Source organism: Triticum urartu, chromosome 3, assembly GCF_003073215.2.
Source record: "Triticum urartu cultivar G1812 chromosome 3, Tu2.1, whole genome shotgun sequence".
NCBI lineage: Eukaryota > Viridiplantae > Streptophyta > Magnoliopsida > Poales > Poaceae > Triticum > Triticum urartu.
In genome coordinates this window covers 545,175,089-545,247,177 of record NC_053024.1, presented here as the reverse complement: position 1 = coordinate 545,247,177, position 72,089 = coordinate 545,175,089, and the positions used below count along the sequence as shown (strand labels likewise).

General features: G+C 43.3%; 1 long non-coding RNA gene across 4 annotated transcripts; it reads left to right on the top strand.

Annotated features, from left to right (window-relative positions):
- The first annotated feature begins 26,585 nt into the window (after positions 1–26,585).
- LOC125544907 lies at positions 26,586–30,592 on the top strand. Of its 4 annotated transcripts, XR_007299817.1 has the most exons (5): positions 26,588–27,063; positions 27,859–27,929; positions 28,018–28,120; positions 28,474–29,274; positions 30,332–30,592. It is a non-coding gene; the product is annotated as an uncharacterized LOC125544907 (long non-coding RNA). The 4 variants fall into 4 exon arrangements; XR_007299818.1 differs by lacking the exon at positions 30,332–30,592 and adding an exon at positions 29,374–29,800 and having other exon boundaries at positions 26,586–27,063; positions 28,018–29,274; XR_007299815.1 differs by having other exon boundaries at positions 26,587–27,063; positions 28,018–29,274.
- The last annotated feature ends 41,497 nt before the right edge of the window (positions 30,593–72,089 follow it).

The window sequence follows — 72,089 nt, the reverse complement described above, 5'->3', positions numbered from 1 at the left end:
AATACATAGACAAACAGAGTGTCACTAGTATGCCTCTACTTGACTAGCTCGTTGATAAAAGATTTTTATGTTTCCTAACCATAGACAAGAGTTGTCATTTGATTAAAAGGATCACATAATTAGGAGAATGATGTGATTGACTTGACCCATTCTGTTAGCTTAGCACTTGATCGTTTAGTTTGTTGCTATTTCTTTCTTCATAACTTATACATGTTCCTATGACTATGAGATTATGCAACTCCCGTTTACCGGAGGAACACTTTGTGTGCTACCAAACGTCACAACGTAACTGGGTGATTATAAAGGTGCTCTAGAGGTGTCTCCGAAGGTACTTGTTGGGTTGGCGTATTTCGAGATTAGGATTTGTCACTCCGATTGTCAGAGAGGTATCTCTGGGCCCTCTCGGTAATACACATCACTCAAGCCTTGCAAGCATTGCAACTAATAAGTTAGTTGCGGGATGATGTATTGCGGAACGAGTAAAGAGACTTGCCGGTAACGAGATTGAACTAGGTATTGAGATACCGACGATCGAATCTCGGGCAAGTAACATGCCGATGACAAAGGGAACAACGTATGTTGTTATGCGGTCTGACCGATAAAGATCTTCGTAGAATATGTAGGAGCCAATATAAGCATCCAGGTTCCGCTATTGGTTATTGATCGGAGACGTGTCTCGGTCATGTCTACATAGTTCTCGAACCCGTAGGGTCCGCACGCTTAAAGTTTAGTGACGATCGTAATTAGGGTTTTTGTGTTTTGATGTACCAAAGGTTGTTCGGAGTCCCGGATGTGATCACGGACATGACGAGGAGTCTCGAAATGGTCGAGACATAAAGATTGATATATTGGAAGCCTATATTTGGATATCGGAATCGTTCCGGGTGAAATCGGGATTTTACCAGAGTACCGGGGGGGTTACCGGAACACCCCCCCCCCCCCGGGGGGGTTAATGGGCCTACATGGGCCCTAAGGGAGAAGAGGAGGGTCGGCCAGGGTAGGCCGCGCGCCCCCTCCCCCCTAGTCCGAATAGGACAAGGAAGGGGGGCGGTGCCCCCCTTTCCTCTTTCCCCCTTCCCCTTTCCTTCTCCAACAAGGCAAGAGGGGGGAGTCCTACTCCCGGTGGGAGTAGGACTCCTCCAGGCGCACCCCTAGGGGCCGGCCGCACCTCCCCCCTCCCTCCTTTATATACGGGGGCAGGGGGTGATACGTCTCCAACGTATCTATAATTTTTGATTGCTCCATGCTATATTATCTACTGTTTTGGACTATATTGGGCTTTATTTTCCACTTTTAGATTATTTTTGGGACTAACCTATTAACCGGAGGCCCAGCCCAGAATTGCTGTTTTTTGCCTATTTCAGTATTTCGGAGAAACAAAATATCAAACGGGGTCCAAACGGAATAAAACCTTCGGGAACGTCATTTTCTCACCGAACGTGATCCAGGAGACTTGGACCCTACTCCAAGGAGTCAAAGAGGCGGTCACGAGGGTGGGGGGCGCGCCCCCTGCCTCGTGGGCCCCTCGGTGCTCCACCGACGTACTCCTTCCTCCTATATATACCTACGTACCCTCAAACGATCAGAACAGGAGCCAAAAACCCAATTCCACCGCCGCAACTTTCTGTATCCACGAGATCCCATCTTGGGGCCTGTTCCAGAGCTCCGCCGGAGAGGGCCGTCATCACGGAGGGCTTCTACATCATCATAGCCCCTCCGATGAAGTGTGAGTAGTTTACCTCAGACCTTCGGGTCCATAGTTAGTAGCTAGATGGCTTCTTCTCTCTTTTTGGATCTCAATACAAAGTTCTCCCCCTCTCTCGTGGAGATCTATTCGATGTAATCTTCTTCTTTTTGCGGTGTGTTTGTTGAGACCGATGAATTGTGGGTTTATGATCAAGTCTATCTATGAATAATATTTGAATCATCTCTGAATTCTTTTATGTATGATTGGTTATCTTTGCAAGTCTCTTCGAATTATCCGTTTGGTTTGGCCAACTAGATTGGTAGTTCTTGCCATGGGAGAAGTGCTTAGCTTTGGGTTCGATCTTGTGGTGTCCTTTCCCAGTGACAGAAGGGGCAGCAAGGCACGTATTGTATCATTGCCATCGAGGATAACAAGATGGGGTTTATTTCATATTGCATGAATTTATCTCTCTACATCATGTCATCTTGCTTAAAGTGTTACTCTGTTTTTAACTTAATACTCTAGATGCATGCTGGATAGCGGTCGACGAGTGGAGTAATAGTAGTAGATGCAGAATCGCTTCGGTCTACTTGTCACGGACGTGATGCCTATATACATGATCATGCCTAGATATTCTCATAACGATGCTCAATTCTGTCAATTGCTCAATAGTAATTTGTTCACCCACTGTAGAATACTTATGCTCTTTAGAGAAGCCACTAGTGAAACCTATGGCCCCCGGGTCTATTCTCATCATTTCAATCTCCATCACTTTAATCTTTCTTTGTTTTTTTACTTTGCCTTTACTTTTTACTTTGCATCTCTATACCAAAAATACCAAAAATATTATATCTATCAGATCTCACTCTCGTAAGTGACCGTGAAGGGATTGACAACCCCTAATCGCGTTGGTTGCGAGTAGCTATCGTTTTGTGCAGGTATGAGGGACTTGAGCGTGGCCTCCTACTGGATTGATACCTTGGTTCTCAAAAACTGAGGGAAATACTTACGCTACTCTGCTGCATCATCCCTTCCTCTTCGGGGAAATCCAACGCAAGCTCAAGAGGTAGCAAGAAGGATTTCTGGCGCCGTTGCCGGGGAGTCTACGCAAAAGTCAACATACCAAGTACCCATCACAATCCCTATCTTCACCCTTGCCGCTTTACATTTGCCTCTCGTTTTCCTCTCCCCCACTTCACCCTTGCCGCTTTATTCGCCCTCTCTTTCCCAATCTCCTTCTCCTTCCCTTTCTCCGTTTGCCCTTTTTCTCGCTAGCCTTTTTGTTTGCCCGTGTGTTGGATTGCTTGTTTGTCGCGATGGCTCAAGATACTACCAAATTGTGTGACTTCACCAATACCAATAATAATGATTTCCTTAGCACTCCGATTGCTCCTCTTGCCAATACTGAATCTTGTGAAATCAATACTGCTTTGTTGAATCTTGTTATGAAAGATCAATTCGCCGGCCTTCCTAGTGAAGATGCCGCTACTCATCTGAATAGCTTCGTTGATTTATGTGATATGCAAAAGAAAAAATATGTCGATAATGATGTCGTTAAATTGAAGCTATTTCCTTTTTTGCTTAGAGATCGTGCTAAAGTTTGGTTTTCGTCTTTGCCTAAAAATAGTACTGATTCTTGGAACAAGTGCAAAGATGCTTTTATCTCTAAGTATTTCCCTCCCGCTAAGATCATCTCTCTTAGAAACGATATTATGAACTTTAAGCAACTTGATCATGAACATGTTGCACAAGCTTGGGAGAGAATGAAATTAATGATATGTAATTGCCCTACTCATGGTTTGAATTTGTGGATGATTATACAAAAAATTTATGCCGGATTGAATTTTGCTTCTAGATAATATTATGGAAATCACTTTAGGAGATGCTAGTAAACTCCTAGATAATATTATGGTTAATTATTCTCAATGGCATACTGAAAGATCTTCTAATAAAAAAGTGCATGGGATAGAAGAAATCAATGTTTTGAGTGGAAAGATGGATGAACTTATGAAATTATTTGCTACTAAGAGTGTTTCTTCTGATCCTAATGATATACCTTTGTCTACTTTGATTGAGAATAACGATGAATCTATGGATGTGAATTTTATTGGTAGGAATAATTTTGGTAACAATGCTTATAGAGGGAACTTTAATCCTAGGCCATATCCTAGTAATCCTTCTAATAATTATGGGAATTCCTACAACAACTCTTATGGAAATTATAATAAGATGCCCTCTGAATTTGAGAATAGTGTTAAAGAGTTTATGAATTCACAAAAGAATTTTAATGCTTTGCTTGAAGAGAAATTGCTTAAAGTTGATGATTTGGCTAGGAACGTTGATAGAATTTCTGTTGAGATTGATTCTTTAAAGATTAGATCTATTCCTCCTAAGCATGATATCAATGAGTCTCTCAAAGCCATGAGAATTTCCATTGATGAGTGCAAGGAAAGAACCGCTAGGATGCGTGCTTCCAAAGATGCCTTTATTAAAGCGTGTTCTTCCAATTCCTATGAAAATCAAGATGAAGATCTAAAAGTTATTGATGTATCACCTATTAAATCTTTGTTTTTCAATATGAATCTTGATGAAACTAAATATGATCTTCCTTTACCTAGAAGGCGTTCTAAAAATTCTGAGTATTTAGATCTTTATGATGAAATTGATGAAAGTGGGATTGAAAGAAATAAAAATCTGGATGTTGGTAAACCCACTATATTGGATTTCAAGGAATTTAATTGTGAAAGTTGCTCTTTAATTGATTGTATTTCCTTGTTGCAATCAGTGCTAAATTCTCCACATGCTTATAGTCAAAAGAAAGCCTTCACCGAACATATTGTTGATGCCTTGATGCAATCTTATGAAGAAAAACTTGAGTTGAAAGTTTCTATCCCTAGAAAACTCTATGATGAGTGGGAACCAACTATTAAAATTAAAATTAAAGATCATGAGTTTTATGCTTTGTGTGATTTAGATGCTAGTGTCTCCACTATTCCCAAGACTTTATGTGATTTGCTAGATTTCCATAATTTTGATGATTGCTCTCTAAACTTGCATCTAGCGGATTCTACTATTAAGATACCTATGGGAAGTATTAATGATGTTCTTATTGTTGCAAATAGGAATTATGTGCCCGTAGATTTCATTGTTCTTGATATAGATTGCAATCCTTCTAGCCCTATTATTCTTGGTAGACCTTTCCTTAGAACGGTTGGTGCGATTATTGATATGAAGGAAGGGAATATTAGATTTCAATTTCCATTAAAAAAGGGCATGGAACACTTTACTAGAAAGAAAATAAAATTGCCATATGAAACTATCATGAGATCCACTTATGGATTGCCTACCAAAGATGGCAATACCTAGATCTATCCTCGCTTTTATGCCTAGCTAGGGGCGTTAAACGATAGCGCTTGTTGGGAGGCAACCCAAATTTTATTTTTATTCCTTGATTTATGCTCCTGTTTAGTAATAAATAATTTATTTAGCCTCTGTTTTGGTTGTGTTTTTTTGTGTTTAATTAGTGTTTGTGCCAAGTAGAACCGTTGGGAAGACTTGGGGAAAGTCTTGTTGAACTTGCTGTAAAAAACAGAAACTTTAGTGCTCACGAGAACTGCTGTCATTTTTATTTGGAGAGTGATATTTAGTTAATTATTTTTGTAGATGATTAATATATAAATTCCTCACGTCCAGAAATTTATTTTAGAATTTTTGGGGTTCCAGATATTGCGCTAGCTACAGATTACTACAGACTGTTCTGTTTTTGACAGATTCTGTTTTTCGTGTGTTGTTTGCTTATTTTGATGAATCTATGGCTAGTAAAATAGTTTATAATACATATAGAAGTTGGAATACAGTAGGTTTAACACCAATATAAATAAAGAATGAGTTCATTACAGTACCTTGAAGTGGTCTTTTGTTTTCTTTCGCTAACGGAGCTCACGAGTTTTCTACTTTAAGTTTTGTGTTGTGAAGTTTTCAAGTTTTGGGTGAATTCTTTTGATGGATTATGGAACAAGGAGTGGCAAGAGCCTAAGCTTGGGGATGCCCATGTCACCCCCAAGATAATCCAAGGACACCAAAAATTCAAAGCTTGGGGATTCCCCAGAAGGCATCCCCTCTTTCGTCCAGTTCCATCGGTAATTTACTTGGAGCTATATTTTTATTCACCAACATGATATGTGTTTTGCTTGGAGCGTCTTGTATTATTTTTGTATTCATGTTTTAGTATGCCACAATCATCCTTTCTATACACACCTTTTGATAGAGCCATACATGAATTAAAATTTGATAGAATACTCTATGTGCTTCACTTATATCTTTTGAGCTATGTAGTTTTGCTCTATGTGCTTCACTTATATCTTCTTGAGCTAAGTAATTTTGCTCTATGTGCTTCACTTAGATTTTTTTGAGCATGGTGTTGGATTTGTTTTAAAGAAACTATTGATCTCTCATGCTTCACTTAAATTATTTTGGGAGTCTTAATAGCATGGTAATTTGCTTAATAATAACATGCTTGGTATTCAAGATTTGTGAAACTTTCTTTTGAGTGTGTTGAATACTAAGAAAAGTTGGATGCTTGATAATTTTTTTGAGATATGGAGGTAGTAATATCAAAGTCATGCTAGTAGAGTAATTGTGAATTTGAGAAGTGCTTGAGTTAAAGTTTGCAAGTCCCATAGCATGCACGTACGGTAAACGTTATGCAACAAATTTGAAACATGAGGTGTTATTTGATTGTCCTCCTTATGAGTGGTGGTCGGGGATGAGCGATGGTCTTTTCCTACCAATCTATCCCCCTAGGAGCATGCGCGTAATACTTTGGTTTTTGATGGCTTGTAGATTTTTGCAATAAGTATATGAGTTCTTTATGACTAATGTTGAGTCCATGGATTATACGCACTCTCACCCTTCCATCATTGCTAGCCTCTACGGTACCGTGCATTGCCCTTTCTCACATCGAGAGTTGGTGCAAACTTCGCCGGTGCATCCAAACCCCGTGATATGATATGCTCTTTCACACATAAACCTCCTTATATCTTCCTCAAAACAGCCACCATACCTACCTATTATGGCATTTCCATAGCCATTCCGAGATATATTGCCATGCAACTTTCCACCATCCAGTTTATCATGACACATCCATCATTGTCATATTGCTTAGCATGATCATTTAGTTGACATAGTATTTGTGGCAAAGCCACCGTTCATAATTTTTTCATACTTGTCACTCTTGATTCATTGCATATCCCGGTACACCGCTGGAGGCATCCATATAGAGTCATACCTTGTTCTAGTATCGAGTTGTAATCATTGAGTTGTAAATAAATAAAAGTGTGATGATCATCATTTAATAGAGCATTGTCCCAAAAAATGCCAAAGAAAAAAAAGAAGGCCCAAAAAAAGAGAAAATAAATAAAAAGGGGCAATGCTACTATTCCTTTTTCCACACTTGTGCTTCAAAGTAGCACCATGTTCTTCATATAGAGAGTCTCTTGAGTTATCACTTCCATATACTAGTGGGAATTTTCATTATAGAACTTGGCTTGTATATTCCAACAATGGGCCTCCTCAAGTGCCCTAGGTCTTCGTGAGAAAGCAAGTAGGATGCACACCCACTTAGTTTCTTTTGTTGAGCTTTCATACATTTATAGCTCTAGCGCATCCGTTGCATGGCAATCCCTACTCCTTGCATTAACATCAATTGATGTGCATCTCCATAGCCCATTGATTAGCCTCGTTGATGTGAGACTTTCTCCTTTTTTGTCTTCTCCACATAACCCCCACCATTATATTCTATTCCACCCATAGTGCTATATCCATGGCTCACGCTCATGTATTGCGTGAAAGTTTATGAGTTTGAAATTATTAAGGTATGAAACAATTGCTTGGCTTGTCATGGGGGTTGTGTATGATGAGAGCATTCTTGTGTGATGAAAATGGAGTATGACTAAACTATATGATTTTGTAGGGATGAACTTTCTTTGGCCATGTTACTTTAAGAAAACATAATTGCTTTGTTGGTTAGCTTGAAGTATTATTATTATTTATGTAAATATGAACTTTTGTCTTGAATCTTCCTAATCTGAATATTCATACCACAATTAAGAAGATTTGCATTGAAATTATGCCAAGTAGCACTCCGCATCAAAAATTCTCTTTTTATCATTTACCTACTCGAGGACGAGCAAGAATTAAGCTTGGGGATGCCTGATACGTCTCCAACATATCTATAATTTTTGATTGCTCCATGCTATATTATCTACTATTTTGGACTATATTGGGATTTATTTTCCACTTTTATATTATTTTTGGGACTAACCTATTAACCGGAGGCCCAGCCCAGAATTGTTGTTTTTTGCCTATTTCAGTATTTTGGAGAAACAGAATATCAAACGAAGTCCAAACGGAATAAAACCTTCGGGAACGTGATTTTATCACCGAACGTGATCCAGGAGACTTGGACCCTACTCCAAGGAGTCAAAGAGGCGGTCACGAGGGTGGGGGGCGGCCCCCCAGGGCGCGCCCCTACCTCGTGGGCCCCTCGGTGCTCCACCGACGTACTCCTTCCTCCTATATATACCTACGTACCCTCAAACGATCAGAATAGGAGCCAAAAACCTAATTCCACCACCGCAACTTTCTGTATCCACGAGATCCCATCTTGGAGCCTGTTCCGGAGCTCCGCCAGAGAGGGTCGTCATCACGGAGGGCTTCTACATCATAATAGCCCCTCCGATGAAGTGTGAGTAGTTTACCTTAGACCTTCGGGTCCATAGTTAGTAGCTAGATGGCTTCTTCTCTCTTTTTGGATCTCAATACAAAGTTCTCCCCCTCTCTCGTGGAGATCTATTCGATGTAATCTTCTTCTTTTTGCGGTGTGTTTGTTGAGACCGGTGAATTATGGGTTTATGATCAAGTCTATCTATGAATAATATTTGAATCTTCTCTGAATTCTTTTATGTATGATTGGTTATCTTTGCAAGTCTCTTCAAATTATCCGTTTGGTTTGGCCAACTAGATTGGTAGTTCTTGCCATGGGAGAAGTGCTTAGCTTTGGGTTCGATCTTGCGGTGTCCTTTCCCAGTGACAGAAGGGGCAGCAAGGCACGTATTGTATCATTGCCATCGAGGATAAAAAGATGGGGTTCATTTTCATATTGCATGAATTTATCTCTCTACATCATGTCATCTTGCTTAAAGCGTTACTCTGTTTTTAACTTAATACTCTAGATGCATGCTGGATAGCAGTCGATGAGTGGAGTAATAGTAGTAGATGCAGAATCGTTTCGGTCTACTTGTCACGGACGTGATGCCTATATACATGATCATGCCTAGATATTCTCATAACTATGCTCAATTATGTCAATTGCTCAACAGTAATTTGTTCACCCACCGTAGAATACTTATGCTCTTGAGAGAAGCCACTAGTGAAACCTATGGCCCCCGGGTCTATTCTCATCCTATCAATCTCCATCACTTTAATCTTGCTTTGTTTTTTACTTTGCCTTTACTTTTTACTTTGCATCTCTATACCAAAAATACAAAAAATATTATATCTATCAGATCTCACTCTCGTAAGTGACCGTGAAGGGATTGACAACCCCTAATCGCGTTGGTTGCGAGTAGCTATCGTTTTGTGCATGTACGAGGGACTTGAGCATGGCCTCCTACTGGATTGATACCTTGGTTCTTGGTACGTCTCCAACGTATCTATAATTTTTGATTGCTCCATGCTATATTATCTACTGTTTTGGGCAATATTAGGCTTTATTTTCCACTTTTATATTATTTTTGGGACTAACCTATTAACCGGAGGCCCAGCCCAGATTTGCTGTTTTATGCCTATTTCAGTGTTTCGAAGAAAAGGAATATCAAACGGAGTCGAAACGGAACGAAATCAACTGGAGAAGTTATTTTTGGAACGAAAGCCACCAGATAGACTTGGACTCCACATCAGGAGATACGGGAGGTGCTCACGAGGGTGGGGGTGCCCCCCCTAGGACGCGCTCCCTGCCTCGTGGGGCCCCCGTGGCTCCTCCGACGTACCTCCTGCACCCATATATACCTATGTAACCTAAAACTTCCAGAAGGAAGAATAGATCGGGAGTTCCGCCGCCAGAAGCCTCTGTAGCCACCAAAAACCAATCTAGACTCGTTCCGGCACCCTGCCGGAGGGGGCAATCCCTCTCCGGTGGCCATCTTCATCATCCCGGTGCTCTCCATGACGAGGAGGGAGTAGTTCTCCCTCGGGTCTGAGGGTATGTACCAGTAGCTATGTGTTTGATCTCTCTCTCTCGTGTTCTTGATTTGGCACGGTCTTGATGTATCACGAGCTTTGCCATTATAGTTGGATCTTATGTTTCTCCTCCCCCTCTACTCTCTTGTAATGAATTGAGTTTCCCCTTTGAAGTTATCTTATCGGATTGAGTCTTTAAAGATTTGAGAACACTTGATGTATGTCTTGCCATGGATATCTGTGGTGACAATGGGATATCACGTGATTCACTTGATGTATGTTCACTTGATGTATGTCTTGCATAGGGGTTGGCACACGTTTTCGTCATGATTCTCCGGTAGAACTTTGGGGCACTCTTTGAGGTTCTATGTGTTGGTTGAATAGATGAATCTGAGATTGTGTGATGCATATCATATAATCATACCCACGGATACTTGAGGTGACATTGGAGTATCTAGGTGACATTAGGGTTTTGGTTGATTTGTGTCTTAAGGTGTTATTCTAGTACGAACTCTAGGGCTGTTTGTGAAACTTATAGGAATAGCCCAATGGATTGATTGGAAAGAATAACTTTGAGGTGGTTTCGTACCCTACCATAATCTCTTCGTTCGTTCTCCGCTATTAGTGACTTTGGAGTGACTCTTTGTTGCATGTTGAGGGATAGTTATGCGATCCAATTATGTTAGTATTGTTGAGGGAACTTACACTAGCGAAAGTATGAACCCTAGGCCTTATTTCGTATCATTGCAATACCATTTACTCTTACTTTTAACATTCATTACCTTGCTGTTTTTATAATTTCAGATTACAAATACCCATATCTACTATCCATATACCACTTGTATCACCATCTCTTCGCCGAACTAGTCCACCTATACAATTTACCATTGTATTGGGTGTGTTGGGGACACAAGAGACTCTTTGTTATTTGGTTGCAGGGTTGCTTGAGAGAGACCATCTTCATCCTACGCCTCCTATGGATTGATAAACCTTAGGTCATCCACTTGAGGGAAATTTGCTACTGTCCTACAAACCTCTGCACTTGGAGGCCCAACAATGTCTACAAGAAGAAGGTTGTGTAGTAGACATCAAGCTCTTTTCTGGCGCCGTTGCCAGGGAGGTAAGTGCTTGAAGGTATATCTTTAGATCTTGCAATCGAGTCTTTTAGTTTCTTGTTTTATCACTAGTTTAGTTTATAAAAGAAAACTATAAAAAATGGAATTGAGTTTGTCTCATACGCTTCATCTTTTTAATATCTTTCGTGAGTATGATGGAAAGGATAGTTGTGCTCAAGTGCTAGAAGAAGAAATCTATAAAATGTTTGGCACTAAATATTTGAATGACGAGCATGATTGCAATGTTGTTAGTACGAATTATTTGAATATCCATGATGCTAATGATGATTGCACTAGTTATGATGAAAACGCCTCCTATAAACATGTCAATTTTTGTGGAGTAGACTGGGTTTGCAAGTACACACCAAATAGGGAAGATAGATATTGCAAGAGGCATAAGTACTTAGAAACCAAATTGTTGCAAGAAGAGCTAGATGAATGTGATGAAAATTTCAATATTTTTCATGCCCCTTGTGAACTTTGCAATGAACATGGTCATTTAAAGCTCCAATGCTATTTGTTTCATGATCAAGTCGTGTCCAAACATTGTGATATTTTGATTACCCTTGAGCATCATAAAGAGCTTAGCGTTCTTTTGGGTTATGAAGAAATGAAACATATAACCGAGGGTATTCCAAAGTTTAATCTTGATAAAGTTCTTCATTTTGATCTAGAGAAGATTTATATGTATTGTGCGGTGAATTGCATTGAAAATCCTTATATTGCCAATTACATAAAGAAAAGAAAACAAATAGAAGATGAAGAGAATACTAACGAAATGGAAGAGACTTCCCAATATTCTCCTATTATTTCTTATGATGAATCAGGTAACGAAGAGGAGCCCTCTATTCAACCAATCTCGTTAATAAGGAGCTCCAAAAGGAGGATTGAACCCACGCATGATGTGGTGAAGAAGAAGAAAAGAAAAAGGAAGAGAGGTAAAAAGGTATCGCTCCCAAATAAAGTTGCTCCTATTATTGCTGTGCCTCATGAAAATGAAGATGATACACTTGATGATGATCTCGTTATGCCTATTGCTTGTTGTGATGATTATGATTGGGAAGATAATGATACTTCTTATGATCTTGAAAATCTTTTTGGCACTTGCTTGGAAGGATATAATAATTGCTATACTATTGGTGCTATCCATACTATTAATGATGAGAGTGATTATGCTTATGACATGAAAAGGCCCAAGCTTGGGGATGCTATGTTTATTGAAGATGATATTTTTAGTCTCTCAAGTTTTGATATGCAAAGTTGTTATGATGATAGCATGCCTCCTACTTATGATAATTATTGTGATAATACATATGCTATAAAAAGTAGTAATGATTATATTTATAAAACTTGTCATGATTATGGTTACCCATTTTCTGAACATTACTCTTTTAATGTGGAAACAATTTATTGTATTCAAGTCTCTTATGATACTCCCACTATTCCGAATGGGAAGAATTTTGCTTATGTGGAGAGTAGTAAATTTTCTATGCTTGTAGATCATGAAAAGAATGCTTTAGGTGCTGGTTATATTGTTGAATTCATTCATGATGCTACTGAAAATTATTATGAGGGAGGAGCATATGCTTGTAGGAATTGCAATAATATCAAGTTTCCTCTCTATGTGCTTAAAGTTTTGAAGTTATGCTTGTTTTACCTTCCTATGCAAGTTGATTCTTATTCTCATAAGTTGTTTGCTCACAAAACCCCTATGCATAGGAAGTATGTTAGACTTAAATTTGCTAGTCATATTCTTCATGATGCTCTCTTTATGTTTCAATTCTTATCTTTTAGTTGAGCATCATTGAAATCATCATGCCTAGCTAGGGGCGTTAAACGATAGCGCTTGTTGGGAGGCAACCCAATTTTATTTTAGCTCCTTGCTTTTTGTTCCTGTTTAATAATAAATAATCCATCTAGCCTCTGTTTAGATATGGTTTTATGTGTTTAATTAGTGTTTGTGCCAAGTAGAACCGTTGGGAAGACTTGGGGAAAGTCTTTGCGATCAAGCTGTAAAAAACAGCAACTTTAGCGCTCACGAGAATTGCTGCCATTTTTATTCGGAGAGTGCTATTTAGTTAATTATTTTTGAAGATGATTAATATATAAATTACTCAGGTCCAGAAATTTATTTGAGAATTTTATGAGTTCCATAAGTATACGTTTGATCCAGATTACTACAGACTGTTCTGTTTTTGACAGATTCTGTTTTTCATGTGTTGTTTACTTATTTTGATGAATCTATGGCTAGTAAAATAGTTTATAAACCATAGAGAAGTTGGAATACAGTAGGTTTAACACCAATATAAATAAAGAATGATTTCATTACAGTACCTTCAAGTGGTGATTTATTTTCTTATACTAACGGAGCTTACGAGTTTTCTGTTAAGTTTTGTGTTGTGAAGTTTTCAAGTTTTGGGTAAAGATTCGATGGACTATGGAATAAGGAGTGGCAAGAGCCTAAGCTTGGGGCTTCCCAAGGAACCCCAAGGTAATATTCAAGGACAACCAAGAGCCTAAGCTTGGGGATGCCCCGGAAGGCATCCCCTCTTTCGTCTTCGTTCATCGGTAACTTTACTTGGAGCTATATTTTTATTCACCACATGATATGTGTTTTGCTTGGAGCGTAAATTTATTTTGTTAGGATTTGCTTTCTGTTATTTAGATTTTTTTTCATATTTTATTTCAATAAAAGTGGCATTGATAGCCTTTAGTATGCCTATTTTAGAAGTCCACATGTTGCTGTTTGAAAACAGAAAGTTTATCGCTGTTGCAATAATTCCCTAGAAAAGTGAGAATGTGATAAAATGTTGAAACCTTTTGCATATTAAGCTATGATAAATTTACTACAGTGGGAATTTTCTTTAATATTTTTTGGAGCTAGAGAAGTATGGATGTTGCAGCATTCTTTACAGACTACCCTGTTTAGGCAGATTGCTGTTATGTTTGCATTGTTTGCATATGTTTGCTTCTTTAATGATTCTATTTGAGGATAGGACTATTAAATATGCAGAGGCATTTAGTATTCAATGTTGAATAATAATTTTAGTGATTTGATACAGTAGAGTATGATAAGGTTTTTGCAATGGTTTATACTAACTTATCTCACGAGTCCTTGTTGAGTTTTGTGTGGATGAAGCTTCTGAGATTTAGGGAGACCGTGATATGAGAGGAATTAAGGAGACACAAAAGCTCAAGCTTGGGGATGCCCAAGGCATCCCAAGATAATATTTCAAGAAGTCTCAAGCATCTAAGCTTGGGGATGCCCCGGTTGGCATCCCACCTTTCTTCTTCAACAACTATCGGTTAGTTTCGGTTGATCCTAAGTTTTTGCTTCTTCACATGATGTTTGCTATTCTTAGAATGTAATTTTCTTTTTGCTTTGATTGCTGTTTGAATAGAATACCAAGATCTGAAATTATTAAATGTTAGAGAGTCTTCACATAGTTGCATAATTATTCAACTACTCATTGATCTTCACTTATATCTTTCGGAGTAGTTTGTCATTTGCTCTAGGGCTTCACTTATACCTTTTACAGCATTGTGGTAGTTTTATTTTGAAGAAATAGATGAACTCTCATGCTTCACTTATATTGTTTTGAGAGTCTTAAATAGCATGGTAATTTGCTTAAAATCCTAATATGCTAGGTATTCTAGAATAATAAAATTATCTTATGAGTGTGTTGAATACTATGAGAAGTTTGATACTTGATAATTGTTTTGAGATATGGAGATGGTGATATTAGAGTCATGCTAGTTGAGTGGTTATGAATTTGAGAAATACTTGTGTTGAAGTTGTGATTCCCGTAGCATGCACGTATGGTGAACCGTTATGTGATGAAGTCGGAGCATGATTTATTTATTGATTACCTTCCTTATGAGTGGTGGTCGGGGACGAGCGATGGTCTTTTCCTACCAATCTATCCCCCCTAGGAGCATGCACGTAGTACTTTGTTTCGATAACTAATAGATTTTTGCAATAAGTATGTGAGTTCTTTATGACTAATGTTGAGTCCATGGATTACGCACTCTCACCCTTCCACCATTGCTAGCCTCTCTAGTACCGCACAACTTTCGCTGGTACCATAAACCCACCATATACCTTCCTCAAAACAGCTACATACCTACCTATTATGGCATTTCCATAGCCATTCCGAGATATATTTCCATGCAACTTTCCACCATTCCGTTTATTATGACACGCTTCATCATTGTCATATTGCTTTGCATATCATGTAGTTGACATCGTATTTGTGGCAAAGCCACCGTTCATAATTCTTTCATACATGTCACTCATGCATCATTGCACATCCCGGTACACCGCCGGAGGCATTCATATAGAGTCATATCTTGTTCTAAGTATCGAGTTGTAATCATTGAGTTGTAAATAAATAGAAGTGTGATGATCATCATTCAATAGAGCATTGTCCCCAAAAAAGAGAAAGGCCAAAGAAAAAAAGAAGGCCAAAAAAAGAGAAAATAAAAGGGGCAATGCTACTATCCTTTTACCACACTTGTGCTTCAAAGTAGCACCATGATCTTCATGATAGAGAGTCTCCTATGTTGTCACTTTCATATACTAGTGGGTATCTTTCATTATAGAACTTGGCTTGTATATTCCAATGATGGGCTTCCTCAAAATGCCCTAAGTCTTCGTGATCAAGCAAGTTGGATGCACACCCACTTAGTTTCTTTTTGAGCTTTCATATATACTTATAGCTCTAGTGCATCTGTTGCATGGCAATCCCTACTCACTCACATTGATATCTATTGATGGGCATCTCCATAGCCCGTTGATATGCCTAGTTGATGCGAGACTATCTTCTCCCTTTTTGTCTTCTCCACAACCACCATTCTATTCCACCTATAGTGCTATGTCCATGGCTCACGCTCATATATTGCGTGAAGATTGAAAAAGTTTGAGAACATCAAAAGTATGAAACAATTGCTTAGCCTGTCATCGGGGTTGTGCATGATTTAAATATTTTGTGTGGTGAAGATGGAGCATAGCCAGACTATATGATTTTGTAGGGATAACTTTCTTTGGCCATGTTATTTTGAGAAGACATGATTGCTTAGTTAGTATGCTTGAAGTATTATTATTTTTATGTCAATATGAACTTTTGTCTTGAATCTTATGGATCTGAATATTCATGCCACAATTAAGAAGAATTACATTGAAATTATGCCAACTAGCATTCCACATCAAAAATTACCTTTTTTATCATTTACCTACTCGAGGACGAGCAGGAATTATGCTTGGGGATGATTGATACGTCTCCAACGTATCCATAATTTTTGATTGCTCCATGCTATATTATCTACTGTTTTGGGCAATATTGGGCTTTAGTTTCCACTTCTATATTATTTTTGGGACTAACCTATTAACCGGAGGCCCAACCCAGATTTGCTGCTTTATGCCTATTTCAGTGTTTCGAAGAAAAGGAATATCAAACGGAGTCGAAATGGAACGAAATCAACTGGAGAAGTTATTTTTGGAACGAAAGCCACCAGATAGACTTGGACTCCACGTCAGGAGATACGGGAGGTGCTCACGAGGGTGGGGGGCGCCCCCCCCCCCAGGGCGCGCCCCTGCCTCATGGGGCCCCCATGGCTCCTCCGACATACCTCCTGCACCCATATATACCTACGTAACCTAAAACTTCCAGAAGGAAGAATAGATCGGGAGTTCCGCCGCCAGAAGCCTCCGTAGCCACCGAAAACCAATCTAGACCCGTTCCGGCACCCTGCCGGAGGGGGCAATCCCTCTCCGGTGGCCATCTTCATCATCCCGGTGCTCTCCATGACAAGGAGGGAGTAGTTCTCCCTCGGGGCTGAGGGTATGTACCTGTAGCTATGTGTTTGATCTCTCTCTCTCTCGTGTTCTTGATTTGGCACGATCTTGATGTATCGCGAGCTTTGCTATTATAGTTGGATCTTATGTTTCTCCTCCCCCTCTACTCTCTTGTAATGAATTGAGTTTCCCCTTTGAAGTTATCTTATCGGATTGAGTCTTTAAAGATTTGAGAACACTTGATGTATGTCTTGCCATGGATATCTGTGGTGACAATGGGATATCACGTGATTCACTTGATGTATGTTTTGTTGATCAACTTGCGGGTTCCGTCCATGAACCTATGCATAGGGGTTGGCACATGTTTTCGCTGTGATTCTCCGGTAGAACTTTGGGGCACTCTTTGAGGTTCTATGTGTTTGTTGAATAGATGAATCTGAGATTGTGTGATGCATATCGTATAATCATACCCACGGATACTTGAGGTGACATTGGAGTATCTAGGTGACATTAGGGTTTTGGTTGATTTGTGTCTTAAGGTGTTATTCTAGTATGAACTCTAGGGTTGTTTGTGACACTTATAGGAATAGCCCAACGGATTGATTGGAAAGAATAACTTTGATGTGGTTTCATACCCTACCATAATCTCTTCATTCGTTATCTGCTATTAGTGACTTTGGAGTGACTCTTTGTTGCATGTTGAGGGATATTTATGTGATCCAATTATGTTAGTATTGTTGAGGGAACTTACACTAGCGAAAGTATGAACCCTAGGCCTTATTTCCTATCATTGCAATACCGTTTACGCTTACTTTTATCATTCGTTACCTTGCTGTTTTTATAATTTCAGATTACAAATACCCATATCTACTATCCATATACAACTTGTATCACCATCTCTTCACCGAACTAGTGCACCTATACAATTTACCATTGTATTGGGTGTGTTGGGGACACAAGAGACTCTTTGTTATTTGGTTGCAGGGTTGCTTGAGAGAGACCATCTTCATCCTACGCCTCCTACGTATTGATAAACCTTAGGTCATCCACTTGAGGGAAATTTGCTACTATCCTACAAACCTCTGCACTTGGAGGCCCAACAACGTCTACAAGAAGAAGGTTGTGTAGTAGACATCAGTTCTCAAAAACTAAGGGAAATACTTACGCTACTCTGCTTCATCATCCCTTCCTCTTCGGGGAAATCCAACGCAAGCTCAAGAGGTAGCAGGGGGCACCCCATGACACACAAGTTGATCTTCGTGATCGTTCCTTAGCCATGTGCGGTGCCCCCTTCCACCATATTCCACCTCGGTCATACCGTAGCGGTGCTTAGGCGAAGCCCTGCGTCGGTAGAACATCATCACCGTCATCACGCCGTCGTGCTGACGAAACTCTCCCTCAACACTCGGCTGGATCGGAGCTCGAGGGACGTCACCGAGTTGAACGTGTGCAGAACTCGGAGGTGCCGTACGTTCGGTACTTGGATCGGTCGGATCGGGAAGACGTACGACTACTTCCTCTACGTTGTGTCAACGCTTCCGTTGCCGGTCTACGAGGGTACGTAGACAACACTCTCCCCTCTCGTTGCTATACATCACTATGATCTTGCGTGTGCGTAGGAATTTTTTTGAAATTAACAGGAGGCCCAACACGAGTCTACAAGAACAAGTTGTGTAGTAGACATCACCCATCATGATCAAAATTGGTACATCCATCCCAAAAGCTAATCTCTTTAGATTTGAGAATTATTGGTTGGAACAAAATGATTTCCAAGAGGTAGTTCAGACAATATGGAGTCAAGATGTGGAACAAGTGGGCAGTGCCAAGACTATAGCTACAAAACTCAAGATGTTAAGAAAAGGATTAAAAACTTGGGCCAGGAACATTTTGTTGGGGAACGTAGCAATAATTCAAAATTTTCCTACGTGTCACCAAGATCAATCTATGGAGTCATCTAGCAACGAGGGAGGAGTGGATCTACATACCCTTGTAGATCGCGCGCGGAAGCGTTCAAGAGAACGGGGTTGATGGAGTCGTACTCGTCGTGATACAAATCACGGATGATCCTAGCGCCGAACGGACGGCACCTCCGCGTTCAACACACGTACGGAGCAGCGACGTCTCCTCCTTCTTGATCCAGCAAGGGGGAAGGAGAGGTTAATGGAGATCCAGCAGCACGACGGCGTGGTGGTGGAAGTAGCGGGATTCCAACAGGGCTTCGCCAAGCGCTGCGGGAAGAGGGAGATGTGTCACGGGAGGGAGAGGGAGGCGCCAGGGCTTAGGTAGGTTGCCCTCCCTTTCCCCCACTATATATAGGGCCAAGGGAGAGGGGGGAGGCGCAGCCTTGGCCCTTCCTCCAAGGAAGGGTGCGGCCAAGGGAGGAGTCCCTCCTCCCCAAGGCACCTCGGAGGTGCCTTCCCCTTTTAGGACTCTTCCTTTTCCTCTTCTCTTGGCACATGGGCCTCTAGGGGCTGGTGCCCTTGGCCCATATAGACCAAGGCGCACCCCCTACAGCCCATGTGGCCCTCTGGGGCAGGTGGCCCCACCCGGTGGACCCCCGGGACCCTTCCGGTGGTCCCGGTACAATACCGGTGACCCCGAAACTTGTCCCGATGGTCGAAATAGCACTTCCTATATATAATTATTTACCTCCGGACCATTCCGGAACTCCTCGTGACGTCCGGGATCTCATCCGGGACTCCAAAAAACTTTCGGGTTACCGCATACTAATATCTCTATAACCCTAGCGTCACCAAACCTTAAGTGTGTAGACCCTACGGGTTTGGGAGACATGCAGACATGACCGAGATGACTCTCCGGTCAATAACCAACAGCGGGATCTGGATACCCATGTTGGCTCCCACATGTTCCACGATGATCTCATCGGATGAACCACGATGTCAAGGACTTAATCAATCCCGTATACAATTTCCTTTGTCTAGCGGTACGATACTTGCCCGAGATTCGATCGTCGGTATCCCGATACCTTGTTCAATCTCATTACCGGCAAGTCTCTTTACTCGTTTCGTTAACACATCATCCCGTGATCAACTCCTTGATCACATTGTGCACATTATGATGATGTCCTACCGAGTGGGCCCAGAGATACCTCTCCGTTTACACGGAGTGACAAATCCCAGTCTCGATTCGTGCCAACCCAACAGACACTTTCGGAGATACCTGTAGTGTACCTTTATAGCAGTTACGTTGTGACGTTTGGCACACCCAAAGCACTCCTACGGTATCCGGGAGTTGCACAATCTCATGGTCTAAGGAAATGATACTTGACATTAGAAAAGCTTTAGCATACGAACTACACGATCTATGTGCTATGCTTAGGATTGGGTCTTGTCCATCACATCATTCTCCTAATGATGTGATCCCGTTATCAATCGACATCCAATGTCCATGGTCAGGAAACCGTAACCATCTATGATCAACGAGCTAGTCAACTAGAGGCTTACTAGGGACATGGTGTTGTCTATGTATCACACATCATGTATCTGAGTTTCCTATCAATACAATTCTAAGCTGGATAATAAACGATTATCATGAACAGAAATATAATAATAATAACTAATTTATTATTGCTGGGCATATTTCCAACACATTTCTGATCTCAAGAAAACCATTGAGAATACTAACTTCATGATACTTTGCTATGGAAACTTTGAAGATATCAAGGAACTATCACTGGTGGAATCAAAAGTAGGAAGATTCTCAAAACACATTTGGAAAATTTACTGAAACAACAAAGGTTATACTGGAAACAAAGAGCCACTATTAGAGAGATTATGGTTGGGGAGGCAAACACTAATTATTTTCAAGCCAAGGCTACAATTAAATTCAGAAACAACTGTATTGCCATGCTCAAAGAAGAAAATGAAGAGGAACATCACACTCACCAAGCTAAGGCATCTATTCTATATAGAGCTTTTAAAGAAAGGATGGGAATCAGTGCCACTACACAGAATCCATTACAGCTGCAACAACTGATATTGCCCCAAGATAATCTTGATGAACTGGAAGCCTCATTTAGCAGAGAGGAAATTGATGAGGTTATTAAACATATGCCTGCTGACAAAGCTCCTGGCCCTGATGGATTTAATGCTACTTTCCTGAAAGCTTGTTGGGGGATCATTAAGGAAGACTTCTATAAGCTGATTGAGGATTTCCACGGGGGGGCAGTTAACCTGCAAAGTATTAAATACTCCTTCATCACTCTGATCCCCAAAACAGATTCTGCATCCTCGCCAGCTAGATTTAGACCTATATCCCTCCTCAACTGCACTCTCAAGATCAGTACAAAGCTGCTTGCCAACAGACTTGAGAAAGTTATTCCGAGAATGGTCCACAAAAACCAATATGGCTTCCTCAATAACAGATGTATACAAGATTGCCTTGCTTGGTCTTATGAATACATTCATCAATGCCATCAGTCCAAAAAGAGAGATTATCCTTCTGAAACTTGATTTTGAAAAGGCTTTTGGTATGATAAATCATGATATCATCATTGATATCTTGCAAGTCAAGGGATTTGGTAGTAGGTGGATCAATTGGATTAGAATGATATATGGAATAGGATACTCATCAGTCCTACTTAATGGGGTGCCAGGCAAATAGTTTCTATGCAGGAAAGGTGTTAGACAGGGTGATCCTCTTTCACCATTAATATTTGTGCTAGCAACAGATCTCTTCAATCTATTTTTAATTAAGCTATGCAACACTCCCAGCTAGAATCACCACTACTGCATCAATCATGTCCAGATTATCCCATCATCCAATATGCAGATGACACTATACTAGTGGCAAAGGCTGATGCTAGACAATTGAATCATATATATCAAAGACATACTACTGCATTATGCTACTTATACATGACTAAAAGTGAACTATACTAAGTCCATCATGATCTCAATCTACACCCCTCCAACCAAGATGAACATCATGTCTCGGTTATTGGGTTGTAATATTAGCTCCCTCCCTCACACATATTTGGGCCTACCACTTTGCATCTCTAAACCAAAAATTGAAGACTTTGTGCCTATGATGAAACGGATAGAAAACAGACTGCTCGGCTGCTCTACCATGCTCTCAACTGGTGATAAACTTACACTAATTAAATCTATCTTCACCGGTATGCCCACATTCTTCGTGTGCTCTCTGATGTTACCAAAATTTGTGGTAAAGCAGATCCATATTTACCTAAAAAAATTCTAGCAAAAATATGGAACTCAAGAAACTGGCTCTGCCCTGATCTCCTGGGAGAAGGTATGTAAACCTAAAGAACATGGGGGTCTCGGAGTACTGGACATCGCCACTCATAATCAGGCTCTTCTTATGAAATATATGCATAAATTCATGAATAAAGAGGACACCAATGGGTAAATCTCATTTGGGAGACCTATTATCAAGAATCTCTGCCTAGAGAAAGGATGGTAGGATCATTCTGGTGAAAAACAGTGCTGAAGCTGTTGCCTATTTATAAAACCCATGCTAGATGCAAGGCAAATAAAGGTGATACCACTCTTTTCTGGTCTGATAATTGGACGGGACAACCACTTAGTAGCAGATTTCCCGAGCTTTATTCTTTTGCAATGGACAAAAACATTCCGCTGGTGAAATTGCAGTCACAGGAGGAAATCAGTCAATTGTTCCATAAACCTCTCTCTTATGAGGCCTATACACAATTCATTATGGTATAAGAAATGATCAACAACAGAGTGACTACAGAAGATAAAGATCAATGGCTTTGTGCTTGGACTTCTCCACATTACTCCTCCAAGAAAATGTACAAGCTTCTCATGGCACTACAAGAAATATGTCAACTAGTGACCTTCTCTTAGTGACCCTAGCTGAATTGGTCGTAAATCCACAACCATTTTGCTTGGAAGGGCTCAAACCCTGAATTGCCTTACACCAAATGGTCACAAAGCAGACAAGAGTGGTCCATGACCTTATTTCTACCTGATTACGACCCATATAAAAGGTCATGAGGTTGTGAACGTGGATGCATTAGTACTTATTGCTATGACTAGGCGCCACCTCATCAGTTTTGCCTATGTGTCATGTCCATGTGTCAATTTTTGCCCTAGGTTGTGAAGCAACCTATATTTCTGTCATTACCAAAATTCCCCAAAAAATCTCATAAATTCTTTGGGTCATATCTTCATCAAATATGTAAAAATCCTTCCTTGCCTAGTTCAAAAATAATTCAACAATATTCATTTTCCTATTCTGTTCACAACAACACTTTGTGAAGGAAGTGCTATTTATATATCCTTGACTGCCCTCGAAATTGTTGGGCAACCTTTCCTATCCAAATCATTGCCTTATGACAAAATTCAGCTCCATTTTCCTAGCAAATCTTCCTCGACAAATTTCCAAAGTTTTTGTCCACCTAGAAGCATTGTGAAGGAAGTACCCTTTTCATATATCCAAATGACATGAAATTTATACAGTTCCTTCATATGCCCAAATTATCACCCTCCTCCAAATTGCAGCTCAGTCAAATCATCTATGTGAGCCCAGGTTCAATTTATATTTTATGGCCAGATTGGCACGTTGCAAAGCAAGTGTTGTCTAGACCCCTCCTATTACCCTCAAACTCTTTGGGCACTCTTACATACCCAAATCATTGCCACATAATAATATTCAGCTCCATTTTTCTAGTAAATCATTCTCAGGAAATTTCCAAAGTTTCTACCTCAAGAGAAGCTTTGTGAAGTAAGTACAAGCTAGGCTTACCCAAATGATCTGAAAATTTACCAGCGCATGACCATACCTATGTAACTTACCCACACCAATTTTAAGCTCATTTAATTCATTCAATATCTCTCACTAGTTTTCCCAAGTTTCTGTCCATAGAAGAGCATTGTGAAGGAAGTACTACTTTGGCATGTCCAAATGGTATCAATTTTCTAAAGTGCTTTCCTATGCCCAAATAACCATCCTCCACCAAATTTGAGCTCAATCCATTCATTATTTTGAGCCCAGCTTCAACATTCATATTTTTGTCAAGTGTGGTACTTTGCAAAGCAAGTACCACCTAGGCTCCTCCTTTTGAGCTGACAATTTGTGAAGACATTCTCCTTAGTAGATGATCATCCTCAGCCAAAACTCACGCCCATTGGCCATGTGCATTTCCCGTACCGCTAATCAAACACTTGACTGCTAATTCATCTTTGAGCATAGGTCAGTCTCCTCGTGAGATTATTATGTTGTAATTTTCTTCCTAGCACCTACCTGGGGAGTGCCCAACCCACTAGACATGCCTAGGCCTCCCAGAACGCATGTTAACGCCAAGGTCACGCGGTGACCACGCGGCGGGCATGCGAGTTTACGCGCTTTGGAGTTGGGGTCCTGGGCCACATCCAAACCTTGCGTATCACCACCAAAACATGTATTTATGATTAAATATATACTTATGTACCTATAAATGATTTTTGGAAAAAATAAAGAGCAAACAATAAGGTAGCTGCAGTTCAAATTTGACCCGCTTCCTACTGAATCGGCTGGAATTTGTCTTTTTCACCAGAGGTGGATCAAAACTTTTGACACCCAACCATTTTTTTCAATTGTTCATTAAATATGGCATAATATTTTAGAAAATTGATTTGGTCCAATTTTGCAACAAATATATGGTAGGTCCTTCACAAAAAAACTCATTTCGGGCACTCGGAAAATGGAAAATGAATTTTCCGTGCAAAGAAAAATGAAAACTCCCTTAGGCAACATTGTTTGGAATTCCAAGATGCACCCTTGTGCACAATATGAGATCATTTGAACAAACTATGTCATGAATGTAGCCATAAGATTGATCATTTGGCTTGAAAGCCATGAATCTTCACGCATGATAGCTCATTTCTGAGAACACTTGTTTAAAATAATTGCCGTATTACAAGTTTATTATTTTCCTGAAAACTTGGTCATATAAATGACACAATGCGAAGGTTTCCCAATTTTTTGATTTTTTTGAATTTTTTATGCCCGTTTCAAAATGCGGTCAAAACGACGGGCATGACCGTTTCTAGCTAGTGGTTGAATCTTGGAATTTTTTTGCCGTTTCTCTGATTAAATAGGTACTTATGTACCTATAAATGATTTTTGGAAAAAATAAAGAGCAAACTATGAGGCAGCTGCAATTCAAATTTGACCCGCTTCCTATTGAATCGGTGGGAATTTGTATTTTTCACCAGAGGTGGATCAAAACTTTTGACACCCAACCATTTTGTCAATTATACATTAAATATGGACTAGTATTTTATAAAATTGATTAGGTCCAATTTTGCAACGAATATATGGTAGGTCCTTCACAAAAAAAACTCATTTCGGGCACTCGGAAAATGGAAAATGAATTTTCCGTGCAAAGAAAATGAAAACTCCCTTAGGCAACATTGTTTGTCATTCCATTATGCACCCTTGTGCACAATGTGAGATCATTTGAACAAACTATGCCATGAATGTGGCCGTAAGATTGATCATTTGGCTTGAAAACCATGAATCTTCATGCATGATAGCTCATTTCTGAGAACACTTTTTTTAAAAGAATTACCGTATTACAAGTTTATTATTTTTCCTGATAACTTGGTCACATATAATGACACAATGCGAAGGTTTTGCAATTTTTTGTTTTTTTTTGAATTTTTTATGCCCATTTCAAAATGCGGTCAAAACGACGGGCTTGACCGTTCCTAGCTAGTGGTTGAATCTTGGAAAACTTTTGGTGTTTCTATGATTAAATAGATACTTATGTACCTAGAAAGGATTTTTGGAAAAAAATAAAGAGTAAACTATGAGGCAGCTGCAGTTCAAATTTGACCCGCTTCCAGCTGGATCGGCGAAAATTTGTCTTTTTCACCAGAGGTGGATCAAAACTTTTGACACCCAACCATTTTGTCAATTTTACATTAAATATGGACTAAGGTTTTATAAAATTGATTTGGTCCAAATTTGCAACAAATATATGGTAGGTCCTTCACAAAAAACTCATTTTGGGCACTCGAATAATGGAAAATGATTTTTTGGTGAAAAGAAAATGAAAACTCCCTTTGACAACATTGTTTACCATTTTTCAAGATGCACCTTTTTGCACAATATGAGATCATTTAAACAAACTATTCCATAAATATTGCCATAACATTGGTCATCTCACTTGAAAAGTTATGAATCTTCATACATGATAGCTTATTTATGAGAACACCTTTTCAAACTAATTGATGTATTCCAAGTTTTTTTATTTTTGCTGATAACTAGGTCACATATAATGACACAATGCGAAGGTTTACATTTTTTTTTGATTTTTTTGAATTTCCTATGCCCGTTTCAAAATGCGATCAAAACGATAAGTATGACCGTTCATAGCTAGGGGTTGAATCTTGCAAAACTTTTGGAGTATCTCTAATGAAATAGATATTTTTATACCTAGAAATGTTTTTTATAAAAATTAAAGAGCAATCTATCAAGCGGCTATACTTTAAAAATTGACTCGTTTCCAGCTAAATTGGACATAAAATGTGGTCTAATAATTTTTAAAAATGATGTGGTGTCATTTTGCAACAAATATTTGGTAGTTCTTTCATAAAAAACAATCATTGTTACTCGAAAAATAGACAATGCTTTTCTTGTGAAAAAACTTAATTTTATTAAATTACGACTAATTTAGATGGTCATAACATCTTTAAAGTGTTTACTGTGTTCTGATTGGTCTATAAGCCTCTCACGTGGATCATGCCTCCAACACCGTTGGATACCGCTGGATTCGACGGCAGCCCTCATCCCCCTCACACTCTCACCCCTCGCCCGTCTCACCCCCTCGTCCAAACCCTAGCTTTCCTCGCGCCGCACCCGAGCCGTGCCTCCTTCCCTCCGCACGCCGCCACAGCTCGCCGCCGACGGCCTCCACTTCTCTCCCACCCGCCTCTCTCCCACCCCAGACGGATCGCCCAACACATCCATCTCTCCTCTCCTGCAACCCCCCTGTCTCTCTCCCCGCACTTCACAGCGACAACAAGCACTCCCAGATCCCTCCGGATGCCGGACTTGGAGGAGTCTGTGCAGCCCAAGCCCGCCGACCCCTCCGCCCCGCCCCCCGCCGCCGGTAGAAGATGGAGGCCCCGAGCTCCCCCTACGCCTCCTCGCCCTAGCCGCGCCCAAGCGCGCGCCCCTCTCCTCCCCGCTGCCCCCGCAGGACCGCCCCGACGCCGACCACGACGCTGCCGAGCCCGAAGGTAACTAACCACACGCATCCCTGTGTTCTCTCCGCGAGCTGAGCTCCGGGTCCGCTCGCGTACGAGCGTGGCCACCGCGGCTGCACGCGCGGATCTGCGAGATCCGGGCCCTGGCGCCCCGCCGCGAGCCTGAGATCTGCGGCCGGCCGCTGTGGTGGCACCTGATTTGTGGTGGCCGGTTCCATGGCAGCGAGCGCTCACAACTGGCCAAGGATCATTCATGCTCAGCCCCTTTGTTTCGCACCTCACATGCCGCTGCGCCCGTTTGACCTCGCTGCAGTGCACGGGGGGATGGCGGTTTGGTTAATATGCTCTGGTTCGTTCGTTGGCTGATTCAGTGCCATTGCCTGCGCTCGAGTAGAGTTTAGTACACTACAGCGCGCCTGATTGTGCACAGCTACACTTATTTACTTTGTTTCAGATGCGTGATTGTAGTTTTTTTTTTGTTATTCCGGAGTAACAAAATTTTCTTTTGTGCTGTGCTGCAGAAGACGTACTCTTGTGTAGTTCAGTTAGAATAATTGCGATCTCTATTATCCAGTATGACCTTATAACAGTTTGGAATGATCTGTTTTGATTTACGAACACTTACTAGCTGTAGTAGTCAGTCCTTAGCTCTGTATGGTGGTCGTTGCTTCGTTGAATTGCTTGGCGTCGCTGTAGCCATAGTAGCCAGTGCTACTGTTTCCACAATCGATGCTTACGGCCACTGCACACAGTCTATTTTAATCCTTAGCATCCACTTCATATTCTTCTAGTACTGATATTCTTCTCTGAATTCATAATTTTTCACAGAGAAGCTGCAACCTGCAGAATGCAAGAAAGGGCTGATGTGTGTTGCGTCCTCGCCATTTCTGGACATCAAGGTTGGGCAGACCTACCAGATGTCCTGCTTCATTCGATTGTTGCTCTGGTGGGCTCCTTCTCTGACCTTCTTGCCTTCGTGGTCTGCAGGTTCTTGTCATCGTCCTATGTGAGCTGCGAATAGCTCATCCATCCCACCAACCCCGATAATTTTTATATATGCTTGCTATGGGTTTCCATTCAAAGCTATAAGGTCGTTAACTGCTATCTTATTCAGTTTTTTTCTTCCCTGTATCTATCAAGCTTAGTCATGTTTACACACAGCTTCAGTAAATGGCATTGTATATGTTTTTCTCAGTAAATGCAAGACATTGTATTCAACACTAATCTCCTAAGTATGCCATGAGCATGTGAATAGCTCAATCCTGTTGTCTTTGTGCTTAGTGCTTACTGTCTAGGTGTTCTCAGTTTACAAAGGGTTTTGGGAGTACTTGCCTGTTGCAAATGGATGGGCCTGTTGTTAGATGCATGAGTCTGACACTCCAGTGATTTCTAACTTAGACACTTGTATTTATGCAACTTTACCAACAATTTTGTTTGCAACAGCATTATGCACATGAGGCAGGACTATACAAGTGAATTGTCGCAGTAAGGTCCTTCCATGGATTTCATGTGGCTCCTTGAGTTGTAAGATGCAGCTCCAACATTGAATATATTTTGAATGTTTCCAAAGATACTCTCTGTTACGTTTACTTCAATATATACATGCATGTTACTGATAGAAGCTGGCTGCAGGAATCTGTACACATATATACTCTCTTGTACAGTGCATTGCTAGATCACTCACTAGGCATTATGTAATACTACTAGGAGATATGGGTGAGGGACTAAAAGGATGATACGCTTCCATGAATTTATTTGTAAGAAGTTTTTCTTGGCTGTGTACAAATCAACCCAAATGAATTTATGTTCTTTTTACTTCCAGAGTTATAGTGCACTCATACTGTCATCACATTGCGTGTTCTTGCTGCATATACCTCTCTATTTGCTTAGGCAGACAACTACTTATGTAATATGCAAACAACAACAACAACACAGCTAGTGATGCTAATTCTACCTCTTGTTACAAAATCAGAATTCCTCTTGTTGCACATGACAACTCTGTTTCCTCTTGTTACAGAATCAGAATTCCTCTGCTTCTTATGCTACTCTGCTAGAACTCTGCTTTTCTACTTGTCATATTGAATATACATGTTCTAAACATTATACAGTACTTTCGTTGTTAACTCCAAACAACTTGGGATCTTCTCTTCTACATGCAGCAACTGGCTTACCAGTACGCCGCCAAGGGGGCATGCCTTGCCCTGGTAGCAAGGAGGGGGCATACCTTGCCCTGCAGACAGCAAGGTGAGACCATCGTGATCCACCCTCCCACTTCCTTCTCGTGATTCCCTAACTGCTCAACATGTTGATCTGTTCTTAACATCTGAAACTTGCTGTCTGCAGGGTGACTAGTGATATTCAGTTTTTGTGTGTGTTTTCTACACACACACACACACACACACACACATGGTCCTTCCTTTTAAATCTCCTCTGCTGCTTACTGACAGAGTACTATGCATGTACAGTAGTTGAGTAGTAGTGTGTAGGTTATGGCTGTAGTGTGCTCTCACGTTGCATAAAATTCTGGTATTGTGTTCATATAGCTAATCTGCTGCTGTTGTGCATAAAATTCCAGGATCTTTGCATGTAAGTTCTGGCTGTAGTGTGCTCTCCCGTTGTACATGCCCCTATCTTTAGTAAGATTAAATTGCTACTATTAATGATGAATGGTTGAGTTTTAAAACTTGAAGCAACACCTACTTTCTGGTCCTGTAGTGTTTAAAACTGATAATTATGATGCATTGGTCGGCCATATGGCCTTGTTTTTTAATGCATATATATATATATATATATGATGTAGTTGATAGGCCTTGATATCAACCTCTCAAGTTTATGTTCCCTGGTGTGTAGGTAACTAGTCATTTTTTGGCAAGCCTGTAATGAATTTATTAGAATTTTGCTCCTATTGCCGTGTACTGTATGAAGCAAAAAGGTCTATATTAGTGAGGATGTAAATGTAGAAGTATAGAAACCATAAATTCAAGCTTCTGCTGTAGCATGCTCAATATATATTGTTATAGAATAGTGTTCTACAAAAGGTTGAAACACCATGGTCTCAGTCATTTCTAGGAAGTAGAAACAGTAAGGCTGACATGCACTTCACTGTTTCATTCGTTTTTTCTAATTTAATTTTCTGGATAGTAAATTTGCGATTGTACGCCCTTTGTGAAAAAATTGCATTTTACGTTTCCATGCCCTATAATGCTGAAGCACCGTTCTCTGATATTCTGCACCACTGAAAGGGTGATATCTTGTATAAATTTGGCTTTTGGTAGGTAATCCTTTTCCCTGCCATGTTCAGGTGCATCACTCTGATGCCGATGAAGGGTGAGATCTTGGTCGACACTATGGAGAAGACCCTGAAGCCTGGTGTGTTCCTCAAATCGGGACTGATAGAAACCGAAGGGCCACTCGAAGCTGTCAAAGGGCACTTGTAGATCTTGTGGTTGTGATTACACTTGTAGAGACTTGTAGAGCTTGTGGCTGTGATTACCATTGTATCTAAGTTATATGATGTAACAGACTTATTTTGGCTGTTATTTGAAGTATTATCTGTGCTTTCTGGTTGTTTTGATTTGAATATTGGTTATTTATTTACCGATGAATTGAAAACATGGACCCACATATTAGAACATGACAATCGGGACCCATTTGAGTAATGGACCCATCTCCTAAAAAATTACGAACCGTTGAGCCAGAAAGGCCTTGACCCGAAAACAAAAAAGGCTGAAATATTAGGCCAGGCCCATGTAGTAGCGCAGAATGACAAAAAAATGATAACTAAAAAGGCTGAATTAATGGGCTCGGCCTATATAGACACTGAATCGGACCGGGCTGAATCTTGTGCCACATCAGCTTGCCACGCTGGATGCCTACGTGGCCTGAGGAGGTTGCTAGTGACCAAAAATTTGGTCGTGGAACCAACAACCTTTTACATATGACAAAGAAGGTCACTAATTTCAGTTTACGAACGCCAGCTTTTGACTTTCTGGTTTTGGTCACAAAAAGACCGTAAATGAAAAACTATGATCTTTCAGAGACCAATAGTGAAGGTCATAAGTTGACATATTTCTTATAGTGTGGGTAATAACTCAGCTCACATTATCTTCAAAAATCTCTGGAGCACTGCATGCAGATTGAGACATAAGATTTTCTATTGGCTGCTACTGCAAGACAGAATCAACACCAGGAATCTTTTGCATAGTCAAAGCATGTTCTTACAAGATTATAATTGTGCCTTATGCTTAGAGGGTACTGAGGAATCTCTTTTCCACCTATTTTGGAACTGTCCTTTCTCTCTTCTATGTTGGGATCATCTGACTCCCAATAAACACAGAGGCATTTTAGCTTATGATGAAATTTTGTGACTGTCAGTCACCTTCCAGAAGAAATTGCTTTGGACATTGTTGTGATGGGATGTTGGCGTATATGATCAGTTAGGAATGACAAGATTTTCAGATCAACTGCTCCACACTTGAACACTTGGAAACACTACCTTAAAGAACGACTCTGGACAGTTCAACTCAGGGCAAAACAGAGGAAAGTAGAGTAACTGATTAGTTGGATAGAACAACACCTATAATTCGAACATGAGTTTATTTCCTAGAACTAGAGTGGGTTAATGCTGTAATATTTGTACTTTATAATTTTTTTCCATGAAATTACCGTAGAACACTTGTAATTGTTCTACGGTCTCAGTTTCAAAAGAAAAAGAATGCTATAGTGCGTTATTTTTTTCACTATTCAGGAACAGTCTAGCACTTCATCATGCTAGCGTCCAGTAGAGATAAGTGATCAGTACTACTGACCATCTACAACTAGCACACCGTGGAAAACTGCACTGTTTTACTTTGCATAGTACTCAAGTTCATTAATCGATCAAGAACTGTATATGGACCTTGAGCTACTCGAGTCCAATACTTCGAAGCCCAATTCATTTTGTACGCGGATTACGGGCTGCTCTAGTCTAGTGTCGGCTATGCCTTTGTTGGTGGGCTGCTTAAAGCAAGACAAGAAAATCGACCGAAATTTAAGAAGTTTTCTGGTGACCGAAGAAATAGCAAAAAAAAATTAATGTATGAATTACATTTTAAGTTCGTAACACAAAATTAGGCACAACACGAACTCGTCAACTCAATAGTTCTTCCGAGGAGGCAACAACAAAGCGCAATACAAACTCGTTAACCGAGTAACCATAAAACGACCAGTTGCCTGAAATTCTGTGGTGGTGTCACCTTAAACAATAAAAAAGGATTTCTAAGGAAGAATGAATTAATGAAATTTGTATTGCCTTTAAAGAAGAAAGAAAATAAAAACAAAAATAATGAAAATTTTGTGCACATTTTAGACAAAAATCATGCTTTTTTATAATATGAAGAATAAGCATGTAACTGATTTTTGCAAAAAAAAAACTATCTAAGAAAGGAATAAATTAGCGAAATTGGTATTACTCTTAAATAAGAAAATGAAATAAAAACTAAAAAATACAAGAAAAATGAAGTCAAACAAAATGAAGTATTCCAACAGATAATGAATAGTGGAATTGGTATTACCCTTCAAGGAGAGAAAATGAAAAAAAACTATAATGAAAAAATGCGCGCACAGTTTACACGTAATTTTTATTTATTTTTAATAATATACTGGAATAACCATATAATGGTGGAACTTTTGCATAAAAAATTGTTTATGAAGGACTATATTAGGGGTATTGGTATGCCCTTAAAAAAAATAAATGAAATAAAAAACTAAGACATTTTTAAAAAGTAAAGAAAAAAATAAGTTTTATATGGGAGAATAAATTAGTGGCATTGGTCTTACCGTTCAACAAGAAAGAAAAATTAAAATATATAATAACTTTTTTCGCAGAATTTCCATAGAAATAAAGTTTCTTTTATAATATGCAAGAATATGTATATAATAGTGAAATTTTCTGCAAAAACGAAGTAATCTAAGAATGAGTGCATTAGTCGCATTAGTATTACCCATTTAAGAAGAAAACAAATTAAATAAAAATGAAAACAAAATCAAGATAATGAAGTTTTCCAAAGGAGAATGGATAAGTGGGGATTAAATTACCCTTTAAAAAATTAAAACAAATAATTAAAAAAAGGCACACAATGTACACCAAAATTTCACTTCTTTATAGTGTGCAAGAATAAGTATATAATAATGATTTTTTCGCAAAAAAATAAATTTTCCTGAGATGGAATGAATTAGTGGATTGTTATTACCATTAAAGAAGAAATAAACTGAAATAAAAACTAAAGCAAAATCAAAATAATGAACTTTTCTAACAAAAACGAATTAGTGGCTTCGGTATTACCCTTTAAGAAGAAGAAAATGAAAATAAAATAAAAAACAAAGTTTTCTAAGAAAATATTGGTATTAGTGTACTTCCTTTATGAAGAAAGGAAATGAAAAATAATAAAACAAATAATGGCAGTAACTATTGGAAGAAATTATGCCGAAAAAGATCAAGGATACAATGGCTATCTGAAGAGGAGAGTAGCACAATTTTCTTTCTGCGGTGAGCATCTCTGAGGAGAAAGAACAAAAGAATTGAAAGGCTCCAGTTGCGTGATTGTTCTTTTTATGAGGAAATCCAATAGTTCCCGAATCATGTAGCCGGCTTTATAAGAATCTGTACAGCATATAAGGAACTGTGACGGTAGACAAGATTCTTTCTTGCATTCAACATAAGGTGACGGGGCGAAGAATGCACGACTGGACGCTCCGTACATAGCTTAAGAGGTCAAAACTGCACTCTTTCAAATGTAACTGACTAATGCACCTAGGCTAGATGGTTTTGTCGCCCATTTTTTTCCAGCATCATTGTGTCATTTGTCAAGAAGTAACGAGGACAATATTGAATATCCTAAATGGCGTTCAAGAATTAGGGGAGGTAAACCAGACCTTGCTCGTCCCGATTCCAAAAGTTCTTGGCCATCTTCTCTTTCCCAATTTAGACCGGTTAGTTTATGCAATGTTGTCCTGAAAATCGTCTCTAAAGTGTAAGCTAATAGACTAAAGGAGGTGTTGCAGGAAAAAATCAGAAGAGCAATTAACATTTGTCCTGGGAATATTAATCACAGATAATATTTTGACTGTGTACGATTACTAACAATTTATGAAGAAGAAGAGAAGAAACTCACAGTATTGTGCTCTAAAACTCGACATGATGAAGGCCCATGATAGGGTCAAATGGGATTATCTTTGAGTAATCATGTTGAAGTTGGACTTTAGTGAGAGATGGGTGATGTCGTCTATCATGAGAATTGCCACACGAGTCTCTTTTTTGATGCTTTTAATGGTGAACATACTAAGGTTTTCAAACCCACTAGAAGGACCCCATCTCTTCATATTTCTTTTTGGCAGCTCAAGGCCTGTCTTGCCTGTTGAGGAGCAAGGGAAACTCGAAAATTTATCGGGCATCGTAGTGCCCCCTATAACACTTGCAGACAATAATCTTTTATTTGCAAACCATGGCTTGATATTTGCAAAGGCATCTACAGAAGGAGCTGTTGGAAATATGCCCTAGAGGCAATAATAAATTGGTTATTATTATATTTCCTTGTTCATGATAATCGTTTATTATCCATGCTAGAATTGTATTGATAGGAAACTCAGATACATGTGTGGATACATAGACAACACCATGTCCCTAGTAAGCCTCTAGTTGACTAGCTCGTTGATCAATAGATGGTTACGGTTTCCTGACCATGGACATTGGATGCCGTTGATAACGGGATCACATCATTAGGAGAATGATGTGATGGACAAGACCCAACCCTAAGCCTAGCACAAGATCATGTAGTTCGTATGCTAAAGCTTTTCTAATGTCAAGTATCATTTCCTTAGACCATGAGATTGTGCAACTCCCGGATACCGTAGGAGTGCTTTGGGTGTGCCAAACGTCACAACGTAACTGGGTGGCTATAAAGGTACACTACAGGTATCTCCGAAAGTGTCTGTTGGGTTGGCACGAATCGAGACTGGGATTTGTCACTCCGTGTAAACGGAGAGGTATCTCTGGGCCCACTCGATAGGACATCATCATAATGTGCACAATGTGATCAAGGAGTTGATCACGGGATGATGTGTTACGGAACAAGTAAAGAGACTTGCCGGTAACGAGATTGAACAAGGTATCGGGATATCGACGATCGAATCTCGAGCAAGTATCGTACCGCTAGACAAAGGGAATTGTATACGGGATTGATTAAGTCCTTGACATCGTGGTTCATCCGATGAGATCATCGTGGAGCATGTGGGAGCCAACATGGGTATCCAGATCCCGCTGTTGGTTATTGACTAGAGAGGTGTCTCGGTCATGTCTGCATGTTTCCCGAACCCGTAGGGTCTACACACTTAAGGTTCGATGACGCTAGGGTTATAGGGAATAGATATACGTGGTTACCGAATGTTGTTCGGAGTCCCGGATGAGATCCCGGACATCACGAGGAGTTCCGGAATGGTCCGGAGGTAAAGATTTATATATGGGAAGTCCTGTTTTGGTCACCGGAAAGGTTTCGGTTGCTATCGGTAATGTACCGGGACCACTGGGAGGGTCCCGGGGGTCCACCAAGTGGGGCCACCGGCCCCAGAGGGCAGCATGGGCCAAGTGCGGGAGGGGACCAGCGCCAGATGGGCTAGTGCCCCCCCACAAGGGCCCAAGGCGCTTAGGGTTTAGGGAGGGGGCGCCTCCACCTTACTTGGGGGGCAAGTCTCCCCCTCTCTCCCCCCTTGGCCGCCGCCCAGATGGGCTTTGGGGCTGCCGCACCCCTTGGGGTGGGAACCCTAGAGGGGGCGCAGCCCCCTCCCTCTCCCCTATATATAGTTGAGGTCTTTGGGGCTGCCAACACATGAGTTTTGACCTCTCCCTGGCGCATCCCTACCTCTCTCCCTCCTCGTCTCTTGCGGTGCTTGGCGAAGCCCTGCTGGAGTACCATGCTCCTCCACCACCACCACGCCGTCGTGCTGCTGCTGGATGGAGTCTTCCCCAACCTCTCCTTCTCCCCTTGCTGGATCAAGGCGTAGGAGACGTCACCGGGCTGTACGTGTGTTGAACACGGAGGTGCCGTCCGTTCGGCACTAGGATCATCGGTGATTTGGATCACGACGAGTACGACTCCATCAACCCCGTTCACTTGAACGCTTCCGCTTAGCGATCTACAAGGGTATGTAGATGCACTCTCATTCCCCTCTGTAACACCCTCAATGCGACTATATCTCCCACGTGTCGAGGCGCGACTTAGAGGCATAATCGCATTGAAGGCATATGTCGCAGGTGAGGTAATCTTCACACAACCCATGTAATATAATAAGGGAAAGAGATACATAGTTGGCTTACAATCGCCACTTCACCCAATTACATGAATAAAGCATTACATCAATCAGATACAATCAAGGCCCGACTACGGAGCCAAAATAAAAGAAGAACCCCAAATGCGACAAAAGGTCCCCGATCGACCCCAACTGGGCTCCACTACTGATCAACTAGAATGAAACAACATAAAGGACAAGATCTTCATCGAGCTCCTCCTGAGCTTGGTTGCGTCATCTGTACGGACTCATTGGCACCTGCAAGCTAGTTTTGGAAGTATCTGTGAGCCACAGGGACTCAGCAATCTCGCACCCTCGCGATCAAGACTATTTAAGCTTATGGGTAAGGTAAAGGTATGAGGTGGAGCTGCAGCAACCGACTAGCATATATGGTGGCTAACATACGCAAATGAGAGCGAGAAGAGAAGGCAAAGCACGGTCGATAAAAGTATGATCAAGAAGTGATCCTAGACTACCTACATCAAGCATAACTCCAACAACCGTGTTCACTTCCCGGACACCGCTGGAAAGAGACCATCACGGTTACACACGCGGTTGATTCATTTTAATTAAGGTCAAGTTCAGGTTTTCTACAACCGGACGTTAACAAATTCCCATCTGCCCATAACCGCGGGCACGGCTTTCGAAAGTTCAAATCCCTGCGGCGGTGTCCCAACTTAGCCCATCACAAGCTCTCACGGTCAACGAAGGAATAGACCTCCACCCGAGACGTTCCGATCAGACTCGGTATCCCGGTACAACAAGACATTTCGACAGGGTAAAACTAAACCAGCAACACCGCCCGAATGTGCCGACAAATCTCGATAGGAGCTGCACATATCTCTTTCTCAGGGCACACTCATATTGTCCTAGGTACGGGTAGGCCAGCCCAGAGTTGCCCCTGGTGGTCACCGGTAGCTGACAGTTGGACCAACACTCAGAGGAGCACTGGCCCGGGGGGGTTAAAATAATGATGACCCTTGAGTCCGCGAAACCCAAGGGAAAAAAAGGCTAGGTGGCAAATGGTAAAACCAATGTTGGGCATTGCTGGAAAAGCTTTACTTAAGGCGAACTGTCAAGGGGTTCCCATTATAGCCCAACCGCGTGAGGACGCAAAATCCGGGAACATAACACCGATATGACGGAAACTAGGGCGGCAAGAGTGGAACAAAACACCAGGCATAAGGCCGAGCCTTCCACCCTTCACCAAGTATATAGATGCATTAATTAAATAAGATATAACGTGATATCCCAACAAGTAAATAAATATTCCAACAAGGAACAACATCTCCATGTTCCAACAAGGAACAAACTTCAATCTTCACCTGCAACTAACAACGCTATAAGAGGGGCTGAGCAAAGCGGTAACATAGCCAAACAACGGTTTGCTAGGACATGGTGGATTAGAGGTTTGACATGGCAATTTGGGAGGCTGACAAGCAAATGGTAGGCATCGTAGCATTGGCATAGCAAAAGAGCGAGCAACTAGCATAACAAAGATAGTAGTGATTTCGAGGGTATGATCATCTTGCCTGAAATCCCGCAAGGAAGAAGAACGAGTCCATGAAGAAGACAAACGGACGTAGTCGAACGGTTCCTCACAAACGCGACGTTCACGGAATCAACCCGAAGGAGCAAACACCGGAAAGGAGCAAACAATCATGGTAAACAACCATCGCATAGACATGGCAATTTGCACAACCAAGTATGATGCATGTCCGGTTTAATTATGCATGGCATGGCAAAGTGCACAAACAATACTACAAATTAAGTGGAGCTCAATGTGCAACGAGTTGCAAATTGACGGAACACCACATCAATTATTTAGTTCACTCTCGGTTAGGTACTCAACAAAGTTAAATGTTGGTTAACATGGCAAGAGGTGAAACATAACAAAACTATACCATCTAAACAATTTAAATGGGGCCGGATATAATAAACAACAAATCCGGTAACTCCCCATATGCATTAGTAATTTAATGCAACAACAATTTAAACATTTTAATTGTTGTTATCATGATGCGAATGACATGAACAAGTTTATGCAAGTTTTTAAGAAAATGTTGATAAGAGCGTATTATGAAGCATTTGCCACCGTGGTGGAAAGAAAAGGGGTGCCACGGCAACGAATCCGAAAATGATGCCACGGCAACATATCGGTTCCGGTAACTCGATTGAGATCCCGGTGCAAAAGAAAATGCGACTTGAGCGTGACATGCGATAGAATGCGGGGTGCTCTCGAATACCGAGTTCCCACATGTCGGTGGCAAGGCAAAAGAGGGGCGACGTTATCGAACAAGGGTGCATCTCATACAACATGCATCCATTTACGGGCATCGTCTCAGGGTTATACCTTTGTAGCGTGCAAAGGGGACGGTTCTCGTTCATAGAGGGAAGTAGGCGTTCACGAGACGTAGTGGTACACATTTCGTAGATGTCCGGGGTCGTCGGTAGTTGTACCCATTCGTTGTTGGACTTGGCGGATCCGATGTCTCCGAACGTAGTGGTACATGCTCGTTTTTCGGAGAGGTACTTGACGGGTCCGCATCCCTTCGGGGTTGTCGTGGTACTTGCGGTCTTGGCGATGGTAGTCGTTCACGTTCGGAGAGGAACTTGGCGTTTCCATGTTCTTCGGAGTCATTGTGTAGCCGTTTGTGTCGTAGTCGGACTTGACGAAAAACACACCGGCTGTAGTGGTACACGACTCGTAGATGTTCGGATCACCGGAAGAGGTACTTGGCGTCCACAGAAATTAACAGCGGAGGCCACGGGTCTCAAGTCTCGGGTCTTGGTCATGGCCATGCCAGGCGACAACAGTGGCATGGCCGGCTTGGTGGTTGGCCTGTGGTGGAGGTCATCCCGACGGGGACGGGCCACCGGAGTCAGATCCGGCCGGTGAGGCGCCGAAGATGGCCGGGGGCTGAGCTAGTTCAGGTCGGGGAGGCAAGGTAGCAGTCCGGTGGCGTGGTTGGACGGCGAGGACGCGCAGGGCGGAGCAGAGGAGGTCGGCCGAGCTGCCGGAGAGCAGCTGCAGGGGAGGCAGAGGGGAGACACTCCGGCGACGAGGTGCAGCAGCGGAGCTTCGAGCTCAGCCGGCAGCGGCCATGGAGGACGGCGGCGCGGAGGCCATGGCGAGGTCGAGATGGTGGCGGGGCAGGCACTGATGGAGAGGGACTTGACAGGTGCGGCGGCCGCCATGGACGAAGGAGGGGAGCTGCTCGCGGCGCGGGGACGAAGGCGTGCGACAGCAGCTTGCAGGGTCGTCGGCGCGGGGTAGACTTGGAGGCGGGGCAGCGGCGTGATCCTGGTGGGGCTCGCGGCAGGAGGCGCTCGGGCTCGCGGGTCCTGGTGGAGGTTGGCGGCACGGGAGTGAGATGGGATCAGGAGAGGGCCTGCGAGTGGGTTCGAGAGGAGGGGATCGAGGGAAGGAGGAGGTCGGGAGATGGGTTCGATCCTCTCTCTCTGGCGGCGCTAGGAGGGAGAGAGGGATCGAGGGGGAGATCGGGCCAGGGAAACGAGCTAGCTAGGTTAACCATGGGGCGCGGATGGGCCTTGGCCTTGGGCCGGCGCGGGAGGTTGGGAGGCCCAGGCTGCTGGGCTCCTTCTCTCTCTCTAATACTCTTATCCAAACGGAAAAATAGAGAGGAAGAAAAGGAAGAAAAGAAAGGTTAGAGAAAGAGTTGGGCACGAGGATAATTTTCACGGACTCAAAAAAAATGTGCATGGTCCGGAAAAATAGAAAAAAAGGTCAAGTTGAAAGATTAAATTCAAATTCCTTTGAATTTAATTCAAAAGGTTGAGCTAGGATAGGTTTTTCGAAGTGCCCAAAAATGTTGAGAAATTAGGTGGAGCTCCGGAAAATGATGAAAGGACATATGGCAAAGTTAGAGGCCAAGAGTTGAAATAATAAAAGGCTTTGGGATTTTTGCAAGTGTGTTAAGGTAATTCCACATAATTGGAATAATTACTATAGCTCTCTAAAATATCGAGAGGATAAGTTGTAAAGAGAATCACCATGTGAATTCCCTCGATTTAAATGGATCAAATATCCATACCATTTGTTTAGTTGAGTTTTAAAACGGGTTGCATGATGACATGATGCAATGCACATGATGACATGATGAAATGCAGCACACAAGCAAATGACCTGGCAACATCAGCGAATAACTGGATGACACCTGGCGCAACGGTCTCGGGGCGTTACACCCTCGTTGCTAGACTCCATAGATGATCTTGGTGATGCGTAGAAAATTTTGAATTTTCTGCTACGTTCCCCAACAGTGGCATCATGAGCTAGGTCTATGCGTAGTTACTATGCACGAGTAGAACACAAAGTAGTTGTGGGCGTCGATATTGTCAATTATCTTGCCGTTACTAGTCTTATCTTGATTCGGCGGCATCGTGGGATGAAGCGGCCCGGACCAACCTTACACGTACGCTTACGTGAGACCGGTTCCACCGACTGACATGCACTAGTTGCATAAGGTGGCTGGCGGGTGTCTGTCTCTCCCACTTTAGTCGGATCGGATTCGATGAACAGGGTCCTTATGAAGGGTAAATAGAAATTGGCAATTCACGTTGTGGTTTTGGCGTAGGTAAGAAACGTTCTTGCTAGAAACCTATAGCAGCCACGTAAAAACTTGCAACAACAATTAGAGGACGTCTAACTTGTTTTTGCAGCAAGTGTTTTGTGATGTGATATGGCCAAAGGATGTGATGAATGATATATGTGATGTATGAGATTGATCATGTTCTTGTAATAGGAATCACGACTTGCATGTCGATGAGTATGACAACCGGCAGGAGCCATAGGAGTTGTCTTAATTTATTTATGACCTGCGTGTCAACATAAACGTCATGTAATTACTTTACTTTATTGCTAACCGTTAGCTGTAGTAGTAGAAGTAATAGTTGGCGAGACAACTTCATGAAGACACGATGATGGAGATCATGGTGTCATGCCGGTGACAACGATGATCATGGAGCCCCGAAGATGGAGATCAAAAGGAGCAAAATTGATATTGGCCATATCATGTCACTACTATTTGATTGCATGTGATGTTTATCATGTTTTTGCATCTTGTTTACTTAGAACGACGGTAGTAAATAAGATGATCCCTCATTAAAATTTCAAGAAAGTGTTCCCCCTAACTGTGCACCGTTGCGACAATTCGTTGTTTCGAAGCACCACGTGATGATCGGGTGTGATAGATTCTAACGTTCGAATACAACGGGTGTTGACGAGCCTAGCATGTACAGACATGGCCTCGGGACACATGCGAAACACTTAGGTTGACTTGACGAGCCTAGCATGTACAGACATGGCCTCGGAACATGGAAGACCGAAAGGTCGAACATGAGTCGTATAGAAGATACGATCAACATGAAGATGTTCACCGATGTTGACTAGTCCGTCTCACGTGATGATCGGACACGGCCTAGTTGACTCGGATCATGTAATCACTTAGATGACTAGAGGGATGTCTATCTGAGTGGGAGTTCATAAGATGAACTTAATTATCCTGAACATAGTCAAAAGGTCTTCGCAAATTATGTTGTAGCTCGCGCTTCAGTTCTACTGTTTAGATATGTTCCTAGAGAAAATTTAGTTGAAAGTTGATAGTAGCAATTATGCGGACTAGGTCCATAAACCGAGGATTGTCCTCATTGCTTCATAGAAGGCTTATGTCCTTAATGCACCGCTCAGTGTGCTGAACCTCGAACGTCGTCTGTGGATGTTGCGAACATCTGACATACACATTTTGATAACTACGTGATAGTTCAGTGCGTAATGCTAAACGGTTTAGAGTTGAGGCACCGAAAACGTTTTGAAACGTCGCGAAACATATGAGATGTTTCGAGGGCTGAAATTGGGATTTCAGGCTTGTGCCCACGTCAAGAGGTATAAGACCTCCGATGATTTTCTTAGCCTGCAAACTAAGGGAGAAAAGCTCAATTGTTGAGCTTGTGCTCAGATTGTCTGAGTACAACAATCATTTGAATCGAGTGGGAGTTGATCTTCCAGATGAGATAGTGATGTTTCTCCGAAGTCATTACCACCAAGCTGCTAGAGCTTCGTGATGAACTATAATATATCGGGGACATATATGATGATCCTTGAGATATTCGCGATGTTTGACACCACAAAAGTAGAAATCAAGAAGGAGCATCAATTGTTGATGGTTGGTGAAACCACTAGTTTCAAGAAGGGCAAGGGCAAAAAGGGATACTTCATGAAACGGCAATTCAGCTGCTGCTCTAGTGAAGAAACCCGAGGTTGATCCCAAACCCGAGACTAAGTGCTTCTGTAATAAGGGGCTTCTGTAATAAGGGGAACAGCCACTGGAGCAGAATTACCCTAGATACTTGGTAGATGAGAAGGCTGGCAAGGTCGATAGAAGTATAATGGATATACATTGTGTTAATGTGTACTTTACTAGTACTCCTAGTAGCACCATGGTATTAGATACCGGTTCGGCTGCTAAGTGTTAGTAAACTCGAAATAAAAGGCCACGGAGTAAACGGAGACTAGCTAAAGGTGAGCTGGCGATATGTGTTGGAAGTTTTTCCCAAGCTTGATGTGATCAAGCATCGCACGCTCCGTCTACCATCGAGATTAGTGTTTGCGTTGAGCATAGACATGATTGGATTATGTCTATCGCAATACGGTTATTCATTTAAGGAGAATAATGGTTACTCTGTTTATTTGAATAATACCTTCAATGGTCTTGCACCTAAAATGAATGGTTTTTTTTGAATCTCAATCGTAGTGATACACATGTTCATGCCAAAAGATATAAGATAGTAATGATAGTACCACCTACTTGTGGCACTGCCACGTAAGTCATATCGGTCTAAAACGCATGAAGAAGCTCCATGTTGATGGATCTTTGGGCTCACTCGTTTTTGAAAAATTTGAGACATGCGAACCATGTCTATTGGTGTATATGCATGAACAAACTCCATGCAAATGGACCGTTTGGACTCACTTGATTTTGAATCACTTGAGACATGCAAATCATACCACATGGGCAAGATGACTGAAAGCCTCATTTTCAGTAAAATGGAACTAGAAAGCAACTTGTTGGAAGTAATACATTTTGATGTGTGCAGTCCAATGAGTGCTGAGGCGTGTAGTGGGTATCGTTATGTTCTTACTTCACAGATGATTTGAGTAGATGTTGAGTACATTTACTTGATGAATCACGAGTCTGAATTATTGAAAGGTTCAAGTAATTTCAGGGTGAAGTTGAAAGATCGTCGTGACAAGAGGATAAAATATCTATGATATGATCATAGAGATGAATATCTGAATTACGAGTTTGGCACAGAATTAAGACATTGTGGAAATTGTTTCACAACTAATACAGCCTGAAACACCATAGTATGATGGTGTGTCCGAACATCATAACTGCACCCTATTGGATATGATGCATACCATGATGTCTCTTATCGAATTACCACGATAGTTTATGGGTTAGGAATTAGAGACAACCACATTCACTTTAAATAGGGCACCACGTAATTCCGATGAGATGACACCGTATGAACTATGGTTTAGAGAAACCTAAGCTGTCATTTCTCAAAAGTTTGGGGCTGCGACGCTTATGTGAAAAAGTTTCAGGCTGATAAGCTCGAACCCAAAGCGGATAAATGCATCTTCATCGGACACCCAAAACAGTTGGGTATACCTCCTGTCTCAGATCCGAAAGCAATAAGGGATTGTTTCTAGAATCGGGTCCTTTCTCGAGGAAAAAGTTTCTCTCGAAAGAATTGAGTGGGAGGATGGTGGAGACTTGATGAGGTTATTGAACCGTCTCTTCAACTAGTGTGTGGCAGGGCACAGGGAGTTGTTCCTGTGGCACCTACACCAATTGAAGTGGAAACATCGAAACACGGATACCGGGATGTAATGGCGTCTCCCACCTCCCACCTCCCACCTCCCACCCCACCTCCGGCGATCTCCTCCCACCACCACTAAAACCCTAATCTTTCCCTACCAATCTCTCCGGCGTCTCCCCCTCACTCAGGGGTCATGGTTTTCTCATCGGGATCAACCCTTGGCTTGGACTTCTCCAAGGGTTTGGAGTTTGCGGATAAAGTTTTCAGATCTACTGGTTTTTCGGTTCACCCTACGGAGGACACAGGTCACTTCAAGTTGGTGGTGTCCTTTAGCCGTCATGTTTTCAGGCTTGATGATCATTCTGTGGCGGCGGCTTTGGAGGCTGCTGTTGGTGGATCTGCGATCGAGTTGGGTGTCTCATGCTTACGTGACAAGGTTTATTCCTTCAACGTTTCTTCCAAGCAAGTTGGTTTCTTTATTGTTGATCTTCGATCTTTTGCTGGCCCGCAATTCAAATGTTATTTTAATCTTTGGGGCCGTGGAGGACCAAATTGGGTTCGTGAGTTTAAACCTTGGAAGTTGCAAAGTGATGCGGAATGGATCTTAGTTAGTCCATCTAAGAGACGGGCGGCGCTTGGGATGATCGCTATGCATAAACCACCGTCTAAGTCCTCTTTTAGATCTTCTGGTTCTGTGCAAAAGAAAATTTCTTTTGCAACATTCCAAAGCTATGATGCATGCAAGGGTTATAGATATCCGGCCACGCAGGATTGTATTGATACAGTTTCTGATGCTGGATATGTTGTCTCGGCAAATGAGCGTTTGATCATTCGACCATCGCCGCCGGCGAATCTCCAGTGGACTGTTGCTTCTCCGTCGATTGTTTTCGGTTCTGTTGATCCGCCGCGGATTCAACGGAATTCACCTGAGGCTGTTAGTTTGTTCTCGTCTGCTCTCGTTTCTCCTGCATCCCATGTTGGGCCAGCCCTGCATGACGGGCTACAGCCCACCACCCAGCCAATGGATATCCCGTCTACTCAGGAAGCTGCTGATTTGTTTGATGAGATGGTCAATGACATGGTGGACCGTGTTCTAACTTGTTCCAACTGTCACCAGCGGGGCCACTTGTCGGTCTCTTGTCCTGTTTGCCTGGCTTGCTCACGTTATGGTCATCGTCGTCGGGATTGCATTAATTGGGCCCAGGATAATGGTTATGTTTGGAGAGTTAAACACACGAAACAAAATCCAGAAAAATCTCCACTGTTGATTCCCATGCCCGCCACGAGTCAGCCTCCTACTCCATCGCCTAGGGACTCCTCGGGTATAGAGACGACCCACGCGCTGGTGCAGACGAGTCCCATCACGTCTTCACCCCTTCCCGTGCACCACCAACCTGCTCCACCTCCACCAGAGCAAAACATGGCAAACTTTCCCCTGGATCCTCTTGAGTTCCTTCCACCGGGGTTTGAGTTCATCGATGGAGGGCCAACCCGCGTGCCTCGGACTTTCTACTCTCCAGCCATTGCGCCGGACCGTCGCCATGAGCAGTTTGCCATTGGCTTTGTTGAGCCTCCGCCGCCACCTGGACAGATTCATCACTTCCGGCAACTGGTTAGTGATTTTGTGATGACTCAGCTTCACCGTGACGTTCTTAGTGATCAGCAATGGATTGAGGGTGTTGGTTTGTTTGAGTTCCGATCTCCTGCATCTAGGCATGCCATTATAAATCCTCCTCCTTATGATCTTGGCAATGGTCACTTTGTTCGGTTTGTTCCTCATGATCAAGGCATCAATCACAGAGCTATTCAGGGTTTTCGTAGGGGCTGGATTATGATGTTAGGTGTTCCTTTGGATTACCGCACAACACAGCATATTTCTGAGGCAGTTAACACCTTTGGTCGTTTTCATATCTGGCATCAGGATGATCCGCGGCTAGTCAGGACTCTTGTTTATGTTTCTTTCCCAAGCCCTCAACAAGTACCTAGGGATGTTGTCTATCGTGAGTATGCAGACTTTGGAGCTACGCGTCTTTCTTGGACAGCACCTATCTATGTGCTCTCTGCAGAATTTGCTGACATTATGCCAACTGATGAAGATCCGATGCCTTTCAATGGAAACCCTCATCCGCTGCCCGGGAACATGCCTTTTGATGATGTTAACTTTGTCATGCCTGAGTTTCCAGAGCTGGGCTGGAATGAGGACCCTCATGCTCACAATGATGATCCGCAGCCTCATAACCAGCATGACAATGTCATTATTGAGGAGATTCATGAGGATGAAGCACTACCTGCTTCTCAAGAGTCAGTGGTTTTAGAGAACTCGGGGCCTGTTGATTCTGCTGAGGGATCTGTCAATAATCAGCAAGGTGTTGTGGCAGCCTATGTGCCTCCTCTGATCCAGCCTCATGTTGTTATTGGTCAAGTTCTGACAATTTTCAAACTAGAGCTTCCTTCGGTAATGCAATGGACAATATCTTTTCAGCGTATGATGCCAGTCTTTGATACAATGCACATTCCTCGAGGGTTACAGCTCTACAGTCCTTTTAAACCAATTCTACTGTCTAAGCGCTCTTGGGAGGTATCTTTCTCTTACTCTGCTATGAAGAACAAGCTGGTTTTTCATCCTTCACCTGTTCGTCGGATGGTGAATATTCCAAGGAAGCCTCCTGTTGCTCGTGCACTTTGTTTTGACAATGTTGCTGAGGATTGTGCCATGGTTGATCCAGCTTTGTCTGCTGTTGAGATGTATGCCTTCAATTTCTCTGCAGCCCCAAGTCAGCGTCCAGCTCGTGCTCGTAAACCAAAGTCTGTGATTGTTGAGTCTGAGGTTAGGCGTAGTGCCAGCCTCTCAGCCCTACGTGATGGCTTCAGGCATTCTAATCCAGCCAAGTCCCCTATGAAGAAACCTGCAGCAAAGCCTTAGAAGAAGCACAAGGTTACTGTGGATGGCGAACTACCATGGGCTCCTCCTCACGATGCAGATCAACCTACTATGCCGCCGCCCACGCCAATCAATGTGCTGCAGCAGGTTGGTCTTCGCCTCGGCATTGGGCCTGAGAAGCTCACTAAGGAGAAGCTTGAGGCTTCTTCTTGCAAGTCTTCTGCTCCTCCTAGTTCCAATGATAGCTGATCATTTCATTTGATGGGGTTTATGGTTAACCCTTGTGAAAACCATTTATCTACACTTATCTTTCAGGCTTTGTCTGAACTTTTATGCTATCCCTTGGCTGAAATGGTACTGTCATTATGTGACAGTCTTTTGCTGTTACTTTATTATGGTCTGTAATGAATCAGAATGATATTAGAGATTGGAAAGTTCTTTGTTGGAATGTGCGAGGTCTGAGTTCAGATGACAGAAAGCGTGCAGTTCATCAGAAAATCGATGAAAGTGCTTGTTCCATTGCTTACCTCCAAGAAACAAAATGTGAGGTCATTGATCAGCGTTTCATCCGTAAGTGTTGTCCATGACGTTTCGATCAGTTTATCCATGTGCCTTCGTCTGGAGCTTCGGGTGGGTTGTTAGTCGTATGGAATACTGCTTTGTTTGCTGGAAAGCTAATTGAGTCCAATAGTTTTGGTATTATGGTGGAGTTCAAGTCTGTTCATAACTCCCAAACCCGGACTCTAGTTTCAGTCTATGGACCCTGTCAAAATCCAGCTAGAGATAATTTTATTAATTGGTTGCATGATATAATTATCCCTGATGATGCTAACTGGCTGTTACTGGGTGATTTCAATTTCATGCGATCAATGGAAAATAGGAATAAACCAGGTGGTGATATTAATGACATGTTCATCTTTAATGAGGTTATTGGGCATCTGGGCTTAATTGAATTACCTATCAAGGGCAGAAAGTACACTTGGACAAATATGCAAACTGCTCCTTTGCTTGAACAAATTGATTGGTTTTTTACAACCCCTTCATGGACATGTTCTTATCCTAACACTATGGTCCTACCTCTGGCTAGAACCACTTCATATCATGTGCCATGTGTGGTGCAAATCAAAACCACTATTCCCAAGGCCAAAGTGTTTAGATTTGAAAATTACTGGACTAATTTGCCTGGTTTTCTTGATTGTGTCAGTGAATCTTGGAGTAGGCCAGTTCATAAGAGATCTTCTACTGCTATAATATCTGCAAAGTTCAAAGCTCTCAGGCAGGCACTCAAACATTGGCACATTAGCCTTTCCACCGTCAAGGCTCTAATTTCCAACTGCAATAAAGTAATTTTTTGTCTGGATGGTCTTGAGGAGTTAAGGCCTTTGTCTGGGCCTGAGGAAAATTTCAGGAAAATTGTAAAGTTGCATTTGGAGGAAACTCTAAGGTTGCAATTTATCTACTGGAAGCAGAGATGTACCATTAGAAACATTAAAGTGGGAGAGGAAAACACCAAATTTTTCCATGCCATGGCCACAGAGAGATACAGGAATAACTCTATTTCTAGTATAACTTCTGATGATGGGCAAGTGACCTCTGATCATGCATCAATTGCTGGACTATTTTTGCAGGAGTTCAAGCAGAGGATGTGATGCACAAATAATACACAAATGGGTTTTGATATGCCAAATATTATCAAGAAGGTTCAGGGACTAGATGACTTGACCAAGCCCTTTCTGAGCAGGAAATTGATTGTGTTATTAAGGAAATGCCTCCTGACAGAGCACCTGGGCCAGATGGTTTCACTGGCCTTTTTCTTAAGAAGTGTTGGCACATAATTAAAGATGACTTTCATCAACCGGTCAAAGAGTTGTCTGAGGGGCACCTTGATTTGGAGTGTATCAACAGTTCTCTCATAACCTTGATTCCAAAAAAGCTTTCACCTGAGGGTTTGAATGATTACAGGCCAATATCTTTGACAAATACCTGTTTGAAATTCCTCACTAAACTTTTGGCAAACAGGTTGTAGAAGGTCATCCTTTCCTGTATTCATAAAAACCAATATGGGTTTATTAAATCCAGGTCAATTCAGGATTGTCTAGCTTGGTGCTTTGAGTATATCCACCAGTGCAATGCTTCAAAGAGACCAATAGTGCTGCTGAAATTGGATTTTACTAAAGCCTTTGACACTATTGAGCATGATGCCATTCTTAGAATCTTAAGATACAAGGGTTTTAATGACAAATGGATTTCCTGGATGCAAACTATTTTGTCTTCTGGTTCTTCTTCTGTGCTTCTTAATGGTGTTCCTGGTAACCATTTTAAATGTAAGAGAGGAGTCAGGCAAGGAGACCCAATGTCACCTCTTCTTTTGTCCTTGCTGCTGACCTGCTTCAGTCTGTTGTCAATGACATGTGCAGTAAAGGAATTCTGACTTTGCCAATCCCTTCCAACAGCCAGGATTACCCCATTGTTCAGTATGCTGATGATACACTAATTGTGTTTCCTGCTATTGATCATCAACTGCTCGCTCTTAAAGACATGCTTGATGTCTTTGCTGCCACAACAGGATTATCTGTGAATTTTACAAAATCCCTTATGCTGCCTATGAACATGTCATCTGATGAAGCTAACAGGTTGGCCTCAATTCTTGGATGTAGTATAGGAACCATGCCTTTTACTTACTTGGGTCTACCCATGGGGACTACAAGGCCCTCAATCCAAGACCTCATGCCCCTTGTGCATAGGATTGAAAGAAGATTGTCTGCCACTTCATGTTTTCTGAATCAAGGTAGCAGGTTGCAGTTGCTCCAGTCTGTTTTAACATCAATGCCCATATACTTCCTGTGCACACTAGTCATCCCAACTGGAATTTTGAAGCAAATTGAAAGGATTCAGAGACAATGTCTATGGATAGGGAACTCTGATACTCCAAGACAATCTCTGGCTGCTTGGGACTTGGTATGCTTACCAAAAAACAAAGGGGGTCTTGGTGTGCTTAATCTCAGGGTGCAGAATGAGGCCTTGCTTATGAAGTTCTTGCACAAATTTTATAATCATCATGACATCCCCTGGGTTGGCCTTATTTGGAACGCCTACTATGCCAACTCTGTCCCTCATACTACCACACTCTGTGGATCTTTTTGGTGGCGTGATGTGTTTAAATTGGCTGACAAATATTGTCAGATGGCTACTCCAACGTTGGGTGATGGCAGGTCCATTCTCTTTTGGTCTGACAGATGGATGGTTGAGCTTAAGGGTTCCTGTCTGAGTGAAAAATTTCCCAGGCTCTTCTCCTTTGTTATTGATGAGCAGCTTTCAGTGTCTGATATGCTTTCCCAGGAGTTTTTGTCAAATTTGCATTTGCCCCTCTCTACACAAGCCTTTGCTGAGCTTGAATATCTTCAACAGCTGACTCATGCTTATTCTTGCTCTGCAACTCATGACGCATGGATTTGGCCTTTTCATAAGGGTTGTTTCAGACCCAAATCCTTCTATGTGTATGAGCATCAGCATATTGTTGTTGATCCAATCTTCCAATGGATTTGGAAATCTTCATGTACATTGAAAATCAAAATGTTTGCTTGGTTACTGCTGAGAGATCGTTTAAACACCAGAGACATGCTACTCAGAAGGCATTGGCATGTGGAAGATCATACTTGTGTTCTATGTCCATATCTGATCCATGAAGATCGTGCACATCTGTTCTTCTCTTGTAATTTTAGCATTAGAGTCTGGAATTACTTGCAGATTATCTGGGACCCACAACCTGGGATGACAACATACAACATGGCAGTAAAGGCTAGGAAGGATTTTGGGCATTCTTTCTTCACTGAAGTGGTCTTTACAGCAGCTTGGAACATTTGGATCTTGAGGAATGGCAAGGTTTTCAGGAATGAGACACCTTCTTTCAGCGCATGGAGACATAACTTCATCCATGACATAACCCTTCTTTCTCATAGGATAAAATGTAAATACAAGGATAGCCTTCTAACTTGGATCTCTAACCTTCCTTAGGTAGTGTTTTTCTTTGCCCTGCTTGGGTTGTAAGTTTGTAAGTATTTCTGTCTTCCTCTTTCCTTTACTTGTATGGACTTGTAATAGGACTTTATTCTTTGTTGTTTTCAGTAAAGAGCTGTGAGGCTGTTGCCTTGCAGTACATATTCAAAAAAAACCAATTGAAGTGGAAGCTTATGATAGTGATCATGAAACTTCAGATCAAGTCACTACCAAACCTCGTGGGATGACAAGGATGCGTACTACTTCAGAGTGGTACGTAATCCTGTCTTGGAAGTCATGTTGCTAAGCAACAATGAACCTATGAGCTATGGAGAAGCGATGGTGGGCCTGGATTCCAAAATGGCTCGAGGCCATATAATCCGAGAGAGGATCCATATATGAAAACAAAGTGTAGACTTTGGAAGAACTACTTGATGGTCGTAAGGCTGTTAGGTACATATATATTTTAAAAGGAAGACGGACAATGATGGTAAGTATCACCATTAAGAAAGCTCGACTTGTCGTTAAGATGTTTTCCGACAAGTTCAAGGAGTTGACTACGATGAGACTTTCTCACTCGTAGCGATGCTGCTAAGAGTCTGTTGGAATTATATTAGCGATTACTGCATTATTTATGAAATCTTGCAGATAGGATGTCAAAACATTGTTTCCTCGATGTTTTTTGAGGAAAGGTTGTATGTGATACAAACCGGAAGGTTTTGTCAATCCTGAAAGATGCTAATAAGTATGCAAAGCTCTAGCAATCCTTCTAAGGACTGGAGTAAGCATCTCGGAGTTGGAATGTATGCTTTGATGATGATCAAAGATTTTGGGTGTGTATACAAAGTTTATGAGAAACTTGTATTTCCAAAGAAGTGAGTGGGAGCACTATAGAATTTCTGATGAGTATATGTTGTTGACATATTGTTGATCAGAAATGACGTAGAATTTTTGGAAAGCATATAGGGTTATTTGGAAAGTGTTTTTCAATGGAAAGCCTGGATTAAGCTACTTGAACATTGAGCATCAAGATCTATAAGGATAGATCAAAACGCTTAATTGTACTTTCAAATGAGCACATACCTTGACATGATCTTGAAGGTGTTCAAGATGGATCAGTCAAAGAAGGAGTTCTTGCCAGAGTTGTAAGGTATGAAGTTAAGACTTAAAGCTTGACCACGGCAGAAGAAAGAGGAAGGACGAAGGTCGTCCCCTATGCTTTTGTCATAGGCTCCATACGGTATGCCATGCTGAGTACCACACCTGATGTGTGCCTTGCCACATATTTGGCAAGAGGGTACAAAGGTGATCTAGGAGTAGATCACCAGATAGCGGTCTAAATTATCCTTAGAGGAATAAGGATATGTTTCTCGGTTATCGAGGTGATAAAGAGTTCGACGTAAAGAGTTATGTCGATGCAAGCTTAACACCTATCCAGATAGCTCTGAGTAGAGATACCGGATACGTATAATGGAGCAAAAATTTAGAATAGCTCCAAGTAGAACAGTTATTTGAAATGACACCAAATGTAGCGTAGTAGTTGCATCTACAAGATGACATAGAAATATCCGAAGTACATACGGATCTGAATGCTGCAGACCCGTTGACTGAAACCTCTCTCACAATCATAACATGAACAAACCCAGAACTCTTTGGGTGTTAGTCACATGGGGATGTGACCTTGAGTGTTAATCACATATCGATGTGAACTGGATTATTGACTCTAGTGCAAGTGGGAGACTGTTGGAAATATGCCCTAGAGGCAATAATAAATTGGTTATTATTATATTTCCTTGTTCATGATAATCGTTTATTATCCATGCTAGAATTGTATTGATAGGAAACTCAGATACTTGTGTGGATAAATAGACAACACCATGTCCCTAGTAAGCCTCTAGTTGACTAGCTCGTTGATCAATAGATGGTTACGGTTTTCTGACCATGGACATTGGATGTCATTGATAATGGGATCACATCATTAGGAGAATGATGTGATGGACAAGACCCAATCCTAAGCCTAGCACAAGATCATGTAGTTCATATGCTAAAGCTTTTCTAATGTCAAGTATCATTTCCTTAGACCACGAGATTGTGCAACTCCTGGATACCGTAGGAGTGCTTTGGGTGTGCCAAACATCACAACGTAACTGGGTGGCTATAAAGGTACACTACAGGTATCTCCGAAAGTGTCTGTTGGGTTGGCACGAATCGAGACTGGGGTTTGTCACTCCGTGTAAACGGAGAGGTATCTCTGGGCCCACTTGATAGGACATCATCATAATGTGCACAATGTGATCAAGGAGTTGATCACGGGATGATGTGTTACGAAACGAGTAAAGAGACTTGCCGGTAACGAGATTGAACAAGGTATCGGGATACCGACGATCGAATCTCGGGCAAGTATCGTACCGCTAGACAAAGGGAATTGTATACGGGATTGATTAAGTCCTTGACATCGTGGTTCATCCGATGAGATCATCATGGAGCATGTGGGAGCCAACATGGGTATCCAGATCCCGCTGTTGGTTATTGACCGGAGAGGTGTCTCGATCATGTCTGCATGTTTCCCGAACCCGTAGGGTCTACACACTTAAGGTTCGATGATGCTAGGGTTATAGGGAATAGATATACGTGGTTACCGAATGTTGTTCGGAGTCCCGGATGAGATCTCGGACATCACGAGGAGTTCCGAAATGGTCCGGAGGTAAAGATTTATATATGGGAAGTCCTGTTTTTATCACGGGAAAGGTTTCGGTTGCTATCGGTAATGTACCGGGACCACCGGGAGGGTCCTGGGGGTCCACCAAGTGGGGCCACCGGCCCCAGAGGGCAGCATGGGCCAAGTGTGGGAGGGGACCAGCCCCAGATGGGCTGGTGCGCCCCCCACAAGGGCCCAAGGCTCCTAGGGTTTAGGGAGGGGGCGCCTCCACCTTACTTGGGGGGCAAGTCTCCCCCTCTCTCCCCCCTTGGCCGCCACCCAGATGGGCTTTGGGGCTGCCGCGCCCCTTGGGGTGGGAACCCTAGAGGGGGCGCAGCCCCCTCCCTCTCCCCTATATATAGTTGAGATCTTTGGGGCTGCCAACACAGGAGTTTTGACCTCTCCCTGGCGCAGCCCTACCTCTCTCCCTCCTCGTCTCTTGCGGTGCTTGGCGAAACCCTGCTGGAGTACCACGCTCCTCCACCACCACCACGCCGTCGTGCTGCTGCTGGATGGAGTCTTCCCCAACCTCTCCTTCTCCCCTAGCTGGATCAAGGCGTAGGAGACGTCACCGGGCTGTACATGTGTTGAACACGGAGGTGCCGTCCGTTCGGCACTAGGATCATCGGTGATTTGGATCACGATGAGTACGACTCCATCAACCCCATTCACTTGAACGCTTCCGCTTAGCGATCTACAAGGGTATGTAGATGCACTCTCCTTCCCCTCGTTGCTAGATTACTCCATAGATTGATCTTGGTGATGCGTAGAAAATTTTGAATTTCTGCTACGTTCCCCAACAGGAGCAACGGAGATAAGAGAGATAATTGATATCTATTGTGAGGCATCTGGTCAACGAGTAAACCTTGCTAAGAGCTCGTTCCATTTTAGTAAAGGGCGCCCAAATAGTACAAGAGAGTCCATGAAGCTTGTACTAGAGGTTCCAAAAGTCTCTTATTGATCGCTACCTTGGTCTACCCTCAGATGTGGGTAGAAGCAAAAAAAATGAAACTTTCAAGTATTTCAAAGATCTGGTTTGGAAATTCAAGGATGGATCGAACAGATCCTCTTTGCAAGAGGGAAAGATGTGCTCATAATATCAACGGCCCAGGCAATTCCTACTTATTCAATGGCCATTTTTTAATTGCTAAGGGGACTTTGTGAGAAGATTAACTCACTTCTAAGAACTTTCGGGTGAGGCAACAAGCAAGGAAAGTGCAAGCCTCACTTGGTGTCATGGGACGCACTCACGTTGCCGAAGTATATGGGGAACTACTAGGAAAAGGCTTATATGTGAACACAACTGAGTGGCGGGCGGAACGAGTCACCCGTCACAGCTATTTTGGAAAGTTTGAAGTGGCGGGTAATAAATTACGACTGCCACAATTAGTTTAACATTAGTGGCAGGCGTTACGTCTGGTCCCCCACACGTAGGATCTTCCGTATGTTTTTTTCCATAACTCACCTCTAGCGGGTGCGTCTACGTACCCGGTATGTGTCCCAGCAGTTGCGGTAATCTCCTATCAACCGCCACTAGTGGGCCTTGCCCGTTGCCCACTGTTGGCAAATTATAGTTGTAGCGGGTACCTAAATACGCCCAACACAGCTAAAACCGTCCATGAAATTTCATCCCCCCAACCCACCCCTCCCTCTCGTGAAAAGTGTTAGAATTAGAGATAAATACCAATTGTAATCTCAACAATCTGTCTTTTGTATCTCTCCCATATCTATCTCTTCTCCTAGCGACAACGTGTAACGACCTAAATCCTAGCGATCGGGTTTCTATCCTTGTACGCCACGGCAAGGCTGTTTCTGCCTCATATCAATAAATACCAACGCGGCTCCTCATTGAGGAGTAGGAACGCTTAAACCTTATATGGTATACAGAGCCAATTCTCTTCCCAATCTAGCTACGAGAACCTATCTCCATCGCCATGTCATCTTCCTCAGCACCTGTCATCCTCAACCTCGGATCTCCACCAACCGAGAAGCTCACCAAGGGGAATTACCTCTTGTGGAAGGCCCGGGTTATGCCCGGCCTGCGAGGAGCGCAGGTCACGGGGCTCCTGGATGGAACCGACGCCGCGTCCGCTCGCATGGTGGAGCAGCAGCAGTCGGACAAAACTACCATCATGGTGCCAAACCCACTATAAGCACCATGGTTATCAAAGGATCAACAAGTTCTTGGCTTTTTGCTGAACTCCCTCTCCAAAGAAGTCCTCGCCCAATTTGTTGGTAAGGAACATACCTTTGATTTATGGACTGGCATCACTACCCTCTTTGCATCGCAATCTCAATCCAGAATTACAAACCTGAGAATCTCCATCACCACAACAAAGAAGGGAAACATGTCCAGTACCTCCTACATCTCCAAGATGAAAAGCCTTGGGGATGAGCTTGCGGCTGCAGGACGACCTGTCACAGATCCTGAGATGGTGGATTATGTGCTTGCTGGATTGGATCGGGACTACGATCCAGTTGTGGCGGCCATCGGAGCTGTCAAATCTATCATCACCGTCGATGAGCTGTTTGCTCAGATCGCCGCCTTCGACCAGCCCCTGGAGATGCTCGGTGATGGTGGTGAAGGCGGCTTCCACACGTCCGCTAATCTGGCCTACCGCGGCCGTGGCCAGTACAAGCCTCGGGGGCGTGCACGCGGCAGCAGAGGTCGTGGCCGAGGGAGGCGATCTCCTTCTACTCCAAGCGGCAGCAACAGAGGAGCTCGAGGCGGTCGTCCACAACCACAGCAGCAACAACGCCAACCTTACAGGGATTATCCCGAGTGCCAAATATGCCTCAAGCATCACCGCGGGGGCGCCCGTGAGTGTTGGGATCGTTATGAAGATGACGAGTACGAGGAGAAGGAGGCCAACGTTGCCACCAATTCCTACGGCATCGACACCAACTGGTACGCGGATACTAGAGCTACAAATCACATCACGGGGGATCTTGACAAGCTGACAATCAGAGACAAGTACCGTGGGGGCGATCAAATTCACACTGCGAGTGGTTCTGGTATGGAAATTACTCATGTTGGTAGTTCAATTGTCAAAACCCCCATGAAAAACTTGCATCTAAAAAGAGTCTTATATGTACCTGAAACATCAAAGAATCTTCTTTCTATTCATCGTTTTACCCTTGACAATCGTGTTCTCATTGAATTATATCCTTATTTCTTCTTGGTCAAGGACTTGGACACGAGGAAGGTACTTCTTAGGGGCAAGTGCGTGGGTGGTCTTTATCCACTCATATCTTCACCATCATCATCGAATAAACAAGCTTTTGTTATTGTCAAGCCTTCTTCAGCAAAGTGGCATAGCAGATTAGGTCATCCTTCGTCAGTTATTGTTAAGTTTGTTCTTAGTAAAAATAAACTTCCCCATAGTCATGAGTCTAGCATTGAGTCTGTGTGTGATCCATGTCAGCAGGCTAAGAGTCATCAGCTACCATACCCTATATCTATCAGCATATCCACTGCACCCCTACAGCTTGTATTTTCAGATGTTTGGGGGCCAGCTCCTAGTTCTGTTGGTAGACATTCATATTATGTAAGCTTCATTGATGATTATAGCAAATTTACTTGGATCTATCTTCTCAAGAAACAATCTGAAGTGTTTCAAGTTTTCAAGAATTTTCAAAACCTTGTTGAATGAAAACTCAACACTAAAATCATTGCCATGCAAACCGACCGGGGAGGTGAATACAAAAAATTTAACCTCTTTTTTCAACAACTTGGCATTTCACATCATGTATCATGCCCCCACGCACACCAACAGAATGGTTCTGCCGAAAGAAAACATCGCCATGTTGTTGAGGTAGGGTTAGCTCTACTAGCAAATGCATACATGCCACTCAAATTCTAGGATGAAGCATTCTTGACTGCCACATATCTTATAAACTTGCTTCCTAGTAAAGTCATTGATTTTGAGACTCCCATCACACGCCTCTTTGGCACTACTCCTGATTATAAATCCCTTCGTGTATTTGGTTGTGCTTGCTGGCCAAACCTCCGTCCATACAATACACGCAAACTTGCTTTCCATTCAAAGAAGTGTGTGTTTCTTGGTTATAGTCCCATTCATAAAGGAGTCAAATGTCTAGAAGTTTCCACAGGAAGGGTTTATATATCACGAGATGTTGTATTCGATGAATCAGTATTTCCTTTTGAATTCCTTCATCCAAATGCCGGAGCCCTCCTTAGGAAAGAAATTCTACTCCTTCCGTCAAATCTCCAAAATTTTGATCATGGGGGCGATGATTGTGCTAACCCAACTAATAATCCTACTAGCACTTGTACTGTGTCTACTCATGTGCAGGGTCATGCAGCAAATGTAGGTGAAGATGATGTAGAAAACGATGCAACAAATGATCAAATTTTTGAAGAAAATGACCCCATATTTCATGTGCCAGAACTGGACGAAGCTGGTGCGGAACACGAGGGAGATCTGCTGTCTCTTGGAACTCCTGTGCGTCAGTTCTCCTTGGATCATGCGCGGAGATACGCTCGGGATTTTGCGCCAGGTAGAGTCGACTCGCATCAATCAGCGGGCGCCAAGTCAGGTGCCATCCCGCGTCCCACGCGCGGGGCCTCGACAGCGATAGCGGCAGAAACCGCGTCGGCAGGCGCATCTGGCGTGGGATCGCAGCCCCACGCGCATGTGCAGGGAAGCTCCTCGGGATCTCCTGTGGGCACCAGGCTGGATGCAACAACTCCTTCAGTCACACCGCAGGCTACAGGATCTTCTGTGCAAAGCGGGTCCAGTTTTTCACCAGGATCTTCTGCGGCTGAAGCCTCTACACCACCTTCTGTACAGCAGATTGCACACCGTGTTTCACCGCAGCCAGCTCCACGTGTTATGACTCGGCTACAAAAAGGTATACGAAATCCAAAGATTAGAACTGATGGGACTATACAGTATGGCATGTTGTGTGTTACAAGAGAACCCACAAAATTAGAGGATGCATTTGAAGATCCAAAGTGGAAAAATGCAATGGATGAAGAATACATGGCACTTATGAGAAACAAGACATGGCATCTTGTACCTGAGCCAAGAGGTAAAAGCATTATTGATTGTAAGTGGGTTTACAGAATAAAGAAGAAGGCAGATGGTTCAATTGACATGTATAAAGCACGGTTAGTTGCAAAGGGCTTTAAGCAACATTATGGCTTAGACTATGAAGATACATTTAGTCTTGTTGTTAAAGCTGCAGCTATTAGGCTTGTGCTAGCTATTGCTGTTTCCAGGGGATGGAGCTTGAGACAGCTAGATGTTCAGAACGCGTTTTTACATGGTGTTCTGGAAGAGGAGGTTTACATGAGACAACCACCTGGGTATGCAGAAAAGAAGGCACCTCACCACGTTTGCAAACTTGACAAGGCACTTTATGGTTTGAAACAAGCACCGAGAGCATGGTACTCAAGGTTAAGCTCTCAGTTAAGGCATTTGGGTTTTGCTGCGTCTAAAGCTGATACTTCACTTTTCATTTATAACAAGGCAAACACAGTTATATTTGTATTGATATATGTTGATGACATTATAGTTGCAAGTTCTTCACAAAGTGCCACTAATGCTCTCTTGCATGACCTGAGTTCAGAATTTGCTTTGAAGGACCTTGGTGATCTTCACTTCTTTCTAGGCATTGAAGTCAAGTAGATTCAAGATGGCATAGTACTTAATCAAGAGAAATATGCCACTGAACTTCTAGTTCGCATGGGGATGAAGGATTGCAAGCCTTCACCTACACCATTTTCTTCTTTAGAAAAACTTTCAGCCTTTGAAGGAGAGCTACTTAAAGAAGAAGAAATCACAATGTACAAAAGTGAAGTAGGTGCTCTACATATTTAACATTGACAAGGCCAGATATATCATTTGCCGTTAACAAGGTTTATCAGTATCTACATGCACCTACTACCGTACATTGGATAGCTGTTAAAAGAATTGTACAGTATATAAAGCATACTATGAGCTTAGGCCTTCAGTTCAGACGTTCTAATTCCACCCTAGTTAGTGCTTTCTCTGATGCTGACTGGGCATGATGCAGTGATGACAGAAAGTCAACTGGAGGATTTGCAGTATTCTTTGGCTCTAACCTTATTTCCTGGAGTGCCAGAAAACAAGCTACAGTGTCAAGGTCGAGTACTGAAGCTGAATACAAGTCACTAGCCAATGCAACTGCTGAGATCATTTGGTTGGAATCATTGCTTAGTGAGTTGGGAATTAAACAACATCGTGTGTCATGTTTGTGGTGTGATAACTTGGGAGCCACCTATCTCTCTGTGAATCCAGTGTTCCATGGCAGAACTAAACATCTTGAGATTGACTTTCATTTTGTGCGAGAAAGGGTTGCAGAGAATAACTTGGACATACGGTTTATTCCCTCCAAAGATCAGGTTGCAGATGGTTTTACTAAAGCTCTACCAAGCAAACCTTTTGAAGAGTTCAAGAGAAATCTTAATGTAGGATAGTTGAGATTAAGGGAGGGTGTTAGAATTAGAGATAAATACCAATTGTAATCTCAACAATCTCTCTTTTGTATCTCTCCCGTATCTATCTCTTCTCCTAGCGACAACGTGTAACGACCTGAATCCTAGCGATTGGGTTTCTATCCTTGTACGCCACGGCAAGGCTGTTTCTGCCTCATATCAATAAATACCGACGCGGCTCCTCGTTGAGGAGTAGGAACGCTTAAACCTTAAAAAAAGGAAGTTTCAAATCTTCTTGATTCTCCGCTGCCCTCGCCCTCCAACCTCATGCCTCGCCGCTGCCTCACCCCTCCTCTGCCATCGCGCCACGCTCGTCCTCCTACGATGCGTCGGCCCTCGTCACTGCACGCCTCCTCCGCCCCTCCCTCGCCACTGAGGCCCGGCCCTAAACCCTAGTTGGACCCTCCTCACCGTAGCCCCCTCGTTGTCGGGGCCCTTCTCTGTCACAGCCCCCTCATCACCATGGCCCCCTAGTTGCCCGTCCTCCTCCTCCGCCGCCCCCTAGTCGCCATGGCTTCCTCCGCCAACAGCAGGGGCATGACACCACCACCATCATCCGACTCCTCCACCTCCGAGGCTAGTCTTGATCCCTCCTCTGCCTCGCGCTCAAGTAGTGCACAGGTAAGTAATGTGTATACATTGTAGTTGAATATTAGTATTAGATTCACATATTCTTGCTTGAAAGATCTTCTCGATTCTCTGTCGCCCTCGTCAGTTTCTGGTCCTTGGCTTCAAGTCACTTCTTGTCCTTGGCCTCGATCCGCTTTGGCAGTTTGACTAAGAAAATCCTGAAAATAGGACATATTCTTGCACAGTTAAAGACAAAAAGAAATTAAAGTCGACTTATATGGCTAGTGTAACTTTGGCTGAGCAAGTGAAAAGTGAACTATTTAGCACTTACATATCAATTGGTTAAGTTTGATGTACAAAATGCTCTCCTTATGCATAACGTTCCACAATAAAATGGACGAACAATCTAGTTATATGCACGTAACCATATATTGCCCTATCTATCTAAGGGTCAAACACTAATATATTAGTGCCAAAACAATGGATGCGTAATAGATGCTAAGTATGACATGGTGGTAACAGATGAAAGTGTGACAACTCTAGATATACAACTCCAGATGACATTATTTATGTGGTTGGTATAAGTATTTTGCTACATGAGTATCTGAGAAGTTGTGGCTTAGCTACTGACATGGCACTTGGCTAGCTATCTAGAAGAGACGATCATGCCTAGGACATAATTTGAAGAAGCAAAGAGCAAATACTACACCTATACAACCAAGAAAACCAAGTAGTGCATATACCAATACATAGATTTTGATATGTTCTTTCGTAGTACTTGTTTATGGTGCTATTATTGGTGATGGAAGTGATTTGGCATGGTTACTATTCCCACCACCCCTTGCTGATCATAATTCGATTAGTCCTATGTTTAATATATTTACATAATTGGTAGCATTTTATTCTATCCATGTCTTATCCGTATCAATATACACATGCATATTTATTTGGAGTGCTCCAACAACACAGGGCTTCAAAAAAGGGTAAACATATCGTCAAACATTGATTAATTTCCATTCCGTGGGATTTCACACACTGAATGTTTCCTTTTTAGCATAAGTCATGCCCAATTTTCTGTCCATCCTTTAACTTATAGAATTATTGCATAACATGAACGTAGGGAATGAACGAAGTATGCCACTTCTGTGGCGACAGGAGACTAGGTGCAAGTTACAAAGTTCACCTAACTTCTAGTGAGATATGTGTCGGTCTTCACGACGACTTTATGGAGTGGACAGTAAGCTCTATTCAATTAGTGTTATAACTTGTGGTTTAGAATGTTGCTCCCACAATTATGTAGTTTCTTTTCTCTTTTTATCATGCTCGGTGTATCCCTTGTTGGGGATGAGAGGAGTTCATGCATGTCGCCAACCTGGCCATCCATGGGGAGTGGACGATTCAGTTTCACATGATGCTATTAAAAACGGCATTCCCTTGACCTTCCCTCTCACCAACGAGGGATGAAGACGCATTTCCATGGTCAAAATTGAATTGACATTGCCACACAATTCGGGATGCAAGCTGAGAAGTCGTTCTTACTTTTTCTTAACGAATTTGAGGAGGGTCATCAGGGCGATAGAAAAATCTATCTGTGGTATGATGTCCAACAATCGCCGTACTACTACTTTCGATGGTGATCAGGATGTCGTATATATATGTACTGATTTCTGAGCTATAGAACTTTATAAACATATATGGTGTATGCCCTTATTTTATTGTACCATGTAAGTACTAAACATTAGCGAGTTGTTAGACATATATATGTTTATTGCTTTATGTTGTACTAATATTATTGCTTGATAACAATTAGCTAGTGGTTAACGTATGCACTTATTTAATGTCGCGGCGTATTGCAATTTATGATCTAAGTTTCATGCAAAAATAGACATGGCAGCCAAAATGCTACTGTGGATGTAGAATTTTTAATTTGCATGACAAAGTGGCGGGCGCTGAAACATGTCCGTCACTGCTTTAACTCCAAGCACTGGCTGGCAGGGTTGTGTGCTCGCCGCTGCAGACTCTCTAGCAGTGGCGGGCGGGCGCCTGCCACTGATGCGGTTATATCAGTGGTGGGAGGTCAGTGGCGGGCGCCCCTAGGAGCCTGACCCGCCATTGCTGACCTTTTTGCGCCCCCTACTACTAGGCATTCCTGCAGTAGTGGGGGCTTAGGCTTTAGAGACATTGAGTTTTTCAACTTGGCCTTGTTAGAACGTCAAGTGTGGAGAATTTCGCGAACACTGGAATTACTTAGCGGTAAGTTCCTTAGATCTGTCTATTTTCCTAACATTGACATTATGCAAAGCAACTTTGGGCTCGTCCCCTTCACAGGCGTGGCGATCTTTAATGGAAGGAAGAGATATTTTGATGTCGGGACTTATCCATGGAATAGGCAAGGAACAGTCTACGCGTGTCTCGCATGACAACTGGATCCCTCGGACAGAAAGACTGGCTCCGGTGGCTGTTTCAGATAACCCCCGAAGATGGTGTCAGAACTGATTGACCACACATCGGGATGGTGGAACAGAGGAGAACTAGTGAGATATTTCCTGCCCATAGACATTGAGGCGATTTGTAATATGCCATTAAACATTGTCGAACACGAAGGTTTCTGGCTTGGCATCATGAAAAAAGGGGGGGGGTCTACTCTGTCAGATCGGCATACAAGTTGTTGTTTTTTGACTAAATATCTGCATAATATTTTTAGTTAAATCGTTAGTCCAACATAATCACATGGCATACAAGTTGTTAGTCCCAAGGAAAAAAGTATTAGGAGGATTGGCTAGAAGGGCAACGGAGGACAAGCTCCAATAGATCAGAGAAGGCTTTGTCAAGGCTATGGAAGACAAAAGTACCGTTGAAGGTAAGGGTGTTCACTTGGCGCCTTGCCCAGCGGTCGCTACCTTCTAGTGCAAAGTTGCATCGACAACAAATGGCAACCTTGCTGTGTTGTGAACTGTGTAAAGCCGCAGATGGTACATGGCATCACTCCATATGCTGGACTGCACCTTGGCAAGGTGTGTATGGGCGCTTGTCAACGAGTCCCTCACTAATTAAAGACAAAAAGAAATTAAAGTCGACTTAGATAGCTAGCGTAACTTTGGTTGAGCAAGTGAAAAGCGAACTATTTAGCACTTACATATCAATTGGTTAAGTTTGATGTACAAAATGCTCTCCTTATGCATAACATTCCACAATAAAATGGACAAATAATCTAGTTATATGCACTTAACCATATATTTTCCTATGTATCTAAGGGTTGAGGACTAATATATTAGTGCCAAAACAATGGATGAGTAACATATGCTAAAAATGAGAGGGTGGTAACAGATGAATTCGTGACAACCCTAGACATTCAACTCCAGATGTCATCATTTATGTGGTTGGTATAAGTATCTTGCTACATGAGTACCTTAGAAGTTGTGGCTTAGCTACTGACATGGCACTTGGCTAGCTATCTAGAAGAGAAGATCGCCCAGGACATAATTTTAAGAAGCAAAGAGCAAAATACTGCACCTATACAACCAAGAAAACCAAGTAGTGCATATACCAATTTTGATATGATCTTTCGTAGTACCTGTTGCTGGTGCTATTGTTGGTGATGTAAGTGATTTGCCATGGTTCACTAGTAGAAAATGGGCCATTTGTCCCGGTTCAAGAGGGCTTTTAGTCCCGCTTCTGGAACCGGGACTAAAGGGTCGGTACTAAAGCCCCCCTCCCTTTATTCCAGGTTCTTATACGAACCAGGACTAAAGACCCTCCACGTGGCCGCTGGCTAGAGCTCCACCTTTAGTCCCGGTTGGTAACCGGGACTAAAGGTAATTTTATGAATTTTTTTCTTTGATATTTTAATTTTTTCGATTTTCAAATTTCTGAATTATTTTACAATTTAATCTCTAACCACCCACCCCTCATCACTGCTCAATTTAACCTATAATCTCTAATCACCCCTCATCATTTCAAATCATCTAACTGCCCGACCGGTCACCCATCCTCTCACTACTTCAGCCTGAGCACGCTTAACTTTCGAGTGCTATTCCCCCTCGTTTCCAAGTCTGCACTTGTTGTTTTCCTGACAATAGTAAGATGTCAATCCTATTAACCGTCAGGAGTTTAGCTTGAGCATTAAGTCACACATTTCACTGTTTGAGTTTGAAACTATTATTCTAAAAAACAATAATTATTTAGTAACACTAATATTTCTTGAATAAGTAGTTTGACCATAGTTTGACCAGATTTGACCAAAATTCAAAAAAACTGAAATAATTTAGTAACACTAATATTCTAGAATAATTATTTAGTAACACTAATACTTCTTGAATAAGTAGTTTGACAAGATTTAACTAAAATTCAAAAAAAACTGAAATTTGAGCATAACTTTTTTTCCTTTTAGAATTTGAGGATTCTAAAAATTGCAAACAACATTTTCTTTTGTTTTTTTCAAAACTGAAATGGCACTAGTTCCGGTTTGAGAAACGAACCGGGACTAAAGGGCATCTCGCCCTTTAGTTCCGGTTCGTATCTCAAACCGAGACTAGAGGTCCCATTTGAACCGGGACTAATGCCTTTAGCCGCTCGAACTGGGACTAATGCTCACATTAGTCCTGCTTCGTAATGCAACCGGGACTAATGTGTATATTGAGTTGTGACCAAAGCCCTGTTTTCTACTAGTGGTTACTATTCACACCATCCCTTGCCGATCATAATCCGATTAATCCTATGATTAATATATTTACATAATTGGTAGCCTTTTATTCTATCCATGTCGTATCTGTATCAATATTCAGATGGATATTTATTTGGAGTGCTCCAACAATAAGGGCTTCAAAAGAGTGTAAAAATATCGTCAAGCATTGATTAATTTCTGTTTCGTGGGATTTTAGACACTCAATGTTTCATTTTTTAGCATAAGTCATGCCCAATTTTTCTGTCAATCCTTTAACTTATAGAATTATTCCATAACACGAACGTAGGCAATGAACGAAGTATGCCACTTCTGTGGCGACAGGAGACTAGGTGCAAGTTACAAAGTTCACCTAACTTGTACCGAGTTTTGTGTCGGTCTTCACGACGACTTTATGAAGTGGACGGTAAGCTCTATTTAATTAGTGTTATAACTTGTGGTTTCATAATGTTGCTCCAAGAATTATCTAATTTTTGTTTTCTTTTTATCATGCTCACTGTATCCCTTGTTGGGGAAGAGAGGAGTTCATTCTAGTGGCCAACCTGGCCATCCATGGGGAGTGGACGATTCAGTTTCACATGATGCTGTTAAAAATGGCATTCCCTTGACCATACCTCTCACCAACGAGGGAGGAAGAACATATTTCAATGGTCAAAATTGGATTGACATTGCCACAAAATTCGGGATGCAAGCTGGGAAGTCGTTCTTATTTTTTCTTAACGAATTTCAGGAGGCTCATCAGGGCGGCAACAAATCCTATCTATTGTACGATGTCCAACAATCACCATAGTACGCACTTTCTATGGTGGTCAGGATATCATATATATATATATATATATATATGTACTACTTTCTGGGACTAGCTATAGCACTTATGAGAAAAAGGCTTTCGCCCCACTATATTGATATAGCAACCGCCCGATACAACCAAGAGTTCAATCCTGGGGCAAATAGCACAAGCATGCCCAAAAGAAACAAAAGAGAAAGAAGAGAGAAAATAACGTCAACAACATCGGATCGACGAAAACGAAGATAACCCAAAACCGTTGCGCCCACCGGAGATGTACCACCTCGCTCCAAGCACCTCGAACCTCCGCATACCAAGCAGCACCTTCAGGAAGGAACACGACGACGACGACGCTGCTGCCCGGACAGGTCCTAGGGTTTCCCCCGGTACGCGGAGGGGCATGGGGAAGGGGAAGATCCGACGCCCTTCAGGAAGGAAGGATGGCGCCCACGGGCGTCACCGCGTCGGTGCCGGCAAGCCGGCCCGGATTTCTCCCATCCGCCAACACCCACAACCCCGAACGGTCTGACGCGCTCCACCAGACAAGCCACCCACGTACGTGCGCCACCATGGCCTTGCCATCATCACCGCCGCCTCACCGTGGTCACCGAAGCGAGAACGGCGAGAACGAGAGGGAGCAGCCAGGAACGAAGAATGTCAGTGAGAGCAACCACGCCGGAGGAGACAACCTCCACCGCCATCGGCGATCACCGACCGGACGCGACAAGGGGAGCGTACCAGGCCCTCGAGGCCCAGTCGAGCCCAAAAGGGGCTCATGAAGCACCCGTCGCCGAGCTGCAGTAGACGAGCTGCCGACTCCACCACCCCCCGCACGAGCCGCGCCACCACCGGCCCCACCGGAGCCGCCGCAGGAGAGACCGAGACAGGCCCGCCCAGACCCAGATGGGGCCCAAAAGGGCCCAGATTTGGGCCGGGAGGGCGCTGCCACCATCCACCGCGCCAGCGCGCCGCCAAGTGGCTGCGCCACCGCCTCTAGGCCACCCGGAGTAGCGCCGCCAAGAGCAGCCGCCGCTGCCGGAATCACCGCTGACCGAGGAGCACCACCGCGGGACGCACCACCCGAGCCGTGGCACCACGCGCGGGGAAGGAACGGCCGCCGCCGCCATCAACACCATGCGGGCAGGGCCCGGTGGCGCCGGACGGCGGCGGCGGGAGGCGGGGAATGGGAGGGGGCGCTGGGGGCGGTGTCGTGGTTCTAACTCTGACAGTGATGTAGGGGGGTATGTATGGAGAGGCTAGATCTTAGCTATGGAGGAGTTGTAAGCACACAAGGATTACGAGTTCAGGCCCTTCTCGGAGGAAGTAACAACCCTACGTCTCGGTGCCCGAAGGCGGTCGACTAAATTATGTGTGTATGAATAACAGGGGTGCGAACCCTTGATACTGAGTTGGGGGCTGGCTTATATAGAGTTCGCCAGGCCCCTCCAGCCCTCAGTAATGCAGGGTTTAAAGTACATTAAGACTGGGGGTTACTGGTAATGCCCCTAATAAAGTGCTATGGTGACCATAAAAGCTACTTAATGACCGACCGTTTGCGTGCAGGGTGACTTTAGATCTCCTGGCAGTCGAGTGGTTGGATCTTGGTCGAGTGATTGCTTCGTGGTCGAGTGTCTTGAATCCGTCGAGTGGGATACCTCCAAGTCGATTGAAAGGTGACTTCTTCTAGGGATGTCCTTGGGTAGGGTACTTAGGACAGGTCCATGCCCCTACCCTAGGTACATAGCTTCATCATTAGCCCCTGAATGGATCGAGGTTCGAGTGGGGAAGGAGTTGGGGATCTTTCCGACTGGTTCTTCATGTTATATGAACGTCTTGTTTTGGATCAATTGTCACGGATGACGTCGTCAACTTTTTTCAGTCGCCTTGATCCATTCTTGGCCTCTTGTCGAGTGAATTTCTTTACTTGTGAAGTTCCGAGTGACGGTGTGAAAGGGATCTTCTGTTTGACGAGTTGTTCTGCGGCCCACGGATTTTGCGGGATTTGAATTTCGGGAAGCGCGCGGGACGGGGGCGGCCGCAGTAATCGGATGGGATAGGACGGAAGCTCCTCGATCCCCGCACCACCCTTTTCGCCACGTACCGCGCGCGCGCCTGTTGCGGGATTTGACGGGATTGCCTGGGCCTAACAGTCAGCCACTTGGAAGCGACCTCTTATAAGCTGCCGGCTCGGGACCCCCGAACAGTGCGCCTTCACTTTTCCCCCTTCCTTCACAAGATCCTCCACCACCTCCGCTCTCACCTTGGTGCCGTAGGTCTGTTCGAGCTTCACCGGCGACGATGGTGAAGGAGAAGACGTCGACTCTGGAGCGCGCGAAGAAGGCGGCGGTGCAGGGGAAGGGGAAGAAGTCCGCTCGGGGAGGATCTTCCTCGAGGACTGCTCTGCCCAAGGATTGGATCCAGGGCGACTGGATGCCGTCGGCGATTCGGCAGGATGATCTCGATGATCTGGTCGAGGGGGGATTCATTCCCCACGAATCTGCGCGTCTCCCGGGGAAAGAAGTCGAACCCCAGCCTCTTGATGGTGAGTGCGTCCTCCTCACCACCCATATCGATCGCGAATTCCCTCTGCCTCCTCATCCTTTTTTTCGGAGCTTCTTGAAATTCTTCGGAGCGCAGCTCCATCATTTTACTCCCAATTCTATTGTGTATCTTGCTGCTTTTGTTTCCTTATGTGAAAACTTCTTGGGTTGCCACCCCCACTGGGGACTCTTCAAGCACATCTTCACTTTCCGCTCTCAGTCGGTCAAGAAGGCCAAGTCGAGTGACGAACGGACGCAGGTGATCCAGCTGTGCGGGGGCCTGGCGATCCAGATAAGGGGAAAAAGTTCCTTTCCGTCTATCACTTTTCCCGAGTCAGTCCGCGGGTGGCAGTCGACTTGGTTTTACTGTAAAGACCAGGTGACCCCAGGACAGTCGACTGGGCTTCCCCCTTTTTCTCTGAATCGAGCGCAAAAACCTGCCTCTTTGAAAGTGACGCCGGAGGAAAAGGCGCAAGTCAAGGTGCTGGTCGGTCGAGTGGTTCAGCTTGTCCGCGAGGGTGTGACTGGCATGGACTTGTTGGAAGTCTTCCTTCGGAGGCGCATCCAACCGCTTCAGGCTCGTGACCACCCGATGTGGCTGTACTCGGATCTCAAAGACACCACTCGGATTCACCCAGAGGAGGTCACTGACGAGATGTTGGAAGGGTGGCTGTCGAGTATCACAGGGAACAAGGACAACCCCCGAGGAGCCAGGAGGATTCCTCCACTCGACCAAACATACGAAGTGGACAAGGTCTGACCTAGCGTTTCCGACTGTGATCTTGCTTTCTTTATTTGTTCTCTTTGGATCAGTCGATTGACTTTTGTCTTGTTTGCTGTCCTCTAGGCCATTACTGAGATGTACTCGACACCCAATGGCGCACAGGAGCAAGCCGAGGAAGGAGAGGCGAGCGGAGGTGAAAGTGGAGACGAGAGAGAAGAGTGGGAACCTGATGGCGAAGGAGAGGGGGATGAAGACGACGACTCCAGTGAAGAGGAGGAGGAAGAAGTCGAACCTCCCCGCTCGGAATGGCGATCCAAGCTTACAAAAGACCCTACGCGGGAACGTGGTAAGGTGACTGTCCTTGTTGGGCAGTCGTCGAAGCGCCCTTGGACCTCATCTCCAGCGCCGACAGAAAAAGCTCCCAAGCACCCGCGCGCGACGCCGTCCTAGGCGCCCAAGGCTCTGCCCAAGATGAAGATGACTGTCCCCACCATTTCTGGGTAATAGTAGAATTTGTTTTCCTTTGTTGAACGTGACAGACTCTTGGTCGACTCATTGAATAAGCTGACTGACTTTCAAAATTTGCAGTGCTGCCACCTCGGAGATCTCCGCCAAGGACGATGATCAAGAGATGGAAGACACTGTTACCTCCAACCCCGGTACGATTACTGATGCTCTGCTTTTAGTCGACTGACGATTTCTTATAATTCCGGTCGATTGGATTTTTCTTGTAGCTCCTCCTCATGTCATTGACCTTCCTAATGATGACGACGAAGTGCCGCTGAGGGCGCGAAGGAATAGGAGGGCGCCGGCTGGCAAGACCCCACAAACTACTCCGGCGCCTGAGGCCATAGTCCGGGAGGGTGGTGATACCACTCGGGCTTCTGTGACCTTCGCTGAACCTCTGACGAGTGTCCGGCCTTCGACGTCGACTGCAAATACGCCTTCGCTTTTTGCCACACACCACATCCCTGAGGACCAAGTGGGTGCCGCTAAAGAGGCTATACGCCAGGCAGGGATCATGATGGAGCAAGTGAAGGTGGTTCGGGACGCCAGCCAAGCAGCTTATGACGCGAGTTCAGCTCTTCAGAGCAACGTCCAGGTCAGTCGATTCACCGCTTGTTCTGTTAGGATATGCTATCTGAAGAATCTCTTTTCCGAAGATCTTTATATCTGTACACCCACTGGTTGTGTCTATTAATCTTTTTGATGAGTGGGGGCACGCTAAGTGCACCCACTAGGTGTAGTCCCCGAGACTACGGTGGATTGCTGGCAGTCGACTGTAGTCTTTATATTGTGTTGCTTTAGTTGAACTTCTTCACTCGGTCTGGTCAGGCCATGTCGAATGGAACTGTACACGGTCGACTGCGGACAGTCGATTTTTTTTGGTCGAACCAGTGGGGGCACGCTGAGTGCACCCACTGGGTGTAGTCCCCGAGACTACTATCGAATGTTTTTGATTCGGCTATAGTCTTAGAAACGCAATCATTGTCTCTTGGTTACTCGGAAGCAACTTATCTTGGATGTCTGTCGACTGATTTTTTTTGCAGAAATCCTGCGAACTTGTGGCTCGCTACACTGAGTTGGAGAACAAACAGATCCAGCTGAACCTTGACTTGAAGCTTGCTCAGGAGAACTTGCAGAAGGCGAGGGACGAAGCAAAAGGTATGGCTGGTGAGCTTTTGTCGACTGTCCTTTCTTTCTGGCCGTCCTCGATGTTGATCTCACTTGCTGTTTCGCAGACAAAATGGAGGAGGATCTGAAGAAGAAGGATCAAGACCTTGCCGAAGCGCAGAAGGGGGCCCTGAACAAAAAGAAGCTTGCTGAAGAAAAACTGGCTTCAGTCGGTACTCTTGAAAAGGAAAACTCCAGGCTGAAAACTGCTCTCGACGCGGCTAATCGAGAGGTCAGCCGTCTGAAGAATGGCAATATAGCTCTGAATGACAAGGCAAGTGAACTGGCGGGGAAGAGGAACGATCTGGAGGCTTATCTCGGTGGACTCGCCAAGAAGCTGTTCGTCATGCTCGAGGGTAATTACTCCGGCCCGACTGACTTGCAGTTACCAAACCTGCGTAGAGCCACTGACTTATCCTTGAATTGCGTTTACAGAATTTTGCCAGAACTTCGAAGAGGAGACCAGTCGAGTGGAGACAGACTTGGACCCCATCAATTCTCCAGTGAAGGACGAGGCTGCTATGAACGTGCTCCGACTGGAATCTCGTGTTGCCGGCGTTGTTGACTATCTTGCTCGGTTGAAGGTTGCGATGTCGCGGATCGACACGTCGCTCTGGCCTAGGACGACACTTCAGAATGACCTCGAGTCCCTGATGACTCGACTGAATGAAGTCCCAGGTCGAGTGGCGGAATGGAAGAAATCTTCTGCTAGATGTGGCGCTGATGTCGCTCTGTCTCTGGTCCGCGTCCACTGCAAGGAGGCGTGAAGAAAATTTGGCCGCCATCCAAGTTGCCAATACCAGGAAGCACAGCTTTCAAGACTTCATGGAGACTTTCATTGCTGCTGCCACTCGCATTGCA